At 47.2% G+C, this 71,479-nt stretch overlaps 1 protein-coding gene and 1 long non-coding RNA gene across 3 annotated transcripts; both read right to left on the bottom strand.

The window, feature by feature from the left end:
• Positions 1-15,627: 15,627 nt before the first annotated feature.
• LOC143273741 (uncharacterized) lies at positions 15,628-20,304 on the bottom strand. Its single transcript, XR_013051933.1, has 3 exons — positions 20,198-20,304; positions 17,864-17,969; positions 15,628-16,618 (listed from the first exon to the last, which is right to left on the bottom strand). It is a non-coding gene; the product is annotated as an uncharacterized LOC143273741 (long non-coding RNA).
• Positions 20,305-26,993: 6,689 nt separating this feature from the next.
• On the bottom strand, positions 26,994-68,761 carry Tmem154 (transmembrane protein 154). Of its 2 annotated transcripts, none has more exons than XM_006985336.4 (7): positions 68,436-68,761; positions 50,805-51,068; positions 50,673-50,711; positions 43,125-43,152; positions 42,130-42,215; positions 40,080-40,137; positions 26,994-29,812 (listed from the first exon to the last, which is right to left on the bottom strand). In XM_006985336.4, exons 1-7 carry the CDS (start codon positions 68,497-68,499, stop codon positions 29,797-29,799), a joined length of 555 nt encoding a protein of 184 aa, XP_006985398.1. In that variant the 5' UTR covers positions 68,500-68,761; the 3' UTR covers positions 26,994-29,796. The 2 variants fall into 2 exon arrangements, with proteins under 2 accessions (XP_006985398.1, XP_076430442.1); XM_076574327.1 differs by having other exon boundaries at positions 68,397-68,626.
• Positions 68,762-71,479: the final 2,718 nt, after the last annotated feature.

Genomic DNA, 71,479 nt, shown 5'->3' with positions numbered 1-71,479 from the left:
TCCCTCCCTTTTGGAATGAGATTGTTTATCCAGTGTCATTTTGTCTGCATTTAACTTATCCTTTTGATTTTTAACAGGCACTCATAGATCTCCTGGGTTGGGGTGGGGGTGGGGGGCTCTAAATTTACACTTTTTTAGAAGTGTTGAAATTGTTGAGGAACTCTTAAGATGTGTATATTGTTCCCTTTTTTAAAAAATGAACCCCAAAGGCTCATGTTCGTGGCTATTTGGGAGGTAGTAAAATCTTAGGGGGCAGGACCTCTTAGGAGGAAGTTAGGTCATTGGGGGCATGCCCTTCAAGGGGATGTTAAGACACTAGACCTTTTCTGTCTCTCCCTCTCACTTTGCTTCCGAGCCTCTGTGAAATAAACCAGGCACTCTCTGCCACATGGCCCCACCATACTGTGCTAGCAATAAGAGGACTGTCAGGGGGGGACTATGTGTGACTGTCTCTTTCTTTCAGATCCACAGGGAAGAGGGCTGACTATTGAAGTTCCCTGCTCCTGGATACTGACAGAGGAACACTGGATGTCCCCCAGCTAGAAACCAGAAAGAGCTCCTTTGGGAGGGCTTGAAGTCAGCCATCACCTGCCTGTTCTGCTGTTGCACTGATTCTTTGGGGACTCACAGTACACTCTGCAGGGGATGCTACAAGTTCTCAATAGGTCAAAGCAGACTCCAGAGACTGAGACTCACTCATTCTCAGGGAACAGTTAGAGCAGCTGTTCTCAACCTGTAGGTCACGACCCCTTCCAAGAGGTTGCCTAAGACTATAAGAAAGCACAGATATTTACATTATGATTCATAACAGTATCAAAATTACAGTTATGAAGCAGCAAGGGAAATTATTGTGTGGGTCACCACAGCATGAGGAACTGTGTTAAAGGACTGCAGCCTTAGGAAGGTTGAGAACCACTGAGTTAGAGTGCACACAAGGCAACCATTGATCACATCCTGCTGTGTGGATGAACTGATACTATACTCAGGGGGAGAGGGGTGAGTGCACACAGCTCCGCCCAGTCTCCGTGACATTTGCCCTCCCCAGCTCTTTTCCCTTAATCGTTGGCGGATATTCAATCACACTGTGAACCCTTAGTTAGCATTTCTGTTAATTAAATGAAATTAACCCTGGGTCAGAAGTTAGCAACTAGTTGTCAGAGAGGTAATCATAGAGCCCACAAGGGCATCTGGAAGAAGATAGAGAGATGCATTGAAAGTAACAGGAGGGATTTTGAGTGGTGTGACTTTTTTTGTTTTGGTGGAGCAGAAGGAAGTGCTTTTTGGGAGACGCCAGCCAGAAGAGAAGGTTAGCCAGTTGCTACTCAATCTCTCTGAGCTAGCAGGTTTTCACCCCAGCCTTTGAATCTCGAGTCTTATTTACAAATAGAACAATAGAGGCTTAGTTTAAAGCTACCTTTAGGGCAGTGACAGAGCAGGTGCCTGGGGGAACAGAGCAGGCCGGGAAGCTGTCAAGCAGCAATTGCTGGCTGAAATAGCAGTGGATTAAGGCACAGTGACTGTGCAGAAGATTAAACAATGCTTAATTCCTCCCCTCGCTCCTCCTCCTCCCTCTGTGATTTCTTTCCTCTTCTTTCTTCTGGAATTTATGGAGCTAGATAAGAGACTAATGTGGCTCCCAGAAAGTGTGAGTCTCAAACTCCTTGATTGAAAGTTATCCGGGAGTTCTCCTTAAATGCGCTGGCTCCTGGGCCAAACCCTGGGTTGTTCTTTAGCTTCTGGGATGATGACAACTTTTAGAAGTTTCTTTGGTCTTTATCACACACACCTCAGCCTGAGAACTGGCTTCAAAATAATTTAACTTGGCATATTTATTTTGTAAGTGGGTAAACTGAGGCTCAGATAAGAGAAATACCTTTCCCTATGTCGACAGCTAGCTAGAGGTCTTTGGGAGAGAAAATACAGAGGTATTCTTTTCAGCAAAGGACACTTCAGGGTGTATAGATGTGAAACTTCCACAGATAAACAAATGCCAAGTTCAATTTCCTCTCCAGCTGGCTTTGGACCTGGCTAGAGCGATGTAGGACTTATTGACATATTTCACACCAAGCATAAATTCTACATTTCCAAATGAAGCCAGAATCCAGTTTATGTCCAGTGAAAATAAAATAATTTTAACAAGGGCCTCCCTTACGGTGTTTACGGACTTTTTGGATATTTCATCTGGTAATTTAATGCAATTTTGCCTTGAGTGCTGATATCAAATTGATGAGGTGTTTTTAAGACAACAAGGTAAAGACTGTAAAATATAACTATTTTCCAGCCTTTTAAATTCCGCAAGATAAAACTCAGATACAGTAGCGAAGAGTAGGTAACAGCAGAAGGATGGGCAAATGGCAGTGATAAAGGGAGAAGATGACATGGGATACTGACAGACCAGGGAGCTTGCCTGACCTCCAATCCCACTGCCCCGTGAAGCATTATTGTGCATGTATTCGTTTATACAGTGCAATTCAGGGACAGAGCCCATGGCTACCGTCACCTTTAGACTCTCTGTCAACCCCACCTTGGGAATGAGAGAGGAAGCACATGCTGAGGGGGTAGAATCAGGTGAGATGGGGGGATATGAGAACATAGGAGGATGAGGCAGAGAACATGGAGCCAGTGAGGGGGGCTCAGGTTTACCTGCTCCTCTGGGACCCATGTGTTTAGAAGGGGATCCAGTATCGGGGGGCATGGTGGAGGCAGACTGTAGTGGGGGCAGGGAGGCACGGATGCTCACGGAGCAAATATGGAAAGCTGGAGCAGTAGAGCTGAAATGAAGGGCTTCCTTGAGCCCGCCTACCCACTTCAGACCTCTTGGCATGCAAATAGCAAACCCAACTGAGAGGCAGTTTTCTGTTGTAATTTCATTCATTCACTTCGTTCTCTGATTTGATTCTTCAAAAAAAAAATTGTTGTCCTTTAAACACGATGGCAATACAATGACTGTTTATGGCCTACTGTGGTGGTTTGAATAAAAATGGTCTCCACAGGCTCATGTACTTGAATGTGTGGCCACAGGGAGTGGCAGTATTAGGAGGTGTGGCCTTCTTGGAGTAGGTGTGGCTTTGTTGGAGGAGGTGTGTCACTAGGGGGTGGGCTTTGAGATCTCAGAAGTCTCTTCCTGCTGTCTGCTGATCCAGAAGGAGAACTCTCAGCTCCTTCTCCAGCACCATGCCTGCCTGCATGGTGCCCTGTTTCCCACTATAATGACAATGGACTAAACCTCTGAACTGTAAGCCAGTCCCAATTCAGTGTTTTACTTTACAAGAACTGTTGAGGTCATGGTGTCTCTTCACGTCAATAAAACTCTAACTAATACACCCACCTACCCTGCACTGTCGCACGGTGCATAGGGAGGGCCTGATTCCCATAGAAGCTGGGGACTCTCCTAAGGACACAGCTGGTTATCAAACCCAAGCCTGTTCCCATCCCAGATAGCTCTGCAGCTGCTGCGGCTGCCATGCTGTATGCAGTAAGCCTACTCAGACATGCTGGGAGTCCTGCTGCAGCCTCCCCAGGGAGTCTGCTCTGCCACTTCACCCAGGGGGTCTGACTCTAGTCCTAGCTTTCTGCTCACGTGCCGTGAAAGTTTGGCCAAGTCTCTTCATTTCTGAGTTGGGTCTCTCTGTTAGCCAGAGGCAGGTTGTGGCCTAGTCATCTTGGAGATTGCTCCTTCTCTCATTCTAGGTATGCGTTTGGGGCCACTGTCATTCCTTCTGGGTGGGAGAACATTGATGTGACTTCATGTCTCTCTGATGACCTCGACTGTCTCTTCTAGTCATCATCCATTTCATATCCATTATTCTGTAGCCGCAGAACCCTTGACCTTGTTCAAAGGAGCTATGGGCTCCCTCTAGGACTGACTACGTTTCCCAGATTTCCTTAGCAAGATGCTGCCCTTTTTCAAGTCTTGGTCCTTGGGATAGAAGTAGAGTGGGGCTTTCAAAGGATACTTTTCACCTCCTTGCCTTGTTGTGGTTTGAATGTGAAGTATCTCCCACAGGCTCTTGTGTGGAATGCTAGTTCCACAGGTGGTAGGGTTGTTTTGGGAGATGGGACCTCGCTGAAGAAAGTGGGTCACTGAGCGTGTGTCTTGGAGGGTTAATACATGGTCCAGTCTCTTCCTCCCTCTGTTTCTAGTCGGGTATTGAGTGAAGAGCTTATTTACCACACACAGGCTCCCGTAACCACAATGTTCTCCCCAAGCATCGTGGTCAAGCTCAAGCCTAACCAAGCATGGGCAGACCGCACGAGCCAAAACACATCTTCCCACGTTTGTTTATGCTGCACTTTCTGCCACAGTGAGTAGAAGAACTATCGCTAACTCCCCACAACCCCACACTGTTCTTTCCCTAGCTGCCAGGAAGACAAGTTTGATGGCGGGAACCCCAGCAGCCATCTCAGACCACAGGAAGCAGGGGACAGGACCTACGTGTAAAGTACGGGGGAGCAAAGGTGCACACCACTCACCTCACCAGGACTGGGCTCCCTACCCCACCCACCCACCCCCCAATTTCTTTTATTTGAGAGAAAAATAAACACTTCCATGTTTAAGCCTCTGTTGATTTTATTTGGCTGTATGCAAACAAATTTTAACTCCTACACCTTCAGAATCACCACTTTTTCTTTCTCTGGCTGTAATAGTTCCCTAGAGCTGTAAGTGGTAAATCTGCTGTGGTCCTCTGGCGGGCCCAATCAACATTCAAGGTGATGGATGCCTCATAGTCATCCCTGGGCTGTCGTATCCCATGTCCCCGTCACTGCAAAAGGCAACAATCCTTTCCCTGTCACTGGTGACCAGAAACTTAGTTTAGCTTTTATTCTTTCTTTCCATCAGTTTCCAAACCCCACGCGTCCTTCGTTCACTCATAGAACACCGGGAGAACGTATGTCTCAGGAGAGATGAGCAGAACATGGTGAACTGTTTTGGGAAGGCTTACAGTCGAGACAGACGCCGCTTAGATAACCACACAGAGGCACCGTGGCAACTGTCACATGCTACAAACGGGAGGTGCTGAGACAGCACAGAGAGGAGCAGGGGAGGGTGCGACTAAGCTGAGACGTGAACGGGACTGAGTGTGACAGAGAAGAGGGAGGATGGAGACTCTGGGGAGGGGTGGAGCTGCAGTGGAAAGAGCACTTGAGGAGGCGGAAGAAGAAAGGGTCAGAGTGCATCCCACGACGTTAAAAGAGGACGTCGGCTGAAGCACCAGGTGCCCACGAAGGATGAGTCCAAGAGGCAAATGCGGGGCTCAGAGCATGACTTGGGACTTCTTCAAGGGCCAGAGGGAAAGCAGTGCAGGGGGATGCTGTGGTTAAGGGCTGGAGGGCAGGGCCCGCAGAATCTCTCTGTCTCTCCTTTCCCTTCCTTTCTCCTCCTCTCGTGTCTCTTCGATCTGCCTTCTTGTCCTTGCTGCAGACAGCCTTGAGGATCATTATTCCCAAACCCAGTGGCCTCCATTCCACGCCAACTCCCCAGGTCCCCCAAAGCCCACCATCCCGTCTATATAAAAGCTAACTTCCGAGGTCTCCACAGGGAGCCCCCAGCTGCCTGTGGAGCCTGCAGTCATGAGCTCTCTCTTGCTGACCCAAGCCCCTGCCTGACCTTGCCTGTTCTACACTGTACTGTACTTTTCCTGTCTGGTCTCCCTCCTTGGGCTGGAATGTCATTTTCCTGAAGGGCCATTTTGTCCCTTCAGACCCATCTCAAACAGGCCTCCTCTGTAATACAAGGCCGTGTGCGCTCCTTGGGGAACCCGTCATTCCCCTCACTTTCTCTGTCTGAAGTAGTTTCTAGCAGGGGAGCCTCTCACGTCCTTTCTACTCCTGGCTGGTACCCGAATAAAGGGCTCAGAGAGAGCAACAAACAAATGATGCCCCCAGAAGTGGGCATGGAGCGTCCAACCACACACAGTCACTGTCAGGGTGTTCCTGTAAGTGAGCCTGGGAACAGGCGGGCTCACTTTGAGCAGGGAATATCTGGGTTCAAACTTCAGTCCTGTGTGACCACGACTAAGTTGTCTCAGCCCTCTGTGAAGTGGAGATAACCGCCCCGGTAACCCAGGGAGCTGAGTGAGCTATTCACATGACACACTTCGAAGACTGTGGATAACATATCATGTCTAAGGTCTCAGCCCCTGAGGAGGCTGAGGGAGAAGAATCATGACTTCAAGGCCAGCTTGAGCTCCACAGTGAGTTCAGGACCAGCTTGGCGAACTTAGCAAGACCCTGTCTTAAACTTAAGGAAAAAACAAAAACCAACAAGCAAAAAAACAGAAGAAGATGCTTATCATAGTAAGCACTCCCAAGTCTTTATCACCATTTCTTCATGTCCATGTAGGATCACCGTCACCGTGAAAAAATGCCTCCATGTCCTGGTGGCCTGCCACACAGTACCAGGCCCTGAGTGACATTGTCTCTTACAGACTGTTCAGAGCAGAGCATCCTAGCTCTTCTAGATACACAGAACACAGCCAGCTTCTCACTATGCTTCACAACCGCTGTGCTTTTCAATGACTGTCAGTTTCTTAATGTAAAAATCAGAACCCAGCACTACACAACCTTAGCACACACTACACCCTCTTACAGCACGCGGCTGGATTGACTCTTGCAGTTTGCCCAAAGAACTTAGGGAAGTCGGCCTCAAAGGTCAGGTGAACTGCCAAGAGGCGTCGTCAGCATTTACACACAGGCCCCTGCCGCTGTGGGCGTTTCAGACCCTCTCAGTGCCTCTCACACCAGGGACGCACGTAGTGTTTCCTGAGTGAGAATCCCAGTGCCACCTTCAGGAGCACATCATAGCGCTTCCCTGTCAAAGAATGATCATCAGCTCATTTGCCACTGACCCATAGCTTCAACGATCGGTCAACTTGACATAAATCTAGTGTTGCCTAGAGAAGAGGGAGCCTCAGCTGAAGAACTGACCAGGTCAGATTGGCTCTTGGCCTTGTCTGTGAGACCTTTTTCTCAATTGACAATTGATGCAGGAGGGTCCAGTATTGGAGAAATTATTTTGGCCACTCCACGTAGTTAAAGGATATTTATTTAATGGCGTAACTCACAAATTAAGTGAAAGGTAGGTCGCAGGGTCTGGGGAAGGTGTATCGCAATCCAGCGGTGTTCTCCAGAGCTCTGCACAGTCCACCTTCACTGTTTAGCGTCCTGGTACAGAGAGAGCGCACAGAGAGAGCACTGGCCCATCCAGGTCTCCAGGCGCCTCCCCTGGCCCCGCTTCGTAGGCGTGACAGTTGCCAGAGTCTCAATGGGGGTTGGAACTTCCAGATCCAAGCTGGAATGGCTACCCACTACAGTCCAGCCCATGATGGAAAATGTTACCCCTCGGCAGTGAGGCCTGGGCTCTACGAGAAAGGTAGCTGAGCGAGCCAGTAAGCGGTGTTCTGCAGTCTCCACCTAAAGTTTCCTTGAATTCCTGCTTTGGCTTCCTTCCAATGATGGGCTGTAACCTGGAAGACGAAAACAACCTTCCCCAGGTTGTTTCTTGTTATGGTGTCTGTCTGTCACAGCAACATAAAAGGACACCTAGGACATCCTTCTGGTCATGTCAGAGCCGCTGGTCCATACCTTGGTCTTTTTCAGAAAGCCCAAGTCCTCACACCAGGCTCTTGGAGGACAGTTCTCTGTGTAACTTCACTTGTGGGTCATTCCCAGGCCACTTCTTACTTCTTCTTAGAGGGAAAACCTCCCAAGGATTCCTAAAAAATAGGAGGTGCTTTGCTGGGCTGATGGAATTTCAATGATGTAAGATTTTTCTTGGTTGATAAATCCTGAAGCATCTATTAGCATATACAAATTTTAGAAAAGAATGGGTTACACTGTGACATTTTTATAGTAAATAGCATACTTTGACTGTGTTTACAATCCATCACTCTCTCTTATCCATAACTCTTCCCATTCCTTCAGACCCTTTGTCTTCCTTATTAGTCTCCTCTACATTTATGGCTTTTTTTCCCCCTCCAGAATCCAATATGAGAGAAAACATGTGACATTCGTCTTTCTGAGTCTGGCCTCTTTTGTTTAGCCTGTTGCTCTCCAATTCCATCCATTTCCCTGCAAGCAACGTGGTTTTTATTTTTCATGCCTGATTGTGTACAACGTGCCACGTTTTCTTTATCTAGTCTTCTGTGGCGTGGCAGCCAGGCTGAATCCACGACCTGGCAGCTGTGAACGGTGCCACAATAAACATGGCCATGCAGGCACCTCTATTGTGTGCTGCTTTTGATTCTTTTGGGAGTGCGCACAGGAGTGTAGTAACCGGACTGTATCACAGCTCTGTTCGTGTTTTGTTTTTTTTTTAGAACATGCCCACCAATTTCCATGCTGGCCGCACTAATTTACATTCCCACCAACAGTGGATAAAGAGTTTCTTTTTCCTTCACCCTGGCCAGCAATTGTTCCTCATTTTCTTGATGACAGCAATTCTAATTGGGCTGAAGTGGAATCTCGGTGTCGTCTGAGTTTGTGCCTCACTGCTGGGAAACACCACCCCCCCCCCAACACCCGCCATGTTGAACTTTTTTTTTTTTTTAAACTTTATTTTATGTGCATTGGTGTGAAGGTGTCAGATCCCCTGGACTTGGAGTCACAGACAGTTGTGAGCTGCCATGTGGGTGCTGGGAATTGAACCCAGGTCCTCTGGAAGAGCAGCCAGTGCTCTTAACTGCTGAGCCATCTCTCCAGCGCCTGGAACTTTTTCTTGTGTATTTATTGACCATTTGTACCCTTTTTTGTTGTTGTTTTGTTTCAAGAAAGGGTTTCTCTGTGTAGCCCTGGCTGTCCTGGAACTTGCTTTGTAGCCCAGGCTGGCCTCGAACTCACAGAGATCCACCTGCCTCTGCCTCCCGAGTGCTGGGACTAAAGTTGTGCACCACCACCTCTGGCCCTTGGTAGCCCTTTTGAAAGGTGTTTACTTCCCCACTTCTTGGTTGTCATATTTATTCTTTTTGGTATGTGCTCTTTCTATATTGTGGTATGAATTCTGGAGGAACAGCAGCAGAGCTCTGTTCCCACTGGGTAGATGCTCTCTCTCCTCATGCTTGTCATTGTCATTCTTGTGCCTTTGACCTTGATGGGATCCTATTTGTCAGTTCTGGACTGTATTCCTAAGCTGGTCAGAAAACCACCCCACCCCACCCCATGCCGGTGTCTTCAGTGTGCCTCCTCTGTTGCCTTTGGTGGTTTCAAACAGCCAAGTGTTACATTAAAGCCTTTAATCCATTTTAAATTGACTTTGGCACAAGTTAGGCATGGGGACTGAGCCTTCTTCTGCAGGCGGATACCCAGTTTCCCCAGCATTATTTGTTGAAGAAGTTGTCTTTTCTCCACTGTATATTCTGGGAACCTCTTTGGGAACCCAGGAGCCAGGGGGATGCAGCTGCATGGATTATTTCTGGGTCCTCCTTTGGCCTATGTGTCCGATTTTTCTGGGACACAGCTCTTGCTGCTACTATGTTACTATGGCTCTATAGTGTAATTTGAAGTCCGGTATTTTAATACCTCCAGCCTCACTCTCTTTGCTCAGGTTTGCTTTGCCTATTCAGAGACCTTTGTGCTTCTGCATGAATTTTAAGTTGTTGGGGGTTTTTTCTATTTCTGTGAAGAATCTTGTTGGGATTTTGGTGGGGGTTACATTAATGTCACAGTATTGATTCTGCTGGTCCATGCACATGGGAGTTTTCCCCCTTCTCTAATAGCTTCAATTTCTTTCTACGATATGTTATGGTTTTCATTGTTGAGCTCTTTCACCTTCTAAGTTAAATTTATTTCTAGATGTTTTGTCCTGTTTAAGGTTCCTGTGTTTGGGATTATGTCTCTGATTTCTTTCCCAGAGCATTCATTATAAGTGTAAAAAAAGAAGCTACTGATTTTTGTATGTTGGTTTTGTTTCTTGCTACTTGGCTTTTTTTAAAAGAATTTATTTTTATAATTTCAGTGTGTGTGCGTAGTGTGTGTGTGTGTGTGTGTGTGTGTGTGTGTGTGTGCATGCATGCATGCAGGTGTCCTCAGAGTCCAGAGGCATCAGATCCCCTGGAGCTAGAGTTACAAGTGATAAAGACCTCTCCAACTTGGTGCTGAGAACAGACCCTAGTCTTTGGAAGAGCTCTTAGCTACCAGGCCATCTCTCCCATCCTCCTTTACCTTATTCTTGAATGAAATCCAAAACTCCTATGATTGAGACTTTAGAGTCTTTGAAGTATAGGGTCATATCATCTAAAAAGGTATCATCTGGCTTCTGCCTGTTGTGTCTCTTTTATTGCCTTATCGTCCTTTGTTACTCTGGCTGACATTTCAAGTATTGTGTTAAACAAGAGCAGCGAGAGGGCATGGTGTGTGTGTGTGTGTGTGTGTGTGTGTGTGTGTGTGTGTGTGTGTGCCCATGACCTCAGAATTTGGAGCTGGAAGTGGGAAGATGAGGAGTTCAAGGCCAGCCTCAGATGCATATTCAATTCAAGACTGGCCTGGGCTTGAAAAGAGAATTTGAGTTGCCTTGTTCCTGGTTTTAGAAGAAATGCTTTCAGTTCTCCCCATTCTGTACGAAGCATGTGAGTTTCTTAGATGTGGGCTTTACTGTGTCAAGATATGTTCCTTCTGAACTTATTTCCTCCGGAGGCTTTCATCACGAAGTGGTGTTAAATTTTGTCAAATGTCATTTCTGTATCTAGTAAAATGATCGTGTGATTTCTTTTTGCTTGATTCTATTTATATGCTCTATTACGTGTGATTTGTGTGGGTTGAACCATCCTTGACTCCCTAGGATGAAACCTATATGATCATGGTATGTGATCTTTTAACATGTTACTGAATTCATCTACAAATGTTTTGCCGAGGATTTTTGCCTCTGTTCATTGAGAATAGTGGTCTATAATTCTTTTTGGTATATTTTCATCTGGGTTTTGTGTCAGGGTAATACAAGCTTCCTAGAGTGTGCCGGGAAGTGTTCCTTCTCTTTCCACTTCCTGCCCCACAGATGGTTCTGATTATACGATTCAGTCTTTACATGTTTGCAGAAGTTCTCTTCTTTTCATTGCATGTCTGCCTCCATCCCATTTTTGATCTGGTAAGATTGGAGAAATTATTTTTTTATTTTTAGTATTTGTTGTGATTTGCTTTATGACCTAAAATATAATATATTTTGGAGAAATTTCTGTGGACTATCAGAAAAGAATGCTTATCCTACAGTGCTGGACTTTTCATCTCCAAGATTTTTGTCTTTAAAATAATTATCTCTATTGAACTTCTCTTTCTTAGACTTTTTCATCATCCTTAATTTGTCAGTCTCCCCCCCCCCCCCCCGCCCCCGTATTTTGTTAGGACTTGCCCCATCCTTTACAAAATAGTTTTTTCAGTTTTTTTAGTATTTCATATACTTCAATATCTTTGCGGTCAGTCACCATAGGATTGTGGACTTTCAGAGGGGTCATGTTGCCTTGTGCTCTCGGGGTTTTTTGTTTTTGTTTTTTTTTTTTTTTTTTTTTTTTTTTTTACTTCTCTGCTGTGATTCACATGTTGTTTGGTCTAGATCTCTTTATGGAAGGGCCTTCTCTGACATTGTGTGGTGAGCTATCAGACTGTCATGAAGTGTGGCGTTTCCTTCTGCTAGGAAATTAGAACGCTTCCCCTCCTCTTTGGTGGTGGCTATTGTTGGACAGAACACATATTGCATCTGACCCTGAGGACCCTCCTTCTTTGAAGGTCTTACAAGACTGGTCGCTTCTAGTAGATCAGGCAGATGTTTTGCAGACAGTGGAATCCTTGGGATCTGTGGCCCACTCCCAGTCTTGCAAAGGTGCATGACCTGAAGGTTTTAGGAGTGAGCTCCATATACTGCAGCCCCTTGAGGGCTCGGTGCACATGGTGTTTTCTTTGTTTCTCCTTGTTGCTGTAGGGATGGATCTCCAGGAGCGTGTTCAGACCCTCCACATCTGCTCCTACTTGGCTCAAAGTTTTATCTTCCCTATTCTTGGAGTTAGTTCCCTGACATTTCAGGGGGTGGGCTGTGGGTGGAGCAATGTGTGTTGACTCTTAGCTGAGCTGAACGTGTAGCTCAACAGCAGGGCTCCCCTAGAACCACTCAAGTGTCCGGCTTGGTCCGCAGGACCCTGTAGAAAGTTGGAAAAGGAGAACAGTAAGAGCAGCAAATAGGCGTGATAAAGTAGAACCTGGAGCCAGAACCAGCTCCAGCATCTGCAACCATGGGAACGGACGGGGTGGGGCGGACACGGGAATCCAGCAGTGAACAGAAGAAAAGAAGAAAAAACAATTAAAAGGAAATGGAAATCAAAAGAGTAATAGAAAGGTGAAAGAAATGTAGAGAGGATTGAGGTGGGAAGGGAAGGTGTAGAGACGGAGAAAGACACAAAAGAGAGACAGAGACAGGAAGAGACATAGAGAGAACAAGTAACAGAGACACCCGATGAGAACAATAAAAGCAGACAAACAAAATGCATAAGTCAAATCAAGCCAACCAACCAAACCAACCAACCAACCAACCAGCTAACCAACCAACCAACCAACCAAACCAACCAAACAAACAACCAAACTAACCAACCAACCAACCAAACCAACCAACCAACCAACCAACCAAACAAACAAACAAACAAACCAACCAAATCAACCAACCAAACAACTGAAAAAAAAAGTGGGCACAGAGGCTTGTGTTTATAATTCCAGTTCAGGACGGAGGATTCCCGAGAGTTTGAGGACAGTCTAAACCACATAGTGAGTTTTAGGCTAGTCTGGCCTAGAGCAAAACTGTCTCAAAAAGCCTAAAAAGAGCTGCCTGGGTTACATCTGAGTGACCTGTTAAAAAACAAAACAAAACACCAAAGCCAATCAAACAAAAGCAAAAAGTAAATTAAAAAAAACAAAAGCAGCAAAACCCCCTAAGTTTTGCAAATGAAAGCATCACCTCTGCTGGGACTGCAGAGCAGGCAGGAGTGGCTGTTCTCTCCCTCTGCCAATATGCATGGCTTTCTGTGTCTCTCCAGCAGGGAGTACTGCCAGCTTCCTGTTGTGTGCGTTACTCCCCAGTCAGTCAGTTGGAGCGGTTGGGTTGGAAGCTGACTGGAATGCCTTTCAGCTTCCCTCCCTGTTAGTAGGTGTGGTACAGATGTGTTCCTCAGCCAGAGTTCAATCCAGACAGACCTGCCAGCCCACTCCCAGGCACCAGTGCCTCAGAGAAGAGAGCCTGCAGGAAACTGTCCTGGTGTGGGGGTGCTGCGGTCCTTCGCATCCTACCACCTATGGTTTTCTGTGGCCCAATCTTCTCTGCAATCATAGCCCGGATGGGACTGCTGACCATCTTCAGCTGGTTGCCAAAAATGAAGACGTGAAGGGAAAGTGGATGCCACTTCATTCCAGGTCTTGAACCCAAATTTTACTGCAATTATTTCTCAATGAATTTGCTTCGGTCACAGGGTCCGCAGGTGGACTCTGGCTAGAATGACCTGGCAATACTTGCCAGGAGATCCAGGGGAAGGAATATGTCAGGAGTCTGCTTCCCAAAATAACAAGCTTGGACAGTGACCTTCTAATGAAGGTTGGAGCACCCCAGATGGAGAGCATGTAAGAGCTCCAGGGTCAGATGGTCTGTTCTGTATCTGTGTCTGAACCAGCTTCCTTCCACGTCTACCCTTTTCTCGGCAGGGGCAGGGTGGACTCATGGCCCACAGGCTCCCTCTTCCTCTGTCCCATTAACCACTCTTGGGGGCTCTTTAACTTTGCTACCAATAGTCACCCACCTAACAGAGAAGCTGTCTTCTGACTGAGCACCTGGGAAGCATTGCTCACTTCTAACTGGATGCTTTGGCTCCCCCCACCTCTGGCCCCTATTACATTTTTTTTAACTGAACTTTATTTTCAATATGTCTTTTTTAACTCTATGAAAAATGTACAATGTCAGTTACAGAAATTTTAGCAATGACAGAAATGCATGAGAAAAGGAATTTAAAATGGAGGACATTTTTTTTTTTTGCTCTCTTCAAAATATTCTTTTGTATTAAACGATACTTTCAGTAAAAGAAAGGAACTCAAGTGATTAGATATTATGTGTTCCAGGGAGAAAAAAAGACAAAATCTTTCCAATTCTGCTTTGCTCCCATTCAACTTCTCAGGGCTTTGACAATGAACTCCCTTCTTCCTCACCCCTACTGTCCTAGATGGTGAAGAGAGCCACAAGGTAAATGCAGATGCGCAGAAGCCGCCTTGAGCATCCCACAGTTCCCACAAGGAATTGGGGGGAAATGTATTCAAGTGTGGTCTGGACTATAGGAGTGCCATGCCTGTAACCCAGCAACTGACCTGCCTATGGCAGTGAGGGAATGAGGGTAGCACAGATGCACAGACATACAAAGCTGGCATCAGATGGTCTGAGGTCTCAGATGAAGAAGCCACAGCACACCAGAAGCTCATGGTGGTTATTACATACAGCTGAACAGTGAGGCAGGGTCATTATATACAGTGGAACAAGGAGCCAGGCATAGCTAATCTCGGTAGGAGCCGTCTCTGCAGGAGAGTGGTCTCTAGGCAGGAACCATCCAGAGGGAGAGAGCTACGATCTACGTTTTCTCCGCACTCGGTCAGCATTCTCATTCAGACCACTAGAAGGCTGTGCCATCCCTCTGAGTCTCACCCAGGGAAAGCTGTCCCAGGAGCCAGAAGCACTGGCGTCCTTGCCACGGCTGTGCCCACGCCCGTAATACACATTTACTCATGACTTCCCTCACTCCCTACCTGAGTGTTTGTAGGAAACACCTCCCACACTCTGGAAGACGCCTTTGAAGGGTCCTGCCTCTCCTTTCAGAATTTTTCTCTTTAAAAAGTGCACATACCTAACTAGAGTTGTTCACGCTTGCAGGAATAGTACATCTAAAACTGGATTCTTCTCCCTTCAATTTTGGTCCATATTTGGTATTCGGTCCTACGGTATTCTTTTTAAAAGTAATCTGTTTATTTTTATTCTGTGTGCATTGGTGTTTTGCTTACACATATGTCTGTGTGAGGGTGTTGGATCCCTTAGTACTGGAGTTACAGACAGTTGTGAGCCACCATATGGTTGCTGGGAATTGAACCCGGGTCCTCTGGAGAGCAACCAGTGCTCTTAACCGCTGAGCCATCTCTCAACTCCGTGTATTCTTTTTTGTTGTTGTTAGATTGCAGAAGTGAAAGTTACTTACTGTAGGACATTGGAAAGTATTAAACATGCACAAAGGAAGAAACAAAAAGCATCAGTAGATCCGCCATCCAGAATGCTTGGCCCATCTTTCAATTCCAACTTGATGTGGACAAGTGAGTGGAAAGGGAAGGAGAGACATGTATAGAGGAGAAGGCTCCGTGTTTGTCTGGTCCTAATGCCTTGTCTGGTCCTAATGCCAGACGTCTGGTCACAGCACTCTCAAACTCTTTAAACACGGTTTCCTCTTGCATTTTCTCCCCCATAACCACTACCAGACTGCCTACCCATTCACTCAGCCAACCACTTGACGTCAGTCTACTAACTCCAATGCTTTCCAAGGTTAGTCATTATCTTTCCGTGTTTTCTTTCTGCTGCTAAAGCAGTGTACCTGAGATTGGGCAATTTATAAAGAAAGGAGATTTATTATGGCTTATCTTGTTAGAGTTTTATTGCTGGGAAGAGACATCATGACCACAACAACTCTTGTAAAAGAAAACATTTCATTGGGACTGGCTTACAGTTTCAGAGGTTTCGTCCATTATCGTCATGGCAGGACATGGCAGCATGCAGACAGACACGGTGCTGGAGAAGGAGCTGAGAGTCCTACATCTTGATCCATAGGCAGCAGAAGGAGACCGTCCCACAAGACGTAGCTTGAGCATATGAGACTTCAAAACCTGCCCCGACAATGACATCTTCCTCCCACAAGGCCACACCTCCTAATAGTGCCACTCCCTGTGGACCAAGCATTCACACACATGAGTCTATGGGAGCCACACCTATTCAAACCACCACATGGCTCCTGATCCTGGAGGCTGGGGAGTTCAAGAACATGGTGCCAGCATACACTTGCTTGTGCTGATGGACTTGTGTTTCTCCCAGTATGGCAGAAGAGCCTAAGGGAAAGTGGGTGTGTGAAGAAGAGACGAATCCTGAGGGGTAGACTTGCTTTGTAATCCCTTGCTCTGAAGTAACCCTGTCCTGGGAAAGCAGGAACTAACAGGAGAAAGCTGTCAATCACTCATGGGGTCTGCAGTCCCATCATCAAGCCCTCCCCTGGGTCACACCTCCCCATCCTGCCACTGTCTCAGTTACTTTAGGTGCTGTTGGAACAAAGTGCCCGGCAGGAGCAACTGATGGAAAGACCATTTATTTTGGCTCACAGTTTGAAGGGACGCAGTCCGCAGTGGCCGGAAGGTGTGTGGCAGTGGCAGTTGGACACAGGCAGTCACTTTGCGTACCCAGGCAGGAAGCAGAACCATGAGTCCTGCTGCTCAGCTGGCTTTCTCTTTGTTGTTCGTTCCTGGATCCCAGCCCGTGGAATGGTGCCACCTACATTTAGGGTGGTTCTTTCCTCAGTCAGCCGAATCCAGCACATCCTTCACAGATACACTCAGAGGTTCGTTTCCATGATGACTCTGTACCCTGTCACATTGACAGTCATGATGAACCATCACAGCCACATTGAGGAATTGTGCTTTAACATGAGTTTTGGTGGAGACAACCCACGGAAGACCTGAAACCTAGATAGTTCAACTAAATCCCTCCTGGGGACTTTTATTAGTCTGAAGCAGAGAAAGTGACTCATTTCTACTTCAGTGGTAAAAGCAGGAAGTCCCCTGGAGCTACCAGCAGCAGTGTGGCAGTGCTGTGGGAAAGTTGTCTCAGAAAATGAAGGGGAGGAGCTGCCCTGTGTGCTCTGGTCTGCTGGTTCCTAGGCCCCCTGTACCAACTTCCGCTGGTCCCTGGAAGCTGTGACTTCCCGCCCTTCCCTAAGGTGGCTACATGAGCAAAGTTTTCTTTTGCTCTGTGCTATTTTAAGTGAGTTTTTTTTTCCTCCATGAAAGCCAGAGTCTTAAATAAACACACACATTACTTCTAGGAGAGATGAAGGAGCAATTATTATAATAAATAAAAATAATTCTTTTATTCACATGGAGTGTTGGGGCTCACGTCACCTGCTCTGGATAGATGCCACTGCCTCCTCCCTCAGATGGCTGTGGAAGGAATCAGAACGGGTGTCGTGGTGCTGTGGGAACATGGGTGGCATCTGAGGGTCTGTTTATCACTGTCCATCTGGATGGAGGTTTCCCAGTTAAACATGATGGATGGAGAACTTAGACAAAGAGAAGGTATTGGTTACCTGACATCGGTCTCATTCTCTGGCCAGGCTGACCCCTGTTCACTGTGCATCTGTGACCAATTAGAGCAGACTCTGGCTGGCTCAGCCCCCCTGGGGGACAGGGGCAAGGCCCCTTACTTACCTTTTCCACTCTGCCTCTGGCTGACTCTTGCTTCTAGCCTGTCTCTGGTTTTTACTTTTCCCCCTTTGGTAATAACAATAACCTTAGTTTTTTTTAAAAAAAGATTTTATTTTTAATTTTTAATTATATGTCTATGTGTGTGTTTAAGTGTGGGTATGCACATGTGGGTGCAGTGCCTGAAGAGGCCAGAAAAGGGCATTAGAGACTCTTGAGCTGGTGTTACAGGTGGTTATGAGCAGCATGATGTAAGGGATAGGAACCAAACTCCAAACCTCTGCAAGAACAGTAAGTTCTCTTAGTTGCTGAGCCATTACTTCAGCCTCCCAGGTCCCTTTAAGAAAGATTTTTATCTAACCTCAGTTTAATTTGTTGAGTTAGAGAACTTTCTAAGAGCATTTATTCTCACCTTTCCATTTTGTTCTCTCTGCTCATGCTCCAGCTCTACTCAGAACATGAACCCTGATGTTGTTAAGGCATTTGGCTGCTTTCCCAGGTACATCCCTCTCAGCTGCCTGAAGGTGGGGGAATGGACAGCGTGAGACAGAGGAAAGACACAAGTCCATTTAGAATGGAACGGGGAAGGGCAGGTGTTCAGCTTTCTATCGCCATAACAACGTGCCTGCTGTAATCACCTAATACAAAGGAAAGGTTCATGTGGCCGACAGTTTGGAGGTTCTAACTCATGACTGATTGGCACCATTGCTTTGGGCCTGTGATGAGACAACGAGTCATGTTAGGGGCACACGGCAGAGTAACACTGCTCACCTCATGGTCAAGAAGTATCAAAATGTGAGGGTGGAGCCAGGGTCCACCATCCCTTTTGAAGGCCACACCGAGTAAGTCTAGACACCACCCACTAGGCCACACCTCTTAGAGGGCCCACCACCTCCCAGGAGCACTTTCCTGGGGACCAAGACTTTCGCTCACGGGCTTTTGGGGACTGTCACAATCCAACTGTGGCAGTTGGTGGAGTACTCACAGGCGGGAAGAGCAATCAGTGGCCACTACGGTAAGTGGGAGCTACTGCTATGCGGGTAAGTGATGCAAGGGTCTCACAGGTTGCTGTCTTGCTCCGTTGGCTCTAACTCTTAGTCTCACCTGTATTTGATGGCCACCAAAGACCATCTTGAGAACAATTTAAAGGACCTCTTGTTGTCGTTGTTGTTCTTTCAAGACAAGGCCTTGCTTGCTATGTAGCCCAGGCTAACCTGGAACGGGCTGTGTAGCACAGGTTTACCTCAAACTTACCATCCTTTTGTGTCATTTTATGGGGATGTGCCGCCACATTCAGCTAGTACCTTAAAAAAAAAATCTCTTTTTGACCAGACAAACAATTCTTGTCTTGTGCTTATACTGTTACCTAAAAAGGATCATCTTTTTTTTTTTTTTTAAATAAAACACATTTCTCCAAAAAAGGGAAGTCCAAAGCTGAGGCACAATGTGTTACTTTAATGATCTTCTGGCTCCATCTTGAATGTTCCCTTTCCTTCTGGGGGGGGGGGGGGAGAGGGCACATTGCTTCTATTGCCTATTGCTTATTAATTACTAATTGCTAATTAGTTTCAATCATCCTCTGCCCCCCTCCCCCATACTGTATTTTTGGTCACCAAAGAGAAAACCATACATACAACAGGGAATTTAAAATAAAGATGGCCCAGGCATGGTGGTGGGTGCAGGCCTGTAACTGCAGCACTCAAGAGGCAGAGGCAGAAAGAGCAGGAATTCAAGGTCAGCTTCAGTTACAAGATGAGTTCTAGGCCAGTGTGGCTAGAAGAGACCCTGTCTTAACAAACACACAAAGCTAATGAATGGATCCAGGTGAGGTGGTACCCACCTGTAATCCCAACACTCGGGAGGCAGAGGCAAAAAGGTCTCTGTAAATTTAAGGCCGGCCTGGTTCTACACAGCAAATCAACCAGGCCAGCCCAGTCTACATGACAAGACTGTCTCAGATATAAAAACAAGGAAGATAGAAAGAAAAGGGAAAGACAGGGCCTGGCAGATGGCTCATCAGGAAAAGGTAGGTGATGCCAGGCCTGACGACCTGAGTTCGATCCCTGGACCTACAAAATAGGAGAGAGCCAACCAACAAATTAACAGTGAGATAAAGAAGGGTTTTGGCCCACAGAGAGCTGACCCGAGCTCCTGGGAGCCCATGGACTCTAGGCTACAGAGCCTGCAGGGGACCCACCTAGGCCCTCTGCATGAGGGTGATAGCTGTGTAGCTTGGTCTGTTTGTGGGGCCCCAGCAGTGGGACCAGGATCTGTCCCTGGCACTTGAGCTGGCTTTTTGGAACCTATTCCCTATGGTGGGATGCTTCACTCTGTCTTGACGCAGCGGGGAAGAGCTTGGTCCTGCCTCAACTTGATATGCCATGCTTTGTTAATGGAGGCCTTACTCTTTCTGAGGAGTGGATGGTGGGGGCGGGGGAGTGTAGAAAGGAGGTGGGGGGAGGGAACAGGAGGAGAGGAGGGAGGGGATGCTGTGATTTGTATAAAATACATTTAAAATTTTAATTAAAAAAATGGTTTCAGGATCCAAATGGAAGATAAGGAAAATGAAAACCAGGAAATGGGAGAAAATGGAGATACGGAGCAACGCAAGACTGGTGCCTGTCACCACAGACAGAGGCTGCCTGGGTCCGCAGGAGCTGACACAGACTCTGTGTGTTCACATGGTTGTTGGGAGCCCCTCTGCCACACCTTTCAAGACACAGAGGCCACTAAGACTTGATCCTACCCTTGAGATGCTCTGTGTAATCCTCAGCACTGGGCCTTCTGTGCCGAGAGGGGAGCACAGCTCTGTGTCTCCTTCACCTGCCAGTCCTTCCGCGCCATGGTTCATGCCCTGTGCCTCGTGCAGTGGGTGAAACTAGTTCTACCACTTGGAGCAGATTGTTATTGGAATGGGAAACTAGGTCCAAGCCAAAGACAACCAGATAGGTGCTGGGCTCCGGGGAGGTCAAATAACCCTGACTGCTCCGCAAAAGTTTAACTCCTAGCTTTCCTACAGGCTACATGAAGACACACCAGTTTTGGTAGGTTACATTCTCCCAGATGCTGGCAATGACCATCTCCCCCTCACCCCCCCCCACCCCCACATACACATACATACTTACTCTTCTCTCAACATGACCTTAATACTCCTCTCATTGACTGGTCCTGGCTTATGTCTTCTCTTCTTTGAACCTGTGTAAGGCTCTGTAGCTACCTCAATATGGTATGGAAGAGACCATGCCACAAGACTAATGTTAAAATGTTACGCATTTCCACATTGTTCTCTTGAGATACTTGCTCTTGGAATCCAGTAGCCACAATCTGAAGACACACAGTAGGGCATGGAAATTCCCATATGGCAGGACCAAGGCCCTGGCTGGGTTTCTACCCCACAGTCAGCCATGTGAGTAAGGCATCCGAGAGTGCAGCCCACAGCCCCAAGTGAGCTGCTCAGCTGATCCCATGTGGAAGAGGAGCCATCCTCACCGAACCCCACATCTGTGAGCAAAAGAACCCACTGTTACTCTGAGTTACCAGGTTTTGAGGTGGCCCGTTAAGCAGTATCAGGTGGCCGAACCCCAAAACCAACTGAGCTTTTCTGTCTTGGGAGGTATGAATGCTAAATATATCCAGAGGCAGGGCACCTGAAGCCGGGATGAAGCCCAGCTTTTCATGCTTTTCACAAGTCCTGTGCACAAGCCAGGCTTGGAAGCTCTAAAAGCCAAACTGTGACTTTGAAAGAGATGCTAGTTTACACTACTTAAATTCTTGCAAATTCTCACACTGAACACCCGTTCCCGAGAGTGTCTTGGCAAGCCTCTCCACTGCACCCAATGTCTTCCTTCCTTCCTTCTTGGAAGAGGGCATTTGTTTTTCTCCCTGATTTCCATACTCCTAATAGTGTCTAGGTCCAAGAAATGGGGTTTGTTAGTTTGTTCTCTCTCTCTCTCTCTCTCTCTCTCTCTCTCTCTCTCTCTCTCTCTCTCTCTCTCTCTGTCTCTCTCTCTCTCTCCCTCAGTGTGTGTGTGCATGTGTGTGTGTGTGTGTGTGTGCATCTGTGTGTGTGTGTGTGGTGTATATGCACATGTGTCCAGGTGTGCAGGCTGGAGGAGGGGATCAGGTGTCCTGTTCTATGGTGTATATGCACATGTGTCTAGGTGTGCATGCTGGAGGAGGGGATTATTATTTTCAGGGGATTATTCCCCTGAAACCATCTTACTGAACCCAGAGCTGGGCCAGAGGCCAGCAAGTCCCAGTAACCCTCCTGTCTGTGCCCCACACGTGCTGGGTTGCAGGTGTACACGGCCATGGGTGCTAGGATCTGAACCCAAGCCCTCACACTTGAGCAGCAAGCGCTCTTACCCACTCCTCTCAGCCCCCAGGAATTAGCTTTTGTGGTTATCACTGTTGTTCTAAGTTGAGGCTGTCTATACAGCATGGTTTATTTACTTTTAGTTGTTGTTGTTGTTGTTGTTGTTATTATTATTATTAATTTAAGATAGGGTTTCTTTGTGTAGCCCTGGCTGTCCCAGAACTTGCTGTACTGACCAGGCTAGCCTCAAACTCAGAGATCTGCCTGCCTCTGCCTCCTGAGTGCTAGCATTAAAGGTGTGTGCCACCACCACCCAGCCTGGGCAACGTGATTTAACACTTCCAGGTCTGGAGTTCTGCCTTCTCTCTCTGGCATCCCACAACCTCTGGTGCTTATTTCAGGCTGTGCCCTGTGTGTGTCAGTGACTAGACTGACAACCATTGTCCTACTGTTAACTGTTGGAAAGAAATCACAATATAGTGTTTAAAACTCCAGTGAGAAGCAGGTGCTGCAAAGCTGAGCTCGTGGGTTCTTTAAGTGGCCTTACAAACACAGTACCATGACTAAAGTGAGGTGATTTATACCGAGTGCTTAACACCTCCCAGTCGGGACTCTTATCTCATCAGACACCTGCTCTGAGAAACAGAACCCTCCACTGTTGGACATAATCCACCGACACAGAGTCCTCTGTGCCTAACCGTTGCCTTGCAGACTGGTTGGCCAGAGAGCCGTGGGAGGAGTTGCTTCAGTGCGTTGGGACACGGGCTCTCTAACAGCTGCTGACCTGCTTGGGAGGCTCACCCTTGGACCAGTTCCTCCTGTCTCCTTGTGACTGGAGCTCCAGGCCATCCTGTCAGCACATGAGCAGCCCAGAGGATGGATGTCTTGCACTGCGGAAGGTGAGATACTTAGAACGATCTAGATTCTTGATAATTAGACTCATCTTTCATGTGGGAGAAACAGTTTGCTTATTTTAAGATTTTATTGATGCATGTGTATCTGGATGTATGCATGTGCACCACATACGTGCAGGTGCCTGCAGAGGTCAGAAGAAGGCATTGGATCCCCTAGAACTGGAATTATATATAGGAAGTTGTGGGTCAACAGGTATAGACACTGGAAACAGAAGCCAGGTCTTCCGCAAGATGGACAAGTGTTCTTCACTACCTAGCATTGCTCCGGCCCTGGGAAACAATTTAATTTGCTTCTGGTAATTATAGACTAAACTTACTAGACCATGACTTTGTCCTGGTCCCTTCTCTTCACTGTGGAGCTGTCTGCTGTTTGTATCCAGCCGTCTGCAGGCTGATCTGTTACACTGCTGACTAGAATCAGTCAATGGAGATAGGCAGGAAACACACTGCAGCGGAACCGAGAGTCTGTTGGGATGGACGGATGCCGTAACTGATTGACCTTTGGGAGGACTCTTCCCGCTCACTGTTTGTTAATGCTCTGACTGGTCTTTGTGCCTGAATCCCATTCAGCATGTCTTCATCTCATCTCCGTGTTAGGAATCTGTCAATCCAGTCTCATTCAGGTATAAGGCCAAGGCGTGGAAAATGAGGTCAGAATGAAAGCCATGAAGAACAGTTCATCATTAAGAAGGAGGAGAAGTTTAATTTCTAGGATTCTTTTCATTTTTATTAAAAAATATTTTAAATTACGTTCCCATAAACAAGGTTCATCCATTCATGCAAAACTGTTCAGAAAGGAAGGATAAAGACAAGAATAATGTTATCTTACAGAGATGTAGAAAACTCAGTTTTGGGGCTAGATGACTTTGGATAAAGCAGATTCCATTATGAAAGAATGCTTGGGACTGGGATTGTTTCATTTACTTAAAGAAGTATGTAGATCAAAGCAGTGCAGTCCTGAGGGTAACCGTTCTTTTACAGCCACAAAATTACATGAATTTTCCTTAGCAAGATGCACGATGAGCTCTTTGCTTTTTGCAAGCAACACATTTTGTAAACACAGTGTTAGCCCGTGTGTTGATACCCATCAGTGGGCATGGAAGCAAGGTCATGACAAGCATCCCTTCTCCTATCTCACTGTTCTTCATTCTTAAGTTAACTTAGAAACTCCTTTCAACCTATCACTGCTGAATGAGCAATTTAGTATACAAATCCATGTGTTTTGATTTACTTTTTTTTTTTTTTTTTTTTTTTGGTTTTCCGAGACAGGGTTTCTCTTGTGTAGCTTTGCGCCTTTCCTGGATCTCACTTGGTAGCCCAGGCTGGCCTCGAACTCACAGAGATCCACCTGCCTCTGCCTCCCGAGTGCTGGGATTAAAGGCGTGCGCCACCACCGCCCGGCGATTTACTTTTATATTTAAATGCCCCTAAAGATGCTGGAGAGATGGCTCCGTGGCTAAGAGTGTTGGATGCCTTTCAAGAGGACCCAGGTTTGACCCTCAGCACCCACACGGTAGCTGACAACTGTCTGTGATTCTGGTTCTAGAGGACCTGACGCCCACTTCTGGTGTCTGTGGGCACCTCGTGGACAGTGCACAGACAAACGTCTTGGCAAAACATCATACACATAAACTAAAAATAAACTAAAATAAAGTTTTAAAAATGAACCTGAGAAGAGAATAATTCCCACACATACACACGTGTATTCCTGGCCCTGATAAAACCGCAAATCATAAAAAGTGTTATTATGTATTGTTCTGACATGCAAGACAAGAGAAGACCTCATTTCAATTCGTCTTAAAACCCGGATGGCTTTGCAAATCAGTTCTAATCAGCAGCAATGGGACAATTCCTCTGCCCTTGCTACTGTTTTCTAGTGTTGGGATGGGTCCTCTGGCCTTGCTCATGCTGGGCACGCGCTTTGCCCCTGAACCATATCTCCCAGTGGACAATCCTTTAAACAAAAGCACTTCTTGCTTACATTTTATGTACATGCATATGTGTGTGTGCGTGCGTGCGCACCATGGTACACATGTGGAAGTCAGAGAACGACTCTCAGGAGTCAGTTCTGAACCTCCTTCCACGTGTGGGTCCCAGGAACTGAACCCAGATTGTCAGGGCTGGTGTCGAGGGCTTTTACCCCTCCCCAGCCATCTCACCAGCACTGGCCAATTCTCACATAAGGGCAGCAACCTAAAATATGTAGATTGCTAGGACAGAGGCAGGTGAGGCACATCTCTAACCTATGGTCACCTGACCTAACTGACCTCCTAAGAAACAATTTATCTTCTTGTAAAAGGAAAGAGCTGAACACAGTATTTTTTAGTTAACTGTAAGTTCAAGATATACGTGGACATATACTGAAGTGTTAAATTATTACTGAGGTACTACTTTTTTTTTTTTTTTTTTTTTTTTTTTTTGCTTCTGAATGCCCACAATCCCCGTGATTTCAAAAGCTGGCCTTTTAATCATGTGGTTCATGCCTCTGATACTATTTTATAATTTCAGAGTGATACTATTTTATAATTTCAGATATTTCATCTGAGAATAGCACAATGATCATTCTTCATGGTGGCTGCACATCGGCCACTCTTCACCTGGGAACCCAAGAAGGGAAACTGAAGAGTGTGCTCGGGTACCGTTCACATATTCACTTATAAGGCCGAGGAAAATGGTGTGAGATGGACTGAGAAGTGTGCATCTGCCTGAGTCCTCGCATCTGTTCCAGGCCAATCATCAAGAAACACAATCCTCTTTGGTTGGTGTTGGAGATTTCTGAATCATACTTCTAACCTCATACAATACCAAGCACTTTGGTGTGGGTATTTAATTTCTCAACATACTTCAGTTTGGAGCGTGTACAGAGGTCATGGTTTTGTACAGTGATATTGGTTACCACCTCACGAGAATGGCATATGATTGAGAAAAGGTGGCGGGACCCACAACAACCCAGAACGAAATACCAGGTACCTAGACGCAGTATGTCTCAAGAAGAGGGAAACCGGATTTCAGTACCAGACAACACAGCACCAAAGCAATGTCAAAGGGAGATTTGAAAGATAAAATAAAGGCCCAGGCAACTGGTTGTTCGGGCTATGCAGTTACAAACAGGTTAGACCGATGCCTGTCCTCGATGGGCTACAGGCTTCCTTCTGCCATTGTGGTTGTAGAAATGCGTCCATAAGGGAAGCTGCTCCTAGCTGCTTGCTGTAGCTATTAAAAAGAAAACCCCAGAATGCACCCTGAGTGTCTTCAGAATGTGAAAAAGTCACATGTGTTAATTGAATTCAGTATAAAATGTCAATGTTCTCCCCGCAATGATGACTTCAGCATCGTCTTCCCAGTGGGAACCATGTCTTATCACTCCACAAGGCTTAGAATTTGCACTAATTCTGACAGGAGCTGAAACTAGCACCCACATTTTGTTTACTCAACAGAAGGTCTTTTTCCAGAGATGGTGTAAATTGTTGTCTTATAAAACCCAATTGCGAGATCACACGGAGGTGTTTTTTTTTTTTTTTTTTTTTTTCCAGATTTCCAGTTGTATTGGTATTATTTCCATTGCTAGAGCTCTGAAAGTCAAAGGGACATGCCACCCATGGAGGCCAAGCTTGATCCAGACTGTGTCCATGCATATGAGTACTAATGCCCTCCTGGAGAGAGGCATCGGGACACTGCAAATGGCCTGTGTAGGGTGGATCACTCAACTGTCACTTATTCTCAGCACCTTGAACAGCCACGGGTCTCTGCATTCACTGTCATTCACCACAAAGAGAAGCCTCAGATTAAGACTAGGAGTTACATATGTTTCTACAGATACTCCAGGTTAAATACTGCCTCCTTTAGCTTGGGAGCTCAAGAATCCTTGCAACTGTAAGAGCCGGAAGATAGGGAGAGGGCTGTGAAATCCTGTCTCTTTTGGCGGGGCACAGCAGTGCAGCCATGACCTCACAGTGGCTGTGACTGCCTACACAAGACAGCCCATCAACAGGCAGTCACAGATTGGAAAACTATTGGCTACTAATGGATCCCTGGGGAGGGACAGTCATTGTCTTCAGTTGTATACTCACTTAGGAGCCCACTAATTCCAAACCCTGGGCCCCACAGACAATCCCAGTTAAACTCAATGTGTCTCAAAACCAAACTGAATGGCATGTCATGTGGAAAGGAGACATGTGGGGAGAGTGAAGGGATGGGAAGGGGATTAGAGAGGGTGAGGGTTCCCGTGATCAGAATGTACTCCATACTTATAGGAAATTGTCAAAGAACAAATTCAATAGCAGTTTTTTTTTTTTTTTAAAGAGTCACAAATGGAGGTTTTTACGTATTTATTGAAACAAGTTTCCAAAGGAATTCTGCCAGGCAATGTTATCAACCCACTTTGCTTGAAAAATACACTGAAGTATGTCTCTTTAAAATGTTTTTATTTTGTTTTGTTTTTTGTTTTTGAGTCAGGTCTTACATATTCCAGGCTGAGCACAAACTCACTATATGGCTGACAATGACCTTAAGCTTGGAGGAATGATCTACCTGCAGCCACACTGAGTTTATGCAATGAGAGGAATTGAATCCAGGGCTTTGTGCATGCTGGGCAAACAATCCACCGACTGAGATAAATTCTCTGTCTGTCTTTATTTTAAAATCCGATTTGTTCTGATTGGCTATCCAGCTAGAACAAATTGATAGTTTTTTTTCTACTAATAATGCAAAAGATAAATATTTTGTTTTAAGAATTCTTGGAGGGCTGGAGAGATGGCTCAGTGGTTAAGAGCACTGGCTACCCTTGCAGAGGTCCTGAGTTCAATTCCCAGCAACCACATGGTGGCTCACAACCATCTATAATGGGATCTGATGTCCTCTTCTGTCATGTAGGCACACATGCAAATAGAGCACTCAGATACATAAGTAAATAAATCTCTAAAAAATGTAAAAAAGAATCCTTGGAATTGTCATATGCTGCATATGCTGTGCTCTGACTGTATAGTAATAAAAAGACTCAGGCTCCTAGGGTTAAACCGACTGCTTGATCCATGCTCATGTCATGAGTCCCGCCAGAGCAAACTAGCTTTGTAGAAAGTTCCTGTGCTCTGTGCAGCTAGAGAAGTCCGCACAGTTCTCAGAGGTAAACTCGACATCATGCTGGTGAATTTGTTTCTCAGAGGTAAACTCGACATCATGCTGGTGAATTTGTTTCTTTGGGAGTTTGAGGTTATTTAAGCATATTGAGTGAGAATTTCATTATCATCTCATGAAACACTGCTTTATCCAAAGTAACAGTCCAAGACCTCAGACACTCCTGAGAACTTCTGAAGTCTGACATTGGACAGGATTAGATCCAGGTCAAAGGCCTGGGTAGTCAGCGAGGATCTTAGACAGTCCAAGAAAGAAGGAACTAGACTTCTCAGAGAAAGAGAGACAAATTCAAAGTAACAGTCATGGGCAGAAGAACAGACAAGGAATGATGACTCAGAAGGTGGCATCTGCCGGGTGAATGTCTGAGAACCAGAGAAGATTATAAATCGATTGTGAGTGTCCACAGGGGCAGGAACTCAGAGGTGTGTCAGTGAGAACGCTGGGAACATGACAGACAAACCTGTTGAGGATACACTGTTGAACACCATCTTCTGTCAGGGCATTGCACAGTCCCAGGACGGTGGGAGAGCCGGGAGAGTCTTTCACTGGATAGAGAAACCACTGTAGCCTGCAGCTCTGCCTATAAAATTATCTGCAGAGCTCAGAAGGTAAGAGCTCGGTAGAGGGGCCCCAGGGAGGCAGAAGGCACTCTGTGGAGCGTGAAGGCAGCCTTTCAAACACAGACCCCAAAGTCAGCAGCAAAAAGTTCTGTTCACTTCATCTCCCCTCGGCTTATATGTGGTTTGCAGAATAAAATTTTCATTCTGTTTCTTTTCCTGGAATAAAATACCAAGCATCCCATGAGAGCTGAGGACTCGATTTGCTAGACGGCCTTCCTGAGGTCAGAATTAGAACGCTAAGGACTACACGGGACTGACTTGACAGAGAGGAGGTTCACGGGGCCGTCTGCATTTTGCTCCAATGTTTTTAGCGCATGGATGTCAAGTAATCTCATGTAGAATGCCTTCTCTGATGACCTGATAGCCACCTCGAAGTGAAGTGCCGTGCTGAGGACTGGGACTCTTCGCAGCCCTACAGGAAGGGCTGTATCCTGCAGGAGAGACTGGAGAGCACAGTGAGCCACAGCTGCCACGGAGACAGCTATATCTTGTTCGGCCTTGACGGTCTCCATGATGCAGAAGGGTGACAGATGATCTCAGCCTGCACGCATTCCATGCCCCATGCCTGCACAGCACAGGCCAGGCCTGCGGGATGAGACGAGGTGGGAACAGCAGCATCTGAGATGTTGCAAATGGAGGCGATCTTAGCGGAGAAGGAAAATGTTGCTTCTCCCTTTAAATATTGCTATTTCTTCCACAAAGTTTCCAAAAGTGATGGAGAGGTGGCTGAGCGTGGCTGAGTGTGGCTGAGTGCATGTCTACGAGCCACCCTAGGATCTCCCGTGAGGACTGTGCACTTTCTTGCTATGTTTTCTTAGCAGGTAAGAAACAAGCTTAGCAGCTCCCTGGGATGGTGTGGCTACGAAACACTTGGCTTTGTGTGGTGTCTTTTCTATGGCATAAAGTAACGTGAGAAAAGTCCCCAGATGAACAGAGCTGACCCGTCAGAGGACATAAATAATGAAAGGACATTATCCAAAGCTGTTAGATAGTGAGGTGACCTGGAAGAGGACCAGCTTCCTGATTTGAACCCTCAGGGGTGAAGCAGAGCAGTGACGGCAAATTAAGGGTGATCAGAACGAGGGGGGAGAAGGCAGTGAGGAGGGGACAGCCAGCACCTCTGCGCTCCTGCACCCTGAGTGCGATGGCGGGCAGCCAGACCTTTCCTAGGACTTCAGTCCTTCCTTCTTCCAAGTCCACGATGTCATCTTCTGAAGAGGGGTGGTGGAAGAAACAGCAAAAGCTTCTTGTGTCTACACTGATTTGAAATTAATTAAATGTGTCTCCTCTTCATCTTCCCTTGGCAGGCCCAGCAAGTGCCCTCAGGGAGTGCGCTCTTGGAAAACATCAACACTGCTCAGATTTAGGATTCGTTGTCACTGGAAAAAAAAGAAATACAGAACAGAACAATAGCACGTTTCCAAGAAGCAAGGGAAAGGTGATCCCTGGATTTCAGAGGTGAGTCTAAACAATCAGAAAGCCAACACTGTTTATCTTATGAATTCCCAAATAAGGGGCAATTTGAATTTTATGTTCCATTGTTGAAGAGGAAATCCATGTACACCAAGAGACAATCCCTAGCTCTCCTTAAATGCCTCCCCAGTGACAGGAGAGAACCAGATGGAGTTGGAGGTTCTCTCCTTTAATTAAATCTAATCCCATTCCCTATGAATACATGCCAAATGTCTTTTCAAAAACAAACAAACAGACAAACAAACAAAACACACATGTGTTGTTTTCCCTCAAGGGTTTGTGGTCCTGGCTTGTTTTCAACCGTGCATCTTGTCAGGCCCACAGAGGGGCTAGGGCATGTTCTCTGCACCATTTAGAATTCCACCATGGGTATCTTGGGGTATGAATGATTACAAGTTAGAGACCTGGTATTTGAACATGACCATGCTGTTGGCTAATGCATGCCTTTTTTGTTTGTTTCTAGCTTGGCTATCTTTGTTCAATATCTGACTTCACAGCTTTTTCCCAGTGTGGCAGGGGCTCCTCTTGCCTGTCCTGGAGCCCTGCTTCTTGCTTCCTGCTTCTCCTCTGGGTTTGGTGTCCTCTCTACTCACATTCTAGTGCATCTCTATGGTCAGTCAACTCTGTCTCCAAGGAAGAGCATGAATGAGCACAGTGAACAGCTGTGCTCTCTCTCCCTGGCTCTCAGGTGGGTGCAGTCTACTGCAGCCTCTGACTGGTCCTCCAGATGCTCAGTAAAGCATCGTGTGTTAGCTAGGGTATACACCTGTAGTCCCAGCAACTGCAGCCTGGGAAACAGTGAGACTGTCAGAAATACAAACAGTCACAGTAGATGATAGATCAGTCAGTATATACACATACATGTGTGTGTGTGTGTGTGTGTGTGTGTGTGTGTGTGTCCTTGACAGGGGAGAGAGACATAGCTCTCTCTCTCTCTCTCTCTCTCTCTCTGTGTGTTGGGGGGGGTTCGTGCGTGCGTGCGTGCGTGCGTGCGTGCGTGTGTGTGTGTGTGTGTGTGTGTGTGTGTGTGCGCTATGGGAACAAGGGAAGCATGGAAAAGGGAGAGGAGGGCAGAACTGTATCCAATGCACTGGTGCAGGGAATACACAGAGAAATGGCTTCTATAACACAAAACTTATTAAATGTGGACAATGAATGGAATTTTCCCCCCTCTGGGGGTGTAATTCAGTGACAGAGAGCCTGCTTGCCACACGGACTCTCCAGGCCCTGGGTTTGATCACCAATACCCCCTATACACTAAAGAAGGAATCTTCTCTAAGAGTTAGGTACCAACAAACCATTATGTCACTCTGAAAACCTCAAAGTCGGTGAGCGAGGCTTCATTCCTTGGAAACAGGGTGGTGCCACAACAGTATAGCTAAGGGCCAGACACCCATCTCTGTGGAACAGAGGTCCCCAGACGGGACCTTTTCCTTTTATGGCCTTATCCAGCAAGACCCTCTTTCATCTGTAACACTGAGCTCTGTCTGACGGTTTTAGCAGAAATGGCTTTCAAAATTATTGTCAAACCAGTCCATGTTCATTGTTCTTAAAAAATCGGAAAATACAGGGGTAGGGATGTAGCTCAGTGGTAGAATGCTTGGTTACCATATGAAAGGTTCTGGGTTCCACTTCCAGCAAGCCTGCCTCCCAAAACACAGAAGAAAAACACCAGAACCTTCACTATAGCTAATACGTTGGCACTTATTCTTTCAGATATTTTTCTGTTCTAAAGATATTTTCTCCTTTGTTCAAAAATAGGATCTTAATATGCACATTGTTCTGTAATCTATTTTTCCCACTCCTGGTCACACAGGGTGGGGTACGGCTCAGTGGTGGAGCTCTTCCCGGCACACAGAAGGTTCAATTCCCAGCACTACAACCTACAGATTCGGACCTCCCCCATCTCCCTCTTCTCTCCCATTTTAGTAGCTACATAGCCACCCATTAACCCATTAGATATTTTTAAATTGAGGCTTAGGAATGTAATACAATAGTAGAGAGTTTGGCTGGCATATGCTGAAGCCTTAAATTCAATCTCCAGTACTAAAGGAAAAAAAAAAGGAAAGAAGGAAGGAAGAAAGAAAGAAAGGACAACTAGGAAAAGATGGTCAAACCAACAATAAAACTTGTCTCTAACCAATGCTTATTATAATTAATTCTTTAGGCTACTTCTAATTTTTAGCTTTTATGAACACTTCCAATCATTCCCTTTGCAACAAGTCTCTGCAAGAGGAATTTCGGATGCCTCCAGGCCCATTGGTAAACGGTCCTTCTTCTAGGTGAGAAAGCTATTATATTTACTTTACTATGCTTTTGTTTACCTTTTTATTACTAAGAAGAATATACTTTTTCAAACATTTATTGGCAATTTCAATGTCTTCTCTAGCTAAGTTACTTATTGATAAAATTTGTTCATATTTAAAATAGGTCAGTTGTCTTTCTATTGATTCAGGTGGTAAGAATAATTTGATTCATTATCTATAATTGCAAAACATTTCAGTTTTTAATTTTGATGTAATTTTTTTTGAGTCAGGGTCTCACTCTGTGGCTGTTTCTTCTGAGATTAAAACCTTCCATCTTGCCGGGCAGTGGTGGCACACGCCTTTAATCCCAGCACTCGGGAGGCAGAGGCAGGCAGATCTCTGTGAGTTCGAGGCCAATCTGGTCTACAGAGTGAGATCTAGGACAGGTACCAAAACTACACAGGGAAACCCTGTCTCGAAAAACCAAAACCAAAACCAAAACCAAACAAACAAAAACACCCTTCCTTCTTGGAGGAAAGCCAGTTAAGGCCTACCACGTTAAAGGGGAGAGAGACAGCAGACTGGTCCAGAGGGAGGTGAAACAGTCCATCTTGCAGGGAAGCTTATCAAGACTGAATGTTAACAAAAGCTTTAGGAAGTCCCCCAAACCGACCAGGTTCACTAGGCCCCTCCCTCCTCAAGCTTGTAAAGCAGAAAGGACACGGGAAGACACTCAGACCAGCCACACTCCAACCTGTTGAGCGGCCTGCAGGCTGTGGAGTATGCTCCAGGTTCCCAGCTTTTGTGAGCTGTCACCCAGGCCGGGGTGGGCTTTGGGGATTCAGCTGTCTTTGAGTCATTTCTGCTCCTATAAATAACCCTAACAAAACTCATTGGTTCACCAGCTTGAACTCTTGTGGTATCCTTACTTCGGTTTATCATCAAGCTCCCTATCTGGAGCGGGTAGATGCTGTTCACACCTCCTAAGAACGCTAGCACACAACATTAGCCTGGCTGCTTAGAACTCACTCTTTAGACCAGGCTAACCTTCAACTTGTGTGATCCTCCTGCCGCTGCCTCCCAAGTGTTAGGATTGCAGGTGTGTACCACCACACCAGGCTTTTATTTTGTTTTGCTTCTTTTCCAAACAGGGTCTTACTCTGTAGGCCAGATTATCCTTGAACTTACAGTGATCTTCCTGCTTCAGCCTCCTGAGTGCTGATTACAGGTGTGAGCGATTACATCCAGCTCTCCATTAAGGATGCCTACCTGGTTCCAGGGGAACAGTGTTAAGCATATTGTGTTCCCTGTGAGTTTTCTGGCATCCTGCCCTAGCTCACATCCTGGCTATCTGTGCACAGTCAGGTTTCCAAATGAAATGTGCACCAGGACTTGTAAGAGATGGGGTTGAACTTGAAATGGTAACTTCACATTCTTGTTGAAAGGAAAAGTATCAGCTCAGGACCCCCAAGACCAAGTTCTCAGCACACAGGAGATTTATTTGCCCCAGGGGAGCAAAGGGTAAAGAACAAGATACAAAGAAAGGAGACAGAGGATGAGGGAGAAGGGGAAGGGAGCCAGGGAGAGAGGGGGCAGGGGTCTTTGTCCCAGGGAAGAAAGGACCGCCTCTGGATGGAGAGGAGACAGATGTGGCACATGGGGAAATGGCAGTTTATAAAGGTAAAAGAAGAAACTCCATGTTAAGATGAGGTGTTTCATTTTAATTGGGCATGTTAATTAGGTGAGCCAGAGGGAACTTTTGATTGGTGGATTTCAATACTTTGAGAGCTGGACCTTCGTAGTCAGCCTCAGGAGGAGGAAGCGGCCAAATAAGGGAATAGACCTTGGGTTCTAACTTTAGGAGTGTAATCTAATGGTTTTTAGCAAGGCAGAGGGAATCAGGGAGAAGGGTAAGGCCTGCCAGAGCCGTGTTTGCCAGACCCGGGCTGGTTAGAGTCCCTTCATTTGTCTTTGATTTAGCAGCGCACTGTGGCTTCCATCTGGTCAACTCTTTCACGTCCCTCAGTAGAAGGACCGAAGGTTTAGGTCAGCAGTAAAGCATGTGCTTAGCATGTGAGAGTTTCTGAGTTCAATCCCCAGCATCAAACAATAAATTAACTAATAAGTAAATAAATTTGTGCGTATGGGGAGGGGCTTGAGTGTTTGTGTGTGTATTTATGTTGGTGAATGTAGGTGCTTGGCGTGTGTAAGTTGGAAGAGGGTGTTGGGTGTCCTGTCTGTCACTCCCTGCCTTACGCTCTTAAGACAGCGCCTCTCCATGAGTGTGACTGTGGGTTAAAGTCAAGTGTGGGATCACACCCAGCTTTTTTATGGTGTATGCTTGGCTCCAAGCTTAGGTTTTCATGCTCAAAAGTGAGCACATTTACCCACTGTACCCTCACCCACCTGCTGTACCCTCTCCTGTTCCAGTAAATAAGTGCTTGAACCTTTAAAATGATGATTTCATGCATCTTATTGTGGGTGTTAGTGCTGGGTGGTTCCCATTTTTGGGTGGCTTTTATGATAGTTACAATGTTGGGGTTCACTAACAAATGGATTCTTAACATAGAAACACTCAGTCTGGCTGAAGTTTGAATCAGGGTCCAGTTACTCCCTTGCTGCGTGACCATGGGCAAGTTAACCTTTCTTAGCTTTAATATCCTTGTCTGAACTCATCGGCAAAACACACCTAATAATTATATAGCATATAGGGTTGTTGTAAAGAATAAATGAGGGGTTGAGGTGTAGCTCAGAGGTAAAGCATGAGGGAGGCTCTGGCCTCAGTCCCGAGCACCATATACTCAGAGAGAGAGAGAGAGAGAGAGAGAGAGAGAGAGAGAGAGAGAGAGAGAGAGAGAGAGAGAGAGAGAGACAGGTGAAACCCCATGTTACAGGCCTGGCACTTAGATACATGCCTGTTGGTAATGCTTATTCTGCAGACTGAGCACTGGCGAATGTTTGCTAGTTATCTGGAACACTGCCTCAAACACTCAAAGGCTTTAAGGAAACGTCTGCAGAAGCACACTTTAAATTTCTAAGGAGAAGCATTTTGCTGAGTGGTGTCCTTTACTTAACTCCTCCAAAGCAGAGCGCTCATGACCTCTGGAACATCATTCTGGGACGACACAGACCCAGCATAGACACAAGCTGCTTCTGCCTTGCTGAGACATCGGGCCATTCCCAGGCAGCATCTGCCCTCCCGGTGTTCCGTGTGGTGCCATGTCCACCAGGCACCACAGCGAGTGAGTCAGCAGCCTCCTCCCCTCAGCCCCCCAGACCCCTCCACAGCCCTCCACAGCCCCCCATAGCCTCAGCCCAATGACCCAGGTGGTCCCCCATCATAGGCCCATTCTTGTATTTAGTTCGATGCGCTCCCTGCTGCCTCCGGTTTATCCATCATCTCTGGGAAATGATCGAAGAAGCCATGCATGTTTAACTCTAGCAAACCCTGGCGTCCCTGTTAAAACTACCTTGGCGAGCTGCCCCTGAGCTGCACCCGACACAACAGTGGCCCCTCTGTAAACCTTCCCTGCTTGCCATGATGCGCATGCGTGCAGCCTTAGCAACTTATTTCCGACAGCAGCACTAATGAGTAATTTGTCTCGGGGTGTTACGTAAACACGTGAAGAACATGGAACACCTTTCCACAGCACACACAGGAACAGACGGACAAACCGTTAAACAACCTTCAAGAAGGCACTTAGTTGGCACGCCGCCAGCAGAATGAGGGCGGATTCGGCTCCAACACCTCACCTCATAGCTGCGACTCAGTGTGTCCAGACTGGACGGTCATGCCATCCTCCTGACCCATCTATCTTGTGGCCGCGCTGAGTGACGGCCACAGCTAACACAGCCATCTCTGGAGGTGGCAATGTGCCGTCACCAAGCCCTTGGAAGGCTGTGATGCTCTGACTCAGTTTCAGAGTACAGAGTTCAGTTTGGCACAAAGTCACGGAACAATTAAATCAAGCTCCTTTCTCATCAAGTCTCTTTTTTCCGACAGAGGCCTGGCCTGGGTGGAGTTACTGAGATGAGGCTTAGAATCACCCAGGACACAGAGATCGTGCTACCTGCTATGGAGACATAATCTGGTACACACACACACACACACACACACACACACACACACACACACGCGCGCTCACATGCTCACACGCTCACACACCTGTTTTTAACAATGTCATTCTGGGTACCTGTCTGGAGGGCACAAACTATTACTTGTATTACTTGTATCCCTTGTGATACTGAACCTAGATTTGAGCCAAACTAGTTCACTTTTTTTTTTTTTTTTTTTGAGACAAGGTTTCTCTGTGTAGCTCTGGTTGTCCTGGAACTTGCTCTGTAGACCAAGCTAGCCTCAAACTTAAAGATCTGCCTGCGTCCGACTGCCTCTGCCTCTCAAGTGCTGGGATTAAAAGCATGTGTGACTATACCAGGCTAGTTCACTCTTAATATTTGCTGATTTGAAGGATACTTTTAATAATTATTTTAAATCTTTTAAAAAGTTTATTTATTTTTATTTTACATGCATTGGTGTTTTGCCATGGGTATTGGGTCCCACTGAAACTGGAGTTGTGAGCTGCCATGTGGGTGCTGGAATTAAACCCGGGTCCTCTGGAAGAGCAGTCAGTGCTCTTAACCACGGAGTCATCTCTCCAGCCCCTTTTAATGATTTTTTTTAAGGGACTAGACGGGGAAAGAGGAAAGAAACTGCCAAAGGAAACACTGCAAGTGGCCACAGACACTTCCCAGTACCTTAACTTTTCTCTGCATGGTTGCACAGTAGAAACTCTCCACCTGTGGACAGAGATGGGGAGCAGACAGTGGGCACTTGGCTACGTTTGCACCTCCCTGTCTGAGCTCATGTAGTCCGAGGTGCAGACAGAAGCACTGAGTGTCTGACTAGAAACGACTCAGGAGAAAGGCAGAGGCTGGCTAGCCTGGACAGGCCAGGACCAGGTGGACTCTGTCTGGATTGTACCACTATCTAGTGGCATTTGAGAGGGGGGTGTGGTACAGGTGGGGTCAGACAATGGAGGAGTATGCTTTCTCTAGAGACTTTGAACAGCTGATTATAAAACCCACCAAACGGATCTGTTCTTAACATCACGTGTTGGCAAAGCCTAGCATCGTTGGTGATGAGAGCCTCTCGACTCTGGGCTACCTCTACCCCTGACCTCCTCCAATGCTCTGAATACCCTGAAAGGATTCCATTGTCGGGTGCAAGCCACATAACAGGGGATTATGGGGGAAAGGCCACTTAGGTGGGAAATAAGAATAGAGAACTTTTTCTCCCTCAAACTCTTTTGTTGTCTTTTCCTACCATTGTTTTTTAAACATGACAACCTAACTGCAAAGGTCTTGACATATTTTATACATAGCAGGTCCTTACTAAAATCCTGTTTGGGAGCTGAGCATCTGCACAGAAGCAGAACGCCAGCCTAGCAGGGACAAGGTCCGGGGTTCCATTCTCAGACTCCTAGACCAGAAATTAGATTCCATAGTTCAAGTAAAATGTCCACTCTGAGGTAAAGAGCTAATAAATAGTGACGGGGAGTTTGATCAAAGTATAATATATGGATACATGAAAATATGACATCTATTATTTTGTGAAATTAATATACCCTAAAAATAACACATATACTTAAAATGTCAATCTGTGTCAATACTTCCATCATCCCAATACTCAGAAAGCTGAGACAGCAAGATAATGAGCCCAAGGCTAGCCTGGGCTACATAGTAAGATCCCAACTCATGACAGAGGCAGAGATGGGGGGATAAGGGAAGAGAGAAAGGAAGGAGAGAAGTGGGGAGAGCATGGAAGGGTCGCAGAACAGTGCAGTCAGTGAGAACAGGGAAAGTCAAGGGCTGGGAGGGATCCCAGAATCCAGAGGATGTCTGACATCCAAAGAGGACCGACGCTGCAGATGGATTCCAGAAGTCTCCATTCATCAGGAGGATGGACAGTGTGGCATCCATTAAGCCCCCCTCCATATTCGCTGTCCCCTGCTTTCTGAAGCATTAAGGTCACCCGATGAGAGGGCTGTCTCAGGGGTCAGTGCCAACAGCTACTTGATGGCGACATAGCACCTGTGGTAACCAATGTGTCACCCGTGGGGAGGTGTTGATGGTGAGCTGGGCTGTGAGTGAGTGGCGGAGAAGGGCATGTGACAGTCCCTGTAAATTCATTCTGCTTTCACCATCACACGCCTGTGGAAGTCTCGAGAAGGGATGTGGTCAAGAGCTGAGACTAGCCAGTCTAGAACTCCAGTGCTGGCTGCTCAGACAGGGGGCGGGGTGAAGCCCTGGCAGGAGCCACATGGTTCCAGGCCCACAGAGGATTCTGGATACTCACTTGCAAAATGATCAGTTCATATAGAACAACTCTTCAAACAGATAAGGACCTTTTTGTCTTATAGGCAGCTTATTTCGAAACCAACCTCTCTATATTTAAAAAACAAACAAACAAGATTTTTAATAAAATTTCATTAGCATACAGTTCTGTAAGGGCAGGTTTCTGCAGTGATGTCAGTAATTCAGAGTGAGATTCAGGCGCACAGAACTACTGACCCTTCTCAACACTGAGGGTGCAGCAAAAATGTTAATGGAGTTTGCGGGGGATCTGTACTGACCTGGGCACCATCTCGTTAGGAGGGGAAGGTTAAGATATGTGGGAAAGATTCCTCTGTGATGTCCCTGGTCATGTAACAATGGCATTATTTCTCTTTCTTTTGCCTTTTTGTTATTCTCATTTAAGTGAGATAGAGTATTTTCTGAACTAGAGATGAACTGGAACATATAAATACCCCAAGAGGTAACTGAACTTAATCTCTAAGCGTGGACTTCAGGGTCAGGGCTGAGGCTGGCCTGCGTAGGACTGTGTTAGTCCATGACTGAGACAGGTGCAGGGTGGTGAATTATTAGGTAACGTACCGGGATTCTGCGGAATAGAGGCCGAGACAAAGACCCCAAAGGAAAACCCAAGAACATCTTTATTTGCAGCGCTGTGGCCTCGGGGACCGCCTGGTGACATGTGACTGCAATCTGGAAGCCTCTAAGACAAGTGAATCGATAACTTGTGTATTCATGGGTGTTCACTGTGCTCTCACGCTAGATTCTGTATGTTCTAAGGCAAGTGATCCCATTACTGTCGCAGCTCAACGTCTCTGCTGTCTGGTCATCTTTGTGTCACCCCAGCAGATAACCTGGTGAGCCCCCTCCCCAAAACATAGTCATGCTCTGAAGAGCAAGTCCCCTCTTTAAATCTTTCTACCTTTTTCCACATACTGAACAAACAATTCTCTAATCGCAAATCCCCCAAACTCACTGATTTCCCTGCTCACAAAGATAGTATCATTTAAATGATAGCATCCAGGGCTAATAAATGACACCTGGCCCCAAGGCACTAAAATTTTCTATCAAGCAGAGCCACCTAGTGGCAGAATGGAATATGTTTTTAAATTTCAATTAATTTCTCTCTGATAGTAATCCAGACCTAGTGGGTTAGGGTTCTTTGTTTGTTGGCTTGTTTTTGTTTTTGTCTTTAAATACTCCTCCTAATCACAATTATTGAAAGCCACCTTCTTTGGGGCTGTCCTCTCCACCTGTTTCCTCACCAAACATCTGTCTATCCAAGGCAAATAACCTCACCATTCAATTTGGTATAATCAGCAAGTTCTAGGACAGAAACAGAGGCCAGCTCAATGGTATCTCTTTGAAACGTCAAGGACATGCCAATACTAATTTATATCTAAGGATAAAGAGCTACTGGGATATTTTGTATTTTCCAGAACATGCTTCCTGACCACACATTCCTCCACGTAAACGGACAGGTTGAGTTGCCAGTCATAGAGCAAGTGAGTAAGTGCTGGGCTGTGGCCGTGGCCCTCTTCCGCTCTACCTGACCTCTGAGAGAAACCAGACATACCTTGGGCTGAGGTTTGGTTCCTTTTCTTCCTTCAAAGTAGGTAAACCTTCATAGTCGGCTAAGACAGGAGAAAACAAACTCAACGTTAGTCGCCGGAATTGCCTTTTCTACCCACACAACTGACACCGCCGAGCACGGACTATACCCTCTGTGCGGCTGCCTGTGAAGAAGCGGCCCCACTGGGGAGTTCTAGAGGTTCAAAGATTAATGATGCTGGGGCTCTCGAAACGGTGAGAGCAGGAATCACACAGATACGAGACTGCCGTGTTCTGTGCCCCTGTTGAAAAGGGCACCATTCATCATCGCTTGCTCAGCTGGTCCCCGGAAGTCCACTGTGCTCTGAAAGCCAGAATATGCCTCCTGAAGGCTAGACACAGGAATAAAACGGCTGTGCCTCGGGTCCTGAAGCGTCTGCAGAACAACTTTATAGCAGAGGCATCAGGAAGGTGGGGAGGGACCACCTTCTCCAGGGAGCTTCTTTCTTCTCTATCACACACACAGTGTGTGTGTGTATGTGTGTGTGTGTGTGTGTGTGTGTGTGTGTGTGTGTGTGTGTGTGTTGTTATTCCTGGGGTGTCATATGCATACCCATGTATGCCCATGTGGAGGCCAGAGTTTGGCATTGGGTGTCCTGATCTATGGCTCTTCACCTTATTTTTTGAGGCAGGGTTTCTCACCGAACGTGCAACACCCTCTTCTGGCCATCATGCACATGCATAAATGCTCCTACTTGCACGCAAATGTGAACATACATTCACATAAGTAAGTTAGTAGATAACTAAATAAATCTGTATTTAAAAATACAAATGATTGAGCTGGAGAGATCACCCAGTAGGTGAGAATGTTTACTTAGTGCACAAGCATTGAGTACTTGAGTTCAAATCCCAGCACTCATGTAAAAACCTCAGTGTGGCTGTACATGTGCACAAGTCCACTCACAGTGCGTGTGTGTGTGTGTGTGTGTGTGTGTGTGTGTGTGTGTGCGCGTGCGCATGTGTTCATGTGCACGTGTGTATGCAGGAGGAACATATGAGCAGAGATAACCTGCTGTCCCGTCTATCTAACCAAAAAGCAGCAGGTTCCAGGTTTAGTGAAAAATTCTCAAAGGAATATGAATGGAGTGTATTAAAGGGCAGCACCAGATGTTTTCCTCTGCACACATCTGCGTGCGCACGTGCGCGCGCGCGCGCACACACACACACACACACACACACACACACACACACACCACAGATGTAGCACATACAAATACAAATAGCATGGTAATATAAATAGTGGATTTTTATCAATTTCATATGAACATTAAGAAAAATGTATTGACTTTTAAAGAATACCATTTTGAAGACTTGAAAACTGTTGTTTGGAAACACCCGATTACTGTCTACAGTAGTCCTGTCTGACAGAACTATCTACAGACTAGAGATGTTCTAGGGTCATCTTGTCAGACTCCACACCATTTGTCACCATTTGTTTACCTTTCGGCTACTAAGACTATGTCTTATCTTTATCTGATTAAATAGGCACACAGCTCTCCCACCTTTTGTATGGGACAGTGATTCATGTAAAATGCACTTGATGAAGTTGTCTAACCACATACAGATTGAAAGTCTAAATTCAAGAAAATACAAGGTCATGTCAGATTTCCTCCCCCAGATAATTTGATCTCAGATTTCCATCTCTGAGGAGAAGGATGAAGGCTGGAGATGCAGCTTAGAGGTAAAGTACATGCCTAGTGTGTGAGAGGCTAGGCTTGGATTCCCAGCACACCCCCACACACACACACACATACATACATACCACACACGCTCAGAAAGCAACGATTAACAGCACCATCTCCCCTTGAAAAGTCCCATTTCAACTTGTACACAAATTAAAAACAAGTGGTCCCAACAGATACATGGTTATGATTAAACTGGACAGGTAAGGGCCATTCAGACCCTGTGCCAGATGGAGAATGACTTCAGATCTACTGAGCTGTTGGTGAAGCCAAGGCAGCCTTCCAGCCTTCCACCACCAGAGAGGCAAACAAATGCTTTGGGATTCCACGTACCGTTTCTAGTCATGCTGTTCATCCATTTATCAAGCTCTTCCATCTCTATTTCCATAACAGAGGGTGTGTCCTCTTCAAAAATAGGGCTAGACGGAGAGCAGAAAGGCATGCTTTAAAAAAGGAACATGCCCCATAGGCTGCATTTCATCTGGGGAAGAGCCTAGAACATTGACTAGTTAGAAAGAACCTGATTCAGTGTCTGATGCCCCAGCCCAGCCCCGGGTTTGCCCTAATCAAAGGCATATCAAACAAACAGGAAGAAAGGCAAAGTCTGCAAGAAATCCTGATCTGTCACTAAGGCCGAGCTGGATGGCACAGGGGCCGGGGAGTGGACTGAAAGAGAATCGGCTCCCTGGAGACCAAGGACGTGGTTGTCAGGGTGCCCAGTGGCTGCCTCGTTTAGCTTCCCGATCTTGCCTAGTGTTGCTTCTCTTGTCGTGGAGTTTTGATCAATGACCCAGATCAAGAGGACAGTCATCAGGGTACTTTTATCTGGTCTCCTTCAGTGCCCAGGCTTTTCTAATTAGGAGGAATGAGACTGCAGCTCTCAAAAAAAAATCTCCCAGGCTTCAAGGGCATGGATAGGGGCGAAAGCTCTGGTCAAGATGGATGGAGCCGGGGAGGAAAGACCCCAGTTCTGAATGCGCTGTGGGCGGGGCACTGGGAGATGAAGCAGGTAGGGTCTACTTCCGGGAAGCTGATGGGAGGGGCAGGAGAGGCATCACTCCGTGTCTTTGGTGTTCGCCTAGGGCCAGAATATTTAACTGCCATGCATTTGGCACTGGTAGCAGCCAGGCGAAAACCCTTTTCTGGCAGGTGACAATAGCAGAGAACACTGGGTAAGGTTTGGAGGCTAAGATACATCTCCCTTGTGACAATGGGCGCTGTCAATGTCCAGGGGTACTAGCCACAAGAAACCACCCAGGCCCCCCCCCCCCAACTATTCTTGCCCACACCGCAGGGGAACTGAGGACAGGCCGGGAGGGCTCACTCACACTTTCAGGTTTTCACCAACTGGTTCATCTGAAAGAGAACAGACACAGGAGTCAGACCAACTCCGGTCACCTGCGGGGATTTACGGCAACAACCCTGAGGCTCCTTAGCAACGGGAAGGAGACAGCAGCAAGTGATCACATTCTTAAAAACTTGTTTTTACTGTATTTATTTTGTGCATGGCGACCCACAGCACTGGAGTGAGGAGAAGGGGACAGTTTGTGGAAGTTGGTTCTCTCCTTCTACCATGTAAGTTCCAGAGATCAAACTGAAGGCCTTTACCCACTGAGGCACCTTGAGGCCCGTGAATCACACTTCTAAAGGGGCAGTCATTAGCCTCCAAGTCAGTCACACCGCTACAGGGAAACCAGATCTGAATGCCCACAGAACCACGGACTCTGCATTCTTTAGAGATGAGTGCTCCCCGAGAGTGCTCACCTTCCTTATTATTTTTGCATCCATGTGAAGAGGAAAAGCATGGTTAGGAAAGAAAGGAAGTGTTAAACAAACAAACAAACAAAATCAAGAGGTTGATTCCTGATGCCCTTCAATAAAATAATGTTCCAGCATCATGTCCTCATGACACACCATTCTGAACACTATGTCACGTGGGTGATTCCATCAAGGGATGCCTTTGAAAGCCCCCTTCACCCCGCTCTTGGAATGGCTGGATCGCTCCACTTCTCAGTCAGTCATCCCCACCTCTCTTTCGGGAAGGTCCGTCTGTCCCATTGGTCCCCGGCTCTGCATTTCACTTGCTTCCTTCACAGTACTGGCCAGGGTCTCACCTGTTAGACCATCTGCTTGATTCTCTTCCGTCTGGCTCTCCCAGTACAACACAGCTCCCAAAGGGCCAGGATAGCATCTGCCTTGTTCACTGTGGCACGCCCCAGCCGCCCCCCCCCCATCCTGCTAGCACAGTTCCTAACAAACGCCTAGTAAATATTCACTAGACAGATGAACAGGCTTTAATCTCAGTTGTCTAGCAATGGAGTTAAATTCACATCTGGTCTTCGGGACCTATCATTACTATAATAGTGGGACTTCCAACCAGCTTGTCTTTGATGGCTGCTGATTGGGGTGAGAGTCAGGTACCATTTGACGAAACAGCTCTAATGCAGATTAGACTCCAGATGAACAGGTGGCGAGGATCATAGCCCGCTGCCTGGCCCAAGCGAACTCTGTTTAGTTTGGCAGGGAGACCAACATCCCCTGAGAAGGGAATCAGTGATGGCAAGTAGGTGCCCTGTGAACCAGACAGATGCTTTGGAAGGCAAACCTTTGTCGAGGTCCCCAGATAGGTCCAATGCTCCTGACCCCGACAATCAGAGGCCACCTCGTGTCTAGCCTGCCCAGGTACAGTCATCAGCGAGGAAACACAGCCCTGAGCGGGCACCTGGAACTGAGCTCAGGGTGGCACAGTTGGTGTATGCTGCTGGTTGGCAAGCTTCAGTGGCATGGCTAATCCAGGAGGGCGGGTTTCATGCCATCACTGCTTGCCCTGAAGGCACTGTGGGTCTCTCTTCCTCCCCTGAATAGAATCTGAAGCTTCCAGTGATGCTTGACTCTCCGGGAGCTGAGGTGAGGCTGGGATGGCTTCATCTTACACGTTTTGGGCCCACAGTTTTGTTGTTGTTGTTATTTGAGGTGGAGGGGGGTCTCACATAGTTCAGGCTGGCCTCAAACTTGCTATATAGTTGAGGTTGACCTTGAACTTCTGAACCTCTTGCACGGGCATTATAAACATGGGCCACACCACCCCTGATTTCTGCAGTGCCCGGGGACTGAACCCTGTGGAGCCCCCACCCCCACCCCCATCACCCTCCACTTCCCACCAATCCCCCTTTCCCTGCTTACTAACTCCCCCACTGATTTCTCAGGGAGCAAGTGACTCCACAGCCCCACTGTGAGCACAGAGAGCAAGTGACTCCATGGCCCCACGGTGAGCACAGATTTCTTTCTCCAATCTGAGCTCCCCACAGGCATGGAGGTGAGCGGGAGCTGACCTGCATGCAGATGATGGAAAAGTTTAAAAATCCATTACCAAAGTGCTCCAGATACACCAAATGAGAGGCTCTGTAATCAGTATTAAAAGAGCAAAAAGCCTTCTGTGGCCTCATCTTCCCTGCGCCAGGGCCATTACCTCTGCCCCAGCCACCATGGCAACAGAAACACATCTGGGAGAGAGGACAAGAGCGGAGCATTAAGCCAGGGGGGGAGACCAATTACTTGTCCTCAGCAATCAGGTCCTGCCTGCTCCACTCCACATGGCCTACATCTCTTTATTAATAGCCACCGGCTCGGTGCACCCACCCCCTCGGGTTCCACTTTGTCCCTTTCCAGCCTGCTAGGTCATGGCTCCCCCACCTTGTCTCTCTCCTTTCCAGTCACGTATCTTGACGAGACCCTGGCCAGCTCCTCTTCTTTCTGTGCCATGGACGGTGGGATTGTTGGCACGGTGGCTGAGGGAAGGAGCCCCAGGGGGCTCTGGCCACCTGCTTTCCTGACTTTCCTGACAGAGCAGGAGACACCCTGAGCAGGGCCAGGCATCCGGCAGCCATGGCCTGTTCTAAGGGGAGACTTCCTGCCCATACTCGGCAGCAGTTCTTTGAGAGACACCTAACACATCAAGACAACGCTGAGGAAGGCGTGCCCCACCCTACCTTACTCTAGGCTGTCTGAAACAGTGAGGACTTTCTTCCCCCAGGCTGTCTTTCCCTCAGAGATTACATTTTGCAAGAGGAACTTGCCTTCCTTTGGAGGTGGAGGATGACTATGGACCTGGGAGGTCCTCGGAATGACACCACCTATCCAGAACTACCCATAAGGCACCCAGTGAAAAATAACTTATTACGAGTAGAAAGGGTGCCACTGTATAAATTGATCAAAGTAAGTTGAGACTGTAGCTGCACTCGGGTGGATTGAGCCATAGGAGGAAAACTGGGCCTGAGGAGTTGCCTGACACACCAGGCTGCAGAAACAGCAGAAGTTTCTCACCTGAACTACGAAGACTGGATGGTTGACACTGTGACTGCAACTATTCCACCCAACTGTCATCTGGCAACTCGTGTGTGAGTGTGTGTGTGTGTGTGTGTGTGTGAGAGAGAGAGAGAGAGAGAGAGAGAGAGAGAGAGAGAGAGAGACAGACAGACAAACAGACAGACGGAACTGATATGCAGAGAACTACAGATAGAGCCTACTAGAATTGCTGTCTGTCTGTCCATCTGTCCATCCTAGACCCTCCCTGTCGTGCCCTTTACCTTCACAGCCTCCCCTGCACCTCAGTTGGGCAGCTCAACTCTGAGCCTGCAGCCTGACTCTGTGGCAGTATCTCCAGCAGAGCTCCAACCTGCACTTCTATTTTATCCTGCAGAGACTCCGTGTGGACCTGTCAGGTTCCCAGCTGTGGCTTCTCGGTCCTCTTTGGAGCACCTGGAACTCTGCTGTGGCCTCTCAGAGCCCTCTGTAGCCATTCAGGAACTTGAGTGGACGGATGGATAGATGGGTAGATAGATAAATGGTAGATAGATAAATGATAGATAGATAAATGATAGACAGATTTATTGTTTTACTGTATGATATATAATATGTGACTAAAAATTAATATTATAGTAAGGGTTAAAATATAAAACCTGTGCCTGCTTTGACTGGCTATCAAGAAAAGCAAGATTAATTGGAAACCTGTTGCCAAACAAACTACCACCTTGTGAATTTATCGTTATTCAGTAAATTTTGACAGTGTGAAAAAGACGCAAATGTGCTTGCCTATGCTTCTGATACGTAGGCATTCACGACCCTTTATAGGTATTAAATCACAACTGCAGACAGAATGTTGGAGGTCTAGGATAGAGGACAGCAGACTGTCCCAGTACACAGTGTCCCCCTTTCCTGGATATGAAAAGGGAAAAGGTGATTTAGGGGTGCAGTGTATACCTAGTGCAATCGAGGCCCTGAGTTCCCTCCCAGCACACACCGATAGAATAGTTTCCAGTCAAACGAAGGGCTACTTAAAAAGTGTTGGTTAAGTCCTCTCCAGCTGTAAATGTAAAGATTTACTCCCTGGATGTGGAGGAAGGGTCCAGGCTCCATCATACAGAACAGAAACAGGATGTATATTTCTATTTCCTGGGGGTTTTCCTGTACATAGGTGTCCACCTGTCCCACAAAGCTAGCCTGTTTGTCGAACTTAGTATGACAGTTTTATTTTTCCTAAAAACCCACGTATTTAAGTGGAACTTGGTATATTTAAATATTCTTTGAACTTTAATTATGCTAAATGCAAATGAGTAGACTTCATAAGAGGCATTTAACCTTTCAGCATTTAGTTTGAGAAAAGGGAATTTGTATTTACATAAAAGTAGTGGTTAGTATAGAAAAAAATCAAATAAAGATCTCTATCAAAAACTTTTCTGAGGTAGAGGAGATGCTCAGTCAGTAAGGTACCTGCCTCACAAACATGAGAAGTTGAGTTCAATCTCCAGAACCTGTGGCAAAATTCTGGTCATGGGTGTCCACGCTTGCAATCCCAGCCCTGAAGAGGTGGAGGCAAGAGGACCTGGGAGCCTAGCCTCTTAGCCAGGGCAGGGCACTGTCTCAAGGAGGGAGACTGTGTTTCCGAAGCAGACACTCCAGCTTGGCCTCTGATCTCCACACACATGTCCACATTCTCCTGCACACACGTGTAGCAGCGTATACATGGACACACACACACACACACACACATTCATATGCACATGGGGAAAAACTCTTCTGAAATCTATTGTTTCAGAATTCTTAGATTTCTGTGTTATATTTTCTTAAAATGAGGCATATTTAAGCTAAGACAATGTGCCAATCTGTAGTAGGGATAATGTGCAAATCTGGCTTTTGTTGTTGTTGAGACAGAGTCTTGCTTTGTAGCCCAGATAACCCTGGAACTCAACATCCTCCTGCCTCAGTTCCTGAATGCTGGGATGACAGGCTTGCCTCACCATGAAGGTTTGGAATTTTGTTCTTATATCTAAGAGTGTAAAGTTTTCTTTAAAAAGGATCTTGACATCCATTTATTCAATCATTCAACAGCATGTATCAAGCAACAAACATATTACAGACTGAAGATTATGTTAAGTAAACATATAATAATAATAATAGTAAGTGAAGGGGCTGGAACAATGGATGGCTCAGCAGTTAAGAGCATTTATTGCTTTTGCAGAAGATCAGGGTTCAGCACCTACAAGATAGCTCACAACAGTCTGTAACTTCAGTTCCAGGGGATTTGATAGCTTCTTTTGGCCTCTTTTGGCCTCTGAGGCACCTGTATAAACCTGATGCATATAAGCTCACACAGGCAGACAGACAGACAGACACACATACACACACACACACACACACACACACACACACACACACACACACACAAATGTCTTTAGTAAGTAGATAGTTAGCCTTTAATAATCCAGGCATTTTTAAATGACATCACTCAATTCTCACAGCTCTACAAGGTGGGTGTTGAATTAAGCAATTTTACGGGTAAGGAAGCTGAGTCAGAGGACTGGTAGAGCTAAGCAGCCAAGCAGTGAGCTTCTGCTGCCTCTCTCACCCCCATGCCACAGTGTCTGTCAAGCAAGAGGGTTAAGCCGAGTTCTTGGTTCTTTTGGACTTCAAAGAGAGCATAATGTGACAGACAAAAAAAAAAAAAAAAAAACAGAACAGAAAACAAACTGCAAGCGTTCAGATAAGGCCAGCGTGAAGCCTGTGAACGGTAAGTGTGGATGGTGCACTGAGCCAGCATGAGGTGGGCAGAGACGAAGTCTGCCCCAGGAGGGATTGCTCAAACCTCATAAAACCCGAGAACTGGTCAGTGAAGGAAGGGGACCAGAAGAAAGTTCAGACAAAAGGAGCGGTGGTCGTCCCCAGGCCTCTGGCATCCCGGGGAAGTCAGGTCAGGCTCTGGACCAGCAGGTGCTTGGACAGTAGCTGAGTGTGGGATGCTTAGAGGATGCAGGGGCCCAGACTGAGGGTGGGGCTGCTCCTCACATGCAAATGCCTTTGGGACTGAGAGACTTGAACCCCAGAGTTCAAAGAGCTCCGAAGCCTGAGCCCAGCTCTGGACTCCCCTAGGTATGGAGGTTTCACAGGGAACTCCTGCTTCCTCCGAGGCTGAGAAAGGAGGCAAGGACAGAGCCAGGTGCAGAGTCACATGCCTGTAGCCCACAGCTACTTTAGAGAGATGCAGGAGGACTACTTGAGTGGAGGAGTGAAGTCCAGGCTGGGCGACAAGGGCAGCCGGCGGGGTCCGGGCAGCCCCACTGGGTCTTGATTTAACTATAGATTACAGAGAAGCTCCCCTGAGACTACTGTTGCTAGGCTACTCTAAAACATCAAGTGATGGAGAAGGGGTTTTCTCTTCCTCCTTTGTCTATTTTCCAGTTCCTTCTGTGAAGGAAGAGGGTAGCACTTCCTCCCCAGCTCCATTTCCCTCATCTGTTGGCTGTGCATTAGTCATTACAGCACCTGCCTGGAGCTCCGTGGTTGTCCCAGTATGGGACAGAAAGCACGGACATCAAGGTGCCCTGTGAGTAGGCCTGGAGGACCCAGGATAAATTTTCTATGTGAGCCTGCCTATGCTTCTTACTTGGGAAGGTCCTATCCCTTAAGTGAAGCTTGAAATGACTTTTAAGAGCTTCCATTTCAAACTGAAGCCGGCGCCAGTGAGCTGGCTCAGCAGGCAAAGATGCCTGATGCCAAGCCTGACAACCCGAGTTCGATCCCTAGGACCGACACGGTGGAAGTAGAGAACCAATTCCTGCAAGCTGTCCTCTGACTTCCGCATGTGCACCAATGTGTGTGCGTGTTTGCACACACACACACACACTCACACGCACGCACACACACACGCACACATACACTCACACGCACACACACACAAATATAATTTCAAACAAACAAACAAAAATTGGAGTCAGTCACAGCTTACTAGCACAAGTCTGCTTGGGACCCAGACAGCCCCTGAATTCTAGTACTCCTCTCGTCCTCTCCTGTACTTGAAGAGCGCACCTGTGACTGGGAGCTACCTATCTTGATTTCAGTCAGCCATCTTGAGTCAGTTAACAATTTCCATATAGACGCAGCCTCGGTGGGAACAAGAAGAATGTTTCCCTCTGCCCTTTTCAAGGTCAACCTGGAATGTGGGCTGGGGAAAGTCATTTCCATTATAGAAATGTGGACAAAGGAGGCCTTTTCACGGGAGAGTGATGGACCCTTCAAGCCTTTGTCCTGAACTCCAATCTGACTCACACGGCACCTGCCTGACCCTTTCCTCCCACAAGGTGAAATGTCAAATTATTCTAGTGGCCAAGATTCTCCAGGACCCTGGTCTCGAACATGCTCCGATAACAGCAGTTTATTATAATTTCAATGTAGACTGAAAATTAAACACACACACACACACACACACACACACACACACACACACACACACACACACAATGGCATTATTAACTCCTTGAAGACGTCAGTGAGATATATCACTCATCAGTAACTATTACCCCCACCACCAAGCAGATACTCACACGTCTGCAAGACGCTTTGAGATCCTTGGCTAGAAGGCTCTGCAGAAAAGAAAAGAAAAGAGCATTTTGTTTCTGGCGGCCCGTTCAGGGGTAAAACAATTGTCTGCAAACGGGGACACACCAGTCACCTACCTCGTTTAGGTCTCCTGCTTTTAAGGTAGATGGCGATGAGAATCACGGACAGAAGGAAGACCAGCACTGCCAGGGGGACCACCACCATTGACACAAACTGCAGCTGGCCTGGGGGATCGACAGTCTCCTCGGTGGAGGTAGAATTTGTGCCTGTGGCTGACACTTCCGTGGTCCCGACAGCCAAAGCACTCGTTGTCGTCTCCTCGTCTAGTATTCCTTCTTCCGTGGTGCTGTATCCTGAGTGTTCCAACTCCTCATCAGTGCCTGAACATGAACAAAATCGAGACTGCCATGGAGATAAACCTGACAGGTCATGGTTTCGTAAGTTTTTATTATTATTATTATTATTATTTATTTTTTGGTTTTTCGAGACAGGGTTTCTCTGTGTAGTTTTGGTGCCTGCCCTGGATCTCACTCTGTAGACCAGGCTGGCCTTGAACTCACAGAGACCTGCCTGGCTCTGCCTCCTGAGTGCTGGGATTAAAGGCATGCGCCACCACCGCCCGGCTCGGTAAGTTTTAAATATAGCCCAGGTGCATTCGGTGGTGAACCTGATCCACTGTACTTGGCTTTTCCATTCAGTGTGACATGGACTGTTGATTTGATGGAAATGAAGCTCAAGTTGGGCGTGTGTTGAAGATGAGCCAAAACCAGAGGTAAACCTCCCACAAACACAGGCAGTCCAGCCTTAACCAGGCACTTTGACACACTGACAGGGCATCAGAGGCTCTGTCATGTCATGAGCCATTTCCCAAGCCATAGGTTATCAGGATATTGTCAAACGGTTTCTGAATAAATCTAAATGTGCACTTACAGGATGTGAAATGCATACCATAAAAAAGCACATTTAGATGTAAATAAATGGGCCTGGAGATATAACTTGGTGTAAGAAGAGTACATGGCTTCCAAACATAAAGCCTGGGTTCAATTTCTAGCACCACAAAATGATGGATGGAAGGATGGATGGATGGATGGATGGATGGATGGATGGATGGATGGATGGATAGAGAATGAATGAATGAAAGCATGGATGGACAGACAAACAGATAATAGATAGATAGGAATGCATTCTACCTTAATTTTTGTTTTGTTTTTTTTTTTTTTTTTTTGAGACAGAGTTTCTCTGTGTAGTTTTTGGTGCCTGTCCTGGATCTCGCTCTGTAGACCAGGCTGGCCTCAAACTCACAGAGATCCATCTGGCTCTGCCTCCCAAGTACTGGGATTAAAGGTGTGCACCACCACTGCCTGGTTCCATTCTGCCTTAATTTTTAATAAGGGCACTTATCCATGGAAAGGAATTCTTTGATATTTATTCGGATGATGTGGGTTTCAGTATTGTGTTTTACATTTTGCACAGCACAGTCTGCCCTTGAGAGTGTCTGACATATCCTCCTGGATTTTAAATAAAAACACGATGTCTAGCTCATTTGTGAAATAAGATTCTCAAGGCAATCTTTGGAGAGAGTAAGAAAACCCACCATTTATAGCGGTTTAGGAAAATGCATTGGTGGGTGTCATGGTTAACATGGACTGTCAACTTGAGAGAACCTGGAATGGAGAGGGAGGCAAACCCTGGACGTGTCTGTGAGTTTCTAGATGAGGTTCATTGAGGTGGGAGGACCCCCTCCCCACTGAGGATGGCACCATTCCATATTCCGGGGCTCCAGATGAGTAAAAAGGTGAGTGTGAGCTGATCATCAGCATTCATCCCCTCTTTGTTCTGACTGTGGACCCAGTATCCCCAACTGCTTCCCTCTTGGGTCACAATACCTTCCCTGCTATGATGGACTGAATTCTTAATCTGTGACCCAAAATAAACTGTTCTTTTCTGAAGTCGCTTTTGTCATAGCAACAAGAAAAACCACTACAGTGGAGCATTCCCTAGTTCAGAGTATAATAAAGATGACTCTGTCTGACCTTGAGTGCAATTTAAAAGCCCAACACAGAATGGGAAAGGACCTCACCTAGCTCCAGTGGAGATGATGTGGGTGGAGGGATATAGTGCTTTTTTTTTTTTTAACTCTTTGCTCTACACAGGCCTGCCACTTAGGTCCTAAATAAATACACAGAGACTTATTCTTACTTATGAATGCCCAGTCTTAGCTTGGCTTGTTTCTAGCCACCTTTTCTAACTTAAATGATCTTGTCTACCTTTTGCCTCTGGGCTTTTACCTTTCTCTATTTCTGTATATCCTTTCTTTCCTTCTTATTCCATGTCTGGATGTGTGGCTGGGTGGCTGGACCCTGGCGTCCTCCTCTCCTCCTTTTCTCGATCCCCCCTTTATCTTCTCTCCTCCCATTTATCCTCTCTGCCTGCCAGGCCCACCTATCACTCTCCTGCCTCGATAGTGGCCTCTCAGCTCATCAGGTGTTTTAGACAGGCAAAGCAACACAGCCTCACAGAGTTAAACAAATAAGACATAAAAGAATGATCATATCATTTTTGGTTTTGGACACGTGCTTCACTTCCTTTTGCTCGTCTTTTAGTCATCATTAATAAACTATGACAGAACACAGTTAAAAAAATAATGCAACACATCTTTATATCATTAAACAAATATTCCACAGCAAAAAAAAATGAACGTAACACATCATAAAATTGATATTCCACAACAGAGGAACTTTGTCCTGTCATGGTGTGGAACTGCCTCATACTCACCCTGGTCCAACAGAGGAAAAATATTACATGCCGATGACACATCACTAGGTGAAACGTTTTTTCTAAGGAGAAAGATGTGATGCCCAGGGAGAGGTCAGTGGCTTTAAGCTGCACTCTGGCTAGGCCGTGCCTCCACAGGATGACCAAGCCGGACAGCACAGAGCCGCTCAAAAGTTCATCTTTCTTTGTAATTGCGTGACAGTGAGTTCCTCTGATTCACACTACAACAATGAAAACAACTGTTTACCTACATCTACGAACTACTTGTGGACCCCCTCCAATTCCTATATAGATCCCTAGTCTCCAATGTGATGGTATTAGGAGATGTGGCCCCCGGGATGAGGTTAGTACCCTTGTGTGAAAAGAAGGAAACCAGAGGTATTCATGTTATCTCCCCACACCCCCTCGTTTTTTTGGGGGGGGCTCCACACTAAGCAGCATGCAAATGCAAAGTATGTCCTCTACCTCTACCCCTGAGCTATGTCCCAGGACTGCTTTCCTTTCTTTTGCCCACCCTACTGCAGCTGTAGGTGCCGTCACCTATTTCAGGCTGATTTTCTTATTTACTTACTTACTTATTTATTTATTTATTTATTGAAGGTCTTGCTACATAGCCCACACTTGCCTCCAACCAGGAACCCCTTGCCTCAGCTTCCAGAGTTTTGGGATTGCGGGTATATGCCACTACACTCCTGCTTCTTGAGAATTTATTAAGAGCCAAGCCTTGCCCTATGGTGGTGGCGGCGGTGGCGGCGGCGGCGGCACACGCCTTTGATCCCAGTGCTCAGGAGGCAGAGGCAGATGGATCTCTGTGAGTTCGAGGCCAGCCTGGTCTACAGAGCAAGTTCCAAAGCAGCCAGGGCTACACAGAGAAATCCTGTCTTGAAACTACATACACACACACACACACACACACACACACACACACACACACACACACACACAAAGAGCCAAGCCTTTTACCGGCATCATTCCACTTTATCCTTTCTGTGTTTGCAGCTAGATACAGGGACCGAGTTCACACAACTTGCTCAAGATCAAAGCTCACATACATGAAGAAGGGAAGATCTGCATCCCTACAGACTCATCTCATGGTGGAACCTGAGATTGTAACCTAGTAACGCATTTTCCTGCTAGTCGGAGGGAATATGATGCTGATAATCATGGACTTTGGCCAGCAGGCAGAGAGTCAGAGTGGACCCCGGTTCTTGCCCAGGTTTTTGTCCCTCAGCCTAGAACAGGGGGTGGCTTTCTGGCACAAAGGCAGATGAAGAAATGTCTGAGGCAGCTCAGCATTGCGAATGCATGGCTTTGCTGCAGCTTCTCTCCGACTCCTCACCCTGATGCACCACGGGCAGCTCTGCCCGAATGCACGGCATCGCTGCAGCTTCTCTCCAAAGGGAGTCCACGAACCAAGTTCCCGGTAGAACACTTAGTATCCTAGTCCCACTTGACCTGTGGCCCTAGAGAAAACAGGGAAGGATACAGGACGGCAAGAATAAGAGGCTTCTGACAATAAGGCAGTGGAAGGAAGAAAAAGGGAGAGAAGTGTCCCAGGCGGCCCTGGGCTGCGTAGTCTCCGGTGGCCCTTGGTGGCACTGTGGAGTGTAAAGGGGCGGCAGTCTCTCCCTCCAGTACACCGCGACAGGCTCAAGCATGTTTTCCATCAGACTCTCCAGTGTCTAGTTAGGTAAATGAGAGCTGAGAGTTCTTTCTGCCTCTGTCTCTTTCTCTGCTTTTTAAATTAATTTTGTGGCACTCAGGGACACTTGCATGCTAAGCAAGTGCTGTACCACTAAGCTGTACCCCAGAGCGCTGCAGTCTCCCCCTCCCCCCCCTCCTCTGCTTTTTGTTTATTCTGCAGCCTTCATTTTCAGAGACACACATATCTCCCCCCCCACCCCGCCCTAGCCAGGCCTAACCTCATGAATGGTGTCCCCCCCCTCCCCCTCCCCATGCCAAATAAATGACAGTAGATGAGCTGAAGTGTAGCCAGAAGTTTCTCAGGTCCTGCCTGGACCCCCGTGGTCAGGAATAATATCTCCCATCCATGGTCCCACAGCTGCTTATAAAATAATCACTAAGAGGCTTATATTAATTACAAACTGTATGGCCTGTGGCTTCAGCTTATATTAGCTAGCTCTCTCAACTTAATTCAACCCATTCTTATTAATCTATATGTTGCCACATGGTCATGGCATTACTGGTCTGCTGGCATCTTGTTGCTCCTTTGGCTGTGGGCTGGTGTCTCCCCTGATTCCACCCTTCTTCTCTCTGTATCTCTGCTGGGATTTCCCACCTGACTGTAAGCTTTCTTGCCATAGGCCAAAACAGCTTTATTTATTATCCAATGGGAGCCACACATATTCACAGCATACAGAAAGCCATCCCCCAGCACTGAAGGAAGGCTTATTGTATGCTAAGTCCCAGGATAAACCCCCCTCTCACAGACACATAGCCCACCCACCCCAAGACGTCATCTAACCTGAACTTTAAAGCTTTGCTGTCCACACTTTGCAGATGAATGGGCGAGATTGTCTTTCCCTGGGGAGCAATCCTGTCACTCGGGCTACATTCTATTTTTTTTTAATATTTTTATTTTATAATTAACTTAATTTCACATATCAGCCACAAATTTCCCCATCCTCCCCTCCCCCAATTTACCCCCCATTCCCACCTCCTCCAAGGCAAGGTCTTCCCTGGGGAGTCAGTTGGGCTACATTCTAAAGATGCACAAGGGATTTTGTTTGTTTGTTTGTTTGTTTTTCTTCTTGAAAATGAGGGCAGCTGGGCGGGATGGTTCGTGTCTTCAATGCCAAAGTGTTACAGGGTTGTTTTGTTTTGTTTGGTTTTGTTCCCACAGCCACTGAGTTAAAGCTGCTTTTAACCCAATGGCCATGGGGGAGCCCCTCAACCACTCCTTGGCCTCATGCACCCCGCGACGCATGTCTTTTCTAAGGAACACTTGCCTGTGCTTGGTGAGTATCAGTGACATTGTCCCCCAGCAACAGGGTCTAGCACCCTTGGGGAGGACCCAGGCTCCTCAGGAAGTGAGTCTAGCTGTGGGCTCCACTGAGCTCCCCAGGGCTTACAGCTTTTCTGCTTCTGACCTCAGACACCCTGCGCATGCAGGACTTCCCCACTCCATGCTCATAACCATGGGTCCTAGTAAAAGTTTAGAATCTGTTCCCTAAAAGTACCCTCCAAAGTCCTTCTCCCTGCCCTTCCCCCAGCACCACTGAAGGCAGGAGAAATGGTAAAAGTGAACTGTGAAAAGCTAAGTGGTTTCTGGCCCCACAGTACGCACACACCAGGGGTGGCCTATCTGATATTATTACCTTTGTCTCCCACCCATCCTTGTTTGCTTTTTAGCTGTCCCCCCCAGGAGTCCCATCTGCTTGCCATGACTTCCTCATTTATAGTCTAAATTTGGATATTGTCCAGGACCTGAGTGATAGGGATGGGGATAAAATAGGCTAAGCTGGGGGTGGGGTGAGTTCAGAGTGGGTGTGGGAAGGAGAGGTGTGAGCAAGCACAAGGCAGAGGAAATCCGGAAGTAATGAGTGAAGTGCAGTAGGCCCTGTGGAGATCACCGTGCCTGTCACCCGTCTGCAGGTCTCACAGGAGCTTTCAGAGTAACCTGGGTGGCCTAGTCATGGTTATCTCAGGTGACCCCATCACAAACTTCCCGGGTGACAGGAGCCATCAGTCACTTGAAGATGAAGCGAAGCTCCATTTATTCCATCATCTGACTGTTAAGCCCCAAATCGCCAGGTAGTCCTGCAGGCTCCCTTACAAATGTTTGTTGACAGTCTTCATGCCAACACATCTGGGACTCCGTGCAGACGTCTGGTGAGGGTCCTGGGGAAAATCTTCATGCGTGGGGGCAGAAACGAGGCGAGATCTGGGAGTTCCGGCAGCGGAGCCCCACGGATGCCTTCGTCACCATTTTGAGGATGGCCACGGAGTGGAAATGACTTGGCTTCTTGGTGAGGCAAGCCAGTTAACTTCTCATTTTTGAAAGTGGAAGAAATGTGTAATCAAGATGTAGGTTTTGCGGTCACTGCTGTGCTGTTTAGCTGGTGCTGAGCGCTGGGGATGAAGAATATTTGGTTCTGTCGTGCCGGGGATCTTGCACATGTAAGCATATGCTCTACCGCCGAGTTGCACCCCAACCCTTCTTGGTTTTGAAATGGGGATGCATTTTGTACCAACCGACAGAATACCACACTGCTGATGTCCTGTGAAATAATGCACTGATAAAGGAATGTTTCCTAACTCAGGATAGCATGAGATGCTATCAGCCAGATGCCCTGTTCTTGCCTTTATTGATTCTGCAAGAGTGTGTGCCCAAATGATTTAGGTACTTATAATGCAGACAATGAAATGGGACGATGCACACCAGGTGCCCTGTGCTCCCTCTCCTGCTCTGGAGTAACTGACCATTTCTGTGAATCTGAGGATGCTCAAGAAACTAAACCCAAGACTTGCATCCATGTGTCACCCCTGACATCTGTATAGAGCAAAGAGCCCAATTTGTGTTAGAAGTTCAAAAACAAACAAAAACAAACAAACAAAAAACAGAAGAGAAAACCTACAGGGGGTGGGTAGGGATGCAGCCCTTGCTTAGCAGGCATGAAGCCCTGGGTGAAACTTCAGCTCTGGAGAAACTAAGCGTGCCTACAATCCCAGCTTTTTGGAGGTGGAGGCAGGAGATCACAAGTTCAAGGTCATCCTTGGCTTCAGGAGATTCTATCTCGAACAACAAAGTTAAAATCCAAGGGCACCTCTGGCAGTTCTGTCTCAGCCACACATTCCCCCCCCCCCCCCCGCCCCCCACCGGAGCACTTAAAAGCCTGATGCTCAGATCTCACCCCAACCCATGGTGTCTGTATCCCAGGCTGGGGTAAAGGCTTTGATGCTCACCAGCAGACCACAGGCTGCAGCCAAAGTTGAGACCAACCTCTAAAGTCTCTCACCTCTAGCCTCCCTTAGGCTACCTCAACTCACCCTTGTTCTAATCTTCATTCTATAAACTTGACAAAAATCAAAAGGCAGGGCCCTGGAAGCCTAGTACCCAATCTATCAGCAGAACCCAATGGCTGAAGGTCATCACTGAAGGCTGAGCCCCTGGGAGATGCTGGCCAGGGTATGTTAGGAGAGGAACACAAGCACAGAGCACCCCCCTTTCTGAATAAGTTGGAGAGATGTGTGCTTGGCTTTAGAACCTGCATCTCCCAAAGAGGTCTACTGACGGCATTAAGCATAATGGTAGTTTAAGTCTATAGTTGCTGGAACTATATGGGAAGGCTCATAAAGCATAGACTTTCCGATACCTCTCTCAGTGTTGTGATGTAGTGGGCTTGAGTTAGATCCCAAGACAGTTCATTGGTCTGGAGATAGTTGCCTAAGTAATTTTGTGGTCAATAATGATCAGCTGTCCCCAACAGCTACTGTCCCTCAGCTTCACCCGCTAATTTGATGCTATCTAGAGATGTAGCCTGGGTAACAGGGTGTGTGTCTCGGAATCAATCCTAGGGCCTTGCTCCTGCGACACACATACTCCACTGCCAAGCTATAGGCCTGGTCCCAACAGTATTTCTTAAATTCTTCCTAGATAACTCTAGTAAATATGCTCCCTGGGCTGGGACCTACCGAGCTAAATCATAAATGAGTGGACAGTGTTTTAATTTGCCATTACTCATGGTGACAGACTTATTAGTTTAAGTGTGTTGGGATCATATGCAGAAAGGAGCCTTAGGAACGAAGTAAATAGGTGTATACACCATTAAGTGGTTGATATTTTTTTCCTAGTGATTACTTTTAAAGAATTAATTATTCAGTATTTGTGCAACCTGATTGTAGGGTGGCCAGGAACAAATGGCCATACCAGACCTAACTGGTACCAGCCTGGTTATGGAGGTTGACTGTGTGTGATACATAGAGATGCTGTGCCAAGTAGAGGGATGGTACCAGTGGGACAGCTTGGCTCAGGGACCACGGACGGTGCCCAAAGTGCCCTGCCCTTTCCCGGTTCACTGCCCACAAAGCAGCACCAAGCTATTATTATCCACGCCAGGCAGTGGTGGCGCACGCCCTTAATCCCAGCACTTGGGAGGCAGAGGCAGGAGGATCTTTGAGCTTGAGGCCAGGCTGGTCTAGAGAGTAAGTTTTAGGACAGCCAGTGCTACACAGAGAAACTCTATCTTAATGTGTGTGTGTGTGTGTGTGTGTGTGTGTGTGTATTATCTGAAATGATTTCCACCATGCATGTCTCTATGGTCTGCTCTTTGGCTGTTTGGTACTTTCCTGGCACCCGGGAGTCTGGTATAAATAGCTGTTTGCAGACTGAATGACTGAAGGAAATGTTCAATAGGTCCACGGGGCTGGGACTGCTACTGGGTGGTAGAGTGCTTGAAGCATGTGTGAGGCGTTGGATTCCATGGCCAGCATTGCCAAAGAGGGAGGGCAGGTGGGGCTGGGGTGGCATTGTTAGTCACCCCTGTTTCCTGGCTACCAAGGTGGATGCCTTCCTCACTCTAATAACTTTCCGCCTGGAAGCATGTGGTGTGTCCCTAATCACAGAGGAACAGAGCCTGAGGGTGGTTTTTTTTTTTTTCAAAAGCTACCAGGACTGAGAAAACAAAATATGGGCAACAAACGCTTAAAGCAGATAAGGATAAGTCCCCTGTGATGTCCTTGGTTATGTCCTTGGTTTTTGTGCCCCGGGGGTGAGAGAGATGGGGTGCTTCATTAGAACCCTGCCATGTGAAGGCAGTGGGATCCCTCCCCTCTGGCACAGAGGCATTGCTGTTTTCATTGGACACTCTGGAGTTCCGTGGATTCCATAACTTTTATGAAGTGACAGAAGTCACTCAATATGTTTGCCCTGACACATGTCCTTGAAGAAGATGTGATCAGAATACACAGTCAGCTGAGGAGAGGCGAGGAAGACGTGTGGAAGCCGCCATCAGGTGTGGAGAGCTGATCAGACACACAGGAGACCCACAGTATTCCGATGCCTTTTTCATTTTCAGTATTTTATTGTTATTTATTTCTTTTGAGAAAGCTTGCTTATATTTAACCAGACTTTCCTGGAACCCAAGGCTGACTCTTGTTTGAGTTTTCCACTTGGGAAAGGTGCAGATGTGCATGGTGGCACATGTCTGCAATCCTAGCACTCAGGAAGCTGAGGCAGGAAAATCACGTTTGCCACCAATCTAGTCTACGTAATAAGCTCTGGGCTAGGCTGTCTGAGAGTCATTTAACTGGTTCTCTCGGATTTTTATTTTCTAAATCTGGCAATATTAATCATGTGCATAAACATGCACATTTTTTTGGAGAGAGTAAGTTAATTTTTAAGTAAATCAGTCACTGGTGTCCTGGCACAAAAACGGCCTGATGGCAAACCTTAACAACCACTGGGATCTGATTTCTGAAAATCACAGTGGGGTGAGGGAGCAGGAATAAGGAAAATGAGGGCTAATTGACCTAAAACAGAGAAATTCTAAAACCAAGACAGACCAATGGCTTCTGTTGTAAGGAAAAGAAACAGAGTGGAGGTGGGGGATGAAGCTTGGTAGAACGCTTTTCCAGCCTGAACGAAGCCCTGGTTGTGGGCCAGCCCTGTATGAAACTGCACATGCCGTAAACCCAGCACTCAGAAGGTGGGGGCTGGAGGATTGGGAGTTCAGAGTCATCCTTGGCTGCATTGTAAGTTGGAGGCCAGCCCGGGGTACAAGAGAGACTCAAAAAGCAGTGAGACAGGAGACAGAGCCCAGCACTGAGTGCCTTCTCTTCCTCTACCTCCTTTCATTTTCCAGGCATGATGTCTGTGATGCCTCACCAACCCAGGCAGAGTTTCCCATCCGCTTCATGTTCCATACACTTTATTTCAAGTTTTCAAAACAACTTTTACCAGATTGAAGGCTAATGTCTCTGTAACTTATACCCCAGTGTGGTTCTTGCAGAAGATTCCCCCTAAAATGCCAGTAACCACTGTCCTTTCTAAAAATGTTCAATGCAAATGTTCTGGGTCCGAGGTTCTTTCCATTTCAAGGAGGTGAGTACAAAGGTTTGTTCTATCCAACTCAGAGGTGGAGGAGGCAATAACTGTTCTGAGCTGAAGATGCAGAATGGAAACTCTCACACATTAGAAGAGTTGAGATTGTTGTGTTGTATGTGTGTGTATGTTGAAAGCATGTGTGTGCCTCACCAGTGCACGTATGTGTGAAGGTCAGAGGTCAATGTTGGGAGTCTTTCTCTATCACTCTGACCTATCTTTTGAAACAAGATCTCCAACTGAACCTGAAGCTTGTATTTTGGAGAGGCTGGCTCACCATCGAGTCCCTGGGGTACACCTGTGCCTACCTGCCATCGCTGAGGTTACAGACATACATGCCTCCATGCCAGGCTTTTACATGGTTGCTGGGGACCCAAACTGAGGTCTTCATGCTTGCACAGCTTTATGCTTGCACAGCTTCATGCTTGCACAGCTTCATGCTCGCACAGCTTCATGCTCGCACAGCTTCATGCTCACCCAGCAAGCAGCTCACCCACTGATCCACGTCACCAGCCCTGAGATTGTTGTTTTAGTGTCAACCATCTTATTGAGATGAGAGCTTTCTGGGTAGCCAAGGTTGGCCTCAAACCAGCAATCCTCCTGCCTCAATTTTTCAATTGTTGAGATTATAGGTATGCAATACTACATCTGGCTAAGATTGAGGATAATTAACATTTTGGAATAGAATTAGGAAACTGGATAAGCTAGAAATAATATTGAGCCAGGTATTACTAGTATAGACGTTGATTATAGCAAGTCTTAGGTTACAAGATAAATTTCATGTTGTTCATTCACCCGGCCAGTCAGGCACCACATTTTATTGTATGTCTGCTGGACCAGTGCCAAGCACTAAACTAAATCTGGGCTACTAGAGTAAATGAGAACAGACCAGGCCCTTGCCTCCCAGGGCAATGACTAAGTCAGGACAATAACATACAGATCGGGAATTATGGGGCCAATGAATAAAAACTGGACTCTGTTCGCGTACAGAGAGCCATGAGGGTATGGAAGGCAAAGAGGGTATGGGACTGCACTCAGGACATCCTCGCAAATGATGGCGTCTGAACAGTCTATTGAGCAAAGACCACAGGGAAAGGTGGCAGAGATGAGGGCCGGGCACACAGAAAAGCCCAGTATTCTCACACAACTTGGCACCATTGAGTGGCTGCCCCATGAGGCAAACGGTAGGAAGTGACGAGGGTTAAGTGAGACAAGAGTTCAAGCCCAGTTCACATGGTGTCCTGTCATGACGTCAGAGCATGTGGGGTCTAGCCCGGGAGAAAAACACGGAGCGGGTGAGTACAGGAAGGTGTCTGCATTTGTGTTGCAGAATGATTGCTCTGGATTTATGTGAGATGGGATGGAAATGATACCAGAGTTAATGAGGCTGCTTAAGATGTCAGCAGGGCATCCCAGATAAGATGCAGGGTGGGTGCGAGCCACCAGGGAGCACAGAATGAGTCCTGTTTCTGACATGCTCAGCTGACGGCACCCATGCTGTACCCAAGGGGAATTGAGGATGAAATCAAGTTTACAGATGGATGGAGATGCCTGGGTAGAGGTGAGTATTCCGGAAGTACCTCAGCTTAAGAGTGGGACGGAAGTCACACGGTGGTGTGCCGGCCCAGGAACATGGAACAGGGCAGAGGGGGGGCGGGGAGCAACAGTAGTGTGAAGCGAGCAGCTGGAAAAGAAAGATTCGTAATCCCAAACTGAAAAGGAGACCTACAAATACTAACATCATAAGACCCAAGCAAGAGGGCTGGCTTCAGTCATATAACATTCACGAGTATAAAGGCTACTTGAAGCTCCATGGCCAGGGTAAAAAGCAGGGGTGGGGGTAGGATGGATCCCAAATAGCCCCCATTACTCAGATTTTGCTAGGCCCTGGATTATTTATCATCTTTAAATTTCTCTTTTCTTTTTTCTTTTTATTCGCGCGTGCGTGCGTGCGTGCGTGCGTGCGTGCGTGCGTGCGTGTGTGTGTGTGTGTGTGTGTGTGTGTTGTGTTTGGCTGGGTGCCCACACAGGCCAGAAGAAGGTATTATGTCCCCTGGAGCTGGAGTTACAGGTAAACGTGAGCTACCTGACTTGTGTGCTGGGACCCAAACTCCAGTCCTCCGCAAGAACAGCAAGAGCTCTATCAGGGGGTCTTAGTGTCACATGCCTTTAATCCCAGCAGTCAGGAGACAGGGGCACCAGGATCTCTGAGTTCCAGGCCAGCCTGATCCAGGACAGCCAGGGCTACACAGAGAAACCCTGTCTCAAAAAACCAAAACCAAAACAAACAAGCAAAGAGCTCTTAACTTCTGAGCCATCGTCTCTCCAGGCCTTTGCCATGCTTTTCGTCTGAAGGAAACAGCACCACAGATATTGTTGCAGTACAGCTCTAGAATGTGTCCCCACATCTCATGTATTAAAGGCTTGGTTGCCAGGCTGTGGCACTCTCACCTGGTGAGGGAACCTTTAATAGGTGGGGCCCAGTAGAAGAAAATTAGGTCACTGCAGGCACGGCCTTGGAGAAGATGCTGGGACTCAGTCTACTCCCCGTCTCCACTTCCCAGCTGCCCACAGTGAGCAATTTTCTGCACCAGAGACTCCTAACCATAGTGTATCTTCTCACTACAGGCCCAAAGACAACATGGCCCAACTGACTCTGGACTCAGACCATGACCTAAAATAAGCCTTCCTTCCTTAGAAATTCACTTCTTCAGATGTTTTACTTTGATTTTGCTCATTTGTTTGTTTTGGGTTTTGTGTCTTTTTGTTTATCAGTCGGTTGGTTGGGACTGGGGTTTAAACTAGGACTTCACATGTGCTGGGCCACTCTGCCACAGAGCTCTATCCCTAGCCCTTCCTCGGCTATTTTATTACACTGACAGAAAGCTCAGCAAAACAGCCGTGGCCAGACTTGACATCATTTCTATCCCTGACTCCCAAATCTCTATTCCCCCTTCTTCTGTGGATGGACATTAGATTTTCTTTTCTCCCCTAGTTTTACAAATGGCACAGTCCACATTGTTGGCCTGGTCTCTTTGCTGCACATTCCTGAGTGATCTGGAATAAACCCTCAGGATGGCAGAGTAAGAACGTTTCCAAGCCACCCTCCAGAAAGGCTGCACAGAAAAACTCCCCTCTCCAGCAACCCGATCCATTTAAGAAAACGTTCCCAGTGGGCAACAGCTAGAAATACCAGATGAAATAAGAGAAGCTGCTTTTAAATGCCTAAAGAAATCTCAAGAAAGCAAGGATATCATGTCTGGAGGGGCAGAGGTCACTGGTAATCCCAGCACTAAGAAAGTTGAGGTAGGAAGACTGTGAGTTTGAGCTAACCTGAACTAGAGGCAGACCCTATTTCATAAAAACAAAACAAAACAACAACTAAAAAACCCTAAATACCAACAAGATTATAGAGGAAATGAAAACCCAGAGCCTACCTGGTTTTGCGGATTGCCTCAAACAAAGACTTGGGCTCCAGGGATCTGAGAGACTATGCAATGCTTTTAGGGAACCCCTCTCCAATAACTGTGTCAAACGTTACAGCCACAACACCAGGCCATGGCCTAAAGGGTATGTCAGAGTGGATGACAGTATTCAGCCCTCATGTCAGCTGGGACAACCCTGACCCTGTTAGCAATCGTTACCTTTCTCACCGGCCACCTCCCTGTCCCTATAGCTATTCCTGGTTATTGACTGGCCTCACTGTTGGTTCTGCTTTGATGGCTCACATCTTTCCAGAGGTGCTGACACCCTCCTCATGCAGTTCTCAGAGACTGAGTCCTACTGTCTGCCTGTCCCGTGGTTGAAGTGAAGCCTGAGGTCCAGTCATAACTTCCTCTAAGCTCAACACAGCCCTGGCTTCATTCCTCGTGTGTCGTATAGAGGAGGATGTTGTACTTTCAAGGAGTTAGGGGTTGACGGAGAGAGTCTGGAGTTAAACAGGTGAGCCATTCTCTGCATGCCCAGGCTCTGCCCTCAGCACCCTCGAGACTTTCCTCATGACTGGGAAGCCACGTAGCAGGTAGCAAGATTCAGTCCATACGAACGTTAGAAGAAAATCATCCGGTAGATAACAGCAGACATAAAGTGAACAGGAGGCCGAGCTTAAAGCAAAAACTAAGGAAAACACATATCTGTTAGACTTTCTAGAAATGCAAATAGTGCTCACTAGAATCAAAAGCTCAGTGGGCGGGTTAAGCTGCAGATTGCTGTGTACAGTTCCTGTTTCGCCACGTCGTGGGCAGCCTCTGAGTGAGGGTGGTGCAAACTGTAGCAGGCGGGCCGAGTACGGGGCACGCGGTGTCCTCACAGAACCGAACTCATCTCGAAAGGCCCTCCCCCTCCCGGTTTCCCGGAACCTGGAACTGTAGACTCTTTTGAGCCCCATCCCCTGCTGGGTTGGGTCTGCTTGGCTGTGGTTTCTGTTGCTATTGGTGTTGAGGCTGGGTCTCTCTGTATGGCCCCATTAAACGTTGACCTCGGTCCTTCTGAGCCCCCACCCCACCCTAGTGCTGGGATCTCAGGCATTCACCACCAGCACCAGTATTTGTCTTTTCTTCTGTACTCTCTTTTCTTCCTTTTTTATCTTCTCTCTCTCCTCTCTTCCCTCTCTTTTCTTTCGTTGTACTTTTATATCCCTAATCATCCCTGGAGTCAGTTCCCGGCTGGGCATGGCCATTCTTTCTCTCCCGGTTCCCACACCCCAAAGCCTCTCACCTAAAGGCTCTAACATCCTGCTCTTCTTGATTCTGCTCTGAACTCTGCTAGGCCCCAGCTCCTCTAATCACTCTACACCTATTTCAGCTCCTGCTTCCCTTACAGCGACCCACAATAAACCCAGCTCTCAACGTTCCTTTTCCCGTGGACAGGTCTTGGCCACAGCAAGCAAATACCATTCTGTTACTAACATGCAGGAACCACAAAGCTTGGCCTTCCTGTATACAGACCTTAACTCCAGCCTCCTGAAGATCCCGCACTGGCTGAGATGTGCTGTCCGGAGTTCGTTTCAACTATGCTCATTGATTTGGTCAAAATCCAAGGAAAGCTATTTTCCTACTTGCCTCCTGTTTGTTTCCCCGGGGATAATTTCACTTGAGATGGTTCTCAGTTCTGACCCTGGCTGTCCATCAAAAGACAGGCTGGCACACAGGGAATGAGGCCGACCTCCTGCAAGAGTAAATACTATATATTTGTTGTTACAAAGGCTTCATTTGAGGCCGACCTCAGAAGATGCTTGCCGTCGAGAGAGTGGCACTGTTCAGGAGTTTGGACTTTTCTACTAAACATCCACAGACAATTTATTTTTTAATAACTAAAGACATAAAAAATAACCTGGGCTCTAATTCATATTCTTAAGCACCATTGGCTCAAAAGGATATGCATTGATTGCTTTAAAAACTAAGCTTGAATGTGGAATAGACTCTCCCTGGACTAATGTCCAAGTATGCAGCCTTTATCATCTAGCTTTCTGCAAGTGGTATTTTGCACCTTTTAGGCAGCAAGGATACAGGCAGGCCCCAAGCAGCATGGTGGCTTATGGAGACCCTCTCTGAACAGCACTGCAACCATGCTTTCATCTCTGACTTCGGATTTTCCTCTGTACCGCCTGCTTTCAGGGCTCTGTGGTTCTTAAAGATCAGCCTCATAGTCATTCCAGGGATGACTTTAACATCTACTAACAATTACAGAGTCCATAGTATATGCTAAGCTCTGGCAGAGTTTAGGAAATTCAAAGATAAATTAAAGAGGATATTTTTTTCCTGCATATGCTCATGGCTCCTTCCAGCTTCCCCCCAGCTCCAAAGCACAGTGTACTACACAAGTGCACATACAGTGCACTACACAAGTATGGACTTCCCATCTCACTTGAAAGGTCATACACACACACACACACACACACACACACACACACACACACACCCCTCACATGCTGCTTCAGACGCTTGGGCACACCACACAGAGTGCCCTGCCAGAGAGCTTGAGAGACTGGGAGAGAGGTACCTGCCAGCCTCTAGGAAGCTGCCATCTCTGTGACATCAGTGTCTGATGTCACCACCCTATCTAAATGACAATAGCACATTTTCCTTCTGCTTTAGACAAGGCCCTTCCCTAGAAGCAGGCATTATCTACCCATCCACAGAAACCAGAGACTGCAAGTGTATCTACAAAGGGCAAGTCAACAGAACCTTCAGAGGCGATTGAGGGAGTGTTAGCTTGTTGTAGCAACTGCCGAGAGAGCCGGTCAACGGCTGCTCAGCCTGAAGTACTGAGATGTGGTGCTGTCTCGCCCAATACCTTGACTGCCTGCAATCATACTAGCCCTTAGAGCAAATGTTCATTAGAAACAATGGGTGCAAAGAACCCCCCCCCATGGTACCAAGATCAAAGAAAAGCAGATCAAAGAATTATCTGGATGTTAGGGAGTGGACGAATGGACGCCTGATAATTATTTCCTATTTACATCTTTTTCCAAATCCTTTCCAGGAGTACACTTCCATACCCTAGTTGTTTGGCTTTTTTTTTTTTTTCCTCCAAGAGGTTTTTGGAACCAGCAGAGTTCTCAGCTATTAAAGTGAAATCATTACTTCTGTCTTTTAGCAGACTGGAACATTCTTTTCCATGAACTGCCAAAAAGTTTATGGTTTTCTTAATATGCCCAGTAAAGCTGATTAATTACAAGGATCATAAAAGGCCAAGATAGCCGGGGGTTTAGAACAAGCGAGAGGCTGCGAGGAAAGCAAGATTCATCCTCCAGCCCTGCCCTCCCAGAAAAGACAGTTTTCATTTTCTTCGCTTTTAAGTTTCACCGAAAAGATTAGGTTTTCTGGGTGGGAAACCCTCCCGAAAGAGTCCTGTAGCCGCGGGCACCCACAGGCTTCCGTATCCTCGTTCCCAGCTGGAGGTCGCTTACCCTGGTCGGAGTGACAGAGCGCGAGTCCCAGGGCCAAGACCAGGGCGACACAGAGCGCGGTCATGTCAGCTGGCTCGCCCCGCGCTCAGGATGCTGCGGAGCCCCGGTCTCCCTCCGACGCGCACATTTCCTGTTTCCTGCTCCTTTGGGTCGGTGCTCACTTGAAGGAGAGGTGTTTGCCTGATTTTTAGGAAGTGATGTAACTCCTCTGCAGGAGCCTGTCAGACTGGCAAGGGTTGCAACAGAGGAGCTGCTTGCTGGCCCAGCACTGATTCAGTTAGCACCTCCCTAGCCCTCGGGAGTCTGGGCCTCCACCTTTCTGTCCCTGAGAAACCCAGGCCGTTGCTCAGGTGCCATTCAGCAGCAGGAGGGGGCCTGGACCACAAAGACGTTCAAACGTGGCAAGTTTGCACATCTCTCTGGCCGATCTCTGGAGCTGTCCAGAGCCTTGGATAGCGCTGACCTGAACTCAGTGCTGATGGCGTTGTCTCAGATCAGCGCTGTCTGGGAACAGGCATTAGCCACATTGTCCTGGGCACTGGGCTGAGCCTCGTGGGAAGTGAACTTTTGCATGAAGTAAACTTAATTTTAAATCTGAACAACTTCACGCACTGAATGGCTGTTGGGATGGACAACACAGGCTGAAAAAAACTGGGGAAAAAAAAAAAACCACTGGAAAATTGCTCTTTCCCCTGCCTCAGCCCTCCAGTGCCTGCTCCCCAGAGGTCCCATTTGGATCTACAGTCAGCACCACACCTTGCTTCCCCGGGAGAAATATCTTTGCAAGGAAGACTTTGCACACGGGGCATGCAGGTGGGAAGTGGACCTGTACCTCCTGACCTTTCTTTTACACAGCAATGCGTTTCTATGGGGCTGTTAACCAGCAAAACAGGATTGAATAGGATTAGGATAAGGCTGGAAATCCTACCCAGTGGAAACAATGAAGAAGCGGGGGTGGGGGGTGGGGTGGGGGGGGGCTCTTTTACATACTCCAGTGGCCAGAGTGCGCTGGAGCCCTTCCCTTGGTTGGATTAGCCCCGATGCACACTGCTGATTACGTTCCTCATCGCGTTTGTTGTGGTGCCTAGAGACAGGGGAGCAAAGAAGAGCATCAGACTCCTCTAGAGCCCGGTGTCACCTCCGTCCCATCCTGTCCCAGGTGAGCTGCTAGGTGTGAACATACCAAGTGACCTGGGTTCCAGAGCCCCTGACACAGCCATGAACTTGTTCTTCAGCCCATTGCTTTTCAGTGTTTACCTCAGTTCTTGTCTCCATAAAGAGTGGTGATTCCCATGACAATCGGTGCATTCATGGACTGACAGTATGCGTTTTAATATCTTAAAGTGACAACTGAAGCCACTCTTGATACACCACACCTTTGCACTTTGGGAACAATGCAAAAGACAAGAGATGTGTTCCGAACCGGATGATCGATCTGAAAGCAGCCGAGAAAGAACTATTCATCACCCTGGCTGAGAGTCAATAGGACCCTGGCTCCAAGACACTGTGGCGCAGAGTTTGGGTGGCAATTATTCCTGTGGGAGTGAGTTTTTCTTCAGCTGTGACACACACACCTGCAGAAGAGAAGGCCCGGGACCCGGGAGTTCTGAGCCTCACTGTGCCATTGACTTCCTCTTAAACACAGCTTTGGCTCTTGGGCTGAGGCACACATTTGACAAGGGTGAGGCTGTCTGCCGGACTCCTTCCAGTCAGTGTTGAGCTGAACTACAGGTCTCCCACCGAACCCCAGGCATGGGCTGAGGGCTGAGTTTCCACAGGCAGGCTGCCCTGTGTCAGTTCTGAGTAGCGTGAGAGTCCCCCTGTTAGAATGATGGACAATGTAAAGCAAGACTGCAGAGAACCCCCGCCCAGCGCCTCGTTTTCTTTTGACCTCTGTGCTCACTAAGACCCTCAGCATGATGCATTGGATCTTAAGGGGAAGAAAATTACCATCATTGATCGGGAAAGTAGCAACAGCCCAGAGAGCCGCCCACTGCAGCTAAAATCACCAGGGACTGTGTGGCAGGAAAGGGCTGCTTACCTCTGTTTGTTCTCAGCTCACCAACCATTCATTCTGGAAAGTGACTGCCAGGGCCTCAGATTAAATTCTGGTACACTCTCGGCAGGAAATCAGGGCCTCAGTCCTCACCCCCGAGGCCCTGATCTTTGTGACTGGCAGGCCCATGGGTGCCTGAGGATAGCTGTGGAACAGCAAGAAGAAAGGGATCGTGCGCATCCAGGAGATGCCCTGAGGCCTCACCAGGCTCAAGGGCTCACAGAGGTGAGCCGGCGTCTGGCTTTGGTTCTGAGGTTGCCTACTCCCTTCCCCAGAGAGAGAGGCTTTTCCAGTCGTCCGTTCAGTCTACAGAGGTGACTCTCTGCCACCATCACTGCTTCCTGTCCTGACTTCAACTCCACGGACCATAGAGGATGAGGAAGCCCAAGGACACAGTTGACAAGCAGAGAGCTCTCTCGCTGTTAGTGCTAGCTTTCTGTCCACAGTCCCCTTCTGTCCAAACTGTGCTCTTGCTAACATACACAGGCACACACACACACACACACACACACACACACACACACACACACACACACATACACACCTTCATTAGTGTTGCACACATGCAGGACTACCTCGCACACTCATGCACATACACAGTGGTGCACATACCGCACACACCATGCTTGTGCACACTCTCCCTCACATCCTCATAACTGCACTCACAGCTCCCCTCCACACACATTCCAGCACACCATGGGACAGAGCAAACAAGAACCCACAGTGGCCAATTAATTCCAAGCTCATTCTAGCAAGGGAGCTGGCTCCGATCTTTGGCAGAAACCTTCAGACGGGCTGGGGCTGGGAAAGCTTCCCAGCGTAGCAAAGGAAAGGCTGCATGCAGGCGGGCTGCGAGGAAGGCTGTTGGCCACGGGAACAACGGCAAGTTCAGGCTGTTGTTTTCAGCAACCGATGAGCAGCCTGCCCTTGGCGTCTCCAGACTCAGGCGGTGGGATAAAAATCAGAGTCTCCGTCAGATAGTGACCCC

Source organism: Peromyscus maniculatus, chromosome 6 (genome assembly GCF_049852395.1).
Source record: "Peromyscus maniculatus bairdii isolate BWxNUB_F1_BW_parent chromosome 6, HU_Pman_BW_mat_3.1, whole genome shotgun sequence".
Classification (NCBI taxonomy): Eukaryota; Metazoa; Chordata; class Mammalia; order Rodentia; family Cricetidae; genus Peromyscus; species Peromyscus maniculatus.
Note: the sequence above shows the minus strand (reverse complement) of the source record. Positions and strands in the feature narration are given on the sequence as shown.

Coding starts and splice junctions, on each gene's coding strand:
- Tmem154 (XM_076574327.1), bottom strand. CDS start 68,499: ATGACCGCGCTCTGTGTCGCCCTGGTCTTGGCCCTGGGACTCGCGCTC. Junction 51,069..68,396: donor GAACGAGGATACGGAAGCCT/GTGGGTGCCCGC, acceptor GTTCATGTTCAG/GCACTGATGAGGAGTTGGAA. Junction 40,138..42,129: donor GAACAGCATGACTAGAAACG/GTACGTGGAATC, acceptor CTCCTGTCTTAG/CCGACTATGAAGGTTTACCT.